General features: G+C 32.3%; 3 protein-coding genes across 3 annotated transcripts; 1 reads left to right on the forward strand and 2 right to left on the reverse strand.

Annotated features, from left to right (window-relative positions):
- Positions 1-5,565: 5,565 nt before the first annotated feature.
- Positions 5,566-6,659, reverse strand: LOC130646300 (uncharacterized). Its single transcript, XM_057452474.1, has 2 exons — positions 6,526-6,659; positions 5,566-6,326 (listed from the first exon to the last, which is right to left on the reverse strand). Exon 2 carries the CDS (start codon positions 6,306-6,308, stop codon positions 5,844-5,846), a length of 465 nt encoding a protein of 154 aa, XP_057308457.1. The 5' UTR covers positions 6,309-6,326; positions 6,526-6,659; the 3' UTR covers positions 5,566-5,843.
- A 9,697-nt stretch (positions 6,660-16,356) lies between these two features.
- On the forward strand, positions 16,357-17,813 carry LOC130646301 (uncharacterized). The gene is made up of 2 exons (XM_057452475.1): positions 16,357-16,613; positions 16,742-17,813. The coding sequence occupies exons 1-2, from the start codon at positions 16,611-16,613 to the stop codon at positions 17,078-17,080; spliced, it is 342 nt and encodes a 113-aa protein (XP_057308458.1). The 5' UTR covers positions 16,357-16,610; the 3' UTR covers positions 17,081-17,813.
- Positions 17,814-18,496: 683 nt separating this feature from the next.
- Positions 18,497-26,814, reverse strand: LOC130646069 (C-type lectin domain family 4 member F-like). The gene is made up of 22 exons (XM_057452205.1): positions 26,771-26,814; positions 26,625-26,642; positions 26,407-26,545; positions 25,813-25,836; positions 25,339-25,584; positions 24,923-24,985; positions 24,589-24,651; positions 23,769-23,831; positions 23,289-23,351; positions 23,130-23,192; positions 22,563-22,622; positions 21,660-21,722; positions 21,511-21,564; positions 21,142-21,204; positions 20,821-20,883; positions 20,680-20,725; positions 20,481-20,578; positions 20,358-20,420; positions 20,222-20,275; positions 19,853-19,892; positions 19,519-19,690; positions 18,497-18,677 (listed from the first exon to the last, which is right to left on the reverse strand). The coding sequence occupies exons 1-22, from the start codon at positions 26,812-26,814 to the stop codon at positions 18,497-18,499; spliced, it is 1,743 nt and encodes a 580-aa protein (XP_057308188.1).
- Positions 26,815-72,089: the final 45,275 nt, after the last annotated feature.

The following is a 72,089-nucleotide window of genomic DNA, read 5'->3' on the forward strand; positions in this document are numbered from 1 at the left end:
TCCTATCACAGATGTACTACTAATCAGTATGGAGTTTGAGTATGCTAACAAAATAAATAACGGGGTATGATTATCAAACTTTGCGATCTTATTACCAACTTCACAAGTACATTTTAATTGTTGATTTCTGGCAACATTACCTTAATTATGCACAAAACTAATACAGTTTTTAATAACACAAAATAAGTATTGTCTTAAATGTCGAGATCATTCGTGATTGGGATTGAATTCTGATTACGTCGATTTTGGAAGCAAGAGTTGTGTGGGGGCGGGATTGGTAAGATTATATTTAGGACAAAAACGATTTCTGAGAATGACATTACCCATATTTTCAGCAAGGTTTACTAAAACATCCGAAATTATTATATCAAGTTTGACCACAATATTTGACCACACGCAGCAGAGTCAAATTTCAACAAATCGCGACTCTAGTGTACTATTTAACCGCACCGAATAGGTCTTTTATGATACATCTCCAACATTGTTAGGTCAAATTATGTTCTTAAAACAATTTTATTGTTCTTTTGTAACTTCTTTAATGAATGTTTATTTCTACAACAAATTTCGTATTTGAATTATACGCATCGGCAATGTAGACGATGTATCTAGAGACTATTTCTACCTCTAATCGTCCTAGATTTAGTTCGCACAGTTTAACAGACTGGGTTTGTGTAATTATAACTTTAAGATAATGCACTGCAGTGTTAACTTAGCATTTTATAAAGCATTAATGCAGATTTCAGCATCAATGTATTTACAAACCCCTACTTATTTTTTTGTGTTTTTAATTTTGCTCTAGAATTCAAAGTACAATAAGAATGGCCTTTGTTTTACAGCTGAATTTCAATTCTGGGAATATTCTGGCAAAAAGTATTAATTTTATCATGTCTGATAAATTCTTTTAACTTTATTTTCCTATTTGTGCCGTTTTAGACACATTACAAGTAAACATGATGACACCTCAATATTGATGGTATCGTCATGGATACTCAATAAAGATTCTTTTGTTTGCACATTAGACAAATTTCGTTGTTTATACGTGCTACGTCATTGATGATGATTTCCTTGTATGTGTTAACCTGTTGATGCAACACTTCTTTCTTGACTTTCTGTTATTATAGCTGTACACCCTATGGTATTTTAACACATCCTTGCGTTTTTGCATTCTTTTATTTAGCAACATAAACTTTCGCAGGCAGAATTTTTTGCGATTTTTTGATATTTTCGAAAAGGGAAATGATTTCAGAAGTTCTGACGGTTTCGGTCAGCCTTCGTGAAAGTTGGGGTATTGTACAGTGTGTTAGCACTATTTATTACAGAGTGGTGGGTGGAACCATAAATGAGGCTATAAAGTGAGATCTCAAAAGTATAATCTCAAAATAACATAACGGCCCTATTGCTGTGTGCATAGACGTAGAAAGAATCATTTTAACGAAATATTTTTATTTTTTGTTATTATTTGCTCCAATTTTATATTGTATATATTTTCGTATATATTTGCATTTTGCTTAACCTACCAGACCGGCATAAAGACATATAACAGGTGTCAAGTTACCTTTTCTCTTTGCGTACACTATTGCAATGCGATCTTGACAAAATAAGCTTAAGAAAGCGCAATTATGAATAAATGGCTATTACGGTTGGAGAAATTGTATTTTTCTCGATCTTTTATGTGTCCATTGTTTAGAGAAGACATTTAAATTCATAAAGCATGAAATGAAATGTAATATAACTTTTTAATAACTCCGCTATATGACATTTCGCCCGTCTTCATAACTTTTGACAGGCTTGTCCAAATAGAATAAAACTTGGCACACTTATAGAATATTATGAAGAAAACAGAATGGTGGCGATACATGCTTGCTTATGTCAGCACTTTTTCTGTGTCTAATTTACCACCATCTGCTTAAAATTTAATTGCTTCACGTTCTATAGAATAAAAGTTGTTTAACACATTTTCCAGTTTTTACATAGTTGGCATGAATAAGGGCCAAACATTTCCCAAAAATCTCTTTTTCCTGATTTTCGGGTGAAATCCGAAAAACTCGGGATTAACCGCGAGATTAAAATTCCCCAAAAGATTCTCCCCGAAGAAAAAAGTTATCTTGTAAGTTTCAAGTCTTAGGACAATCCTAATGATAGTATACAGGCATACAGGTGGCTAAATAGATTATTATGAAAACTCAGTAAGCATCAAAACCATGCAGCAAAGCAAAAGAGATTTATTAAAAAAATCCAGGTAAGTGGGTCATGCGTCTGCAAAAGCAGCGGTATAGTGGCCTCTCAGTCGTTAAATATTAGACAATTAATGTTGTGAATAACTGAAAAATAACCCAAGAACGGCTATTAGAGGATTGCCAGAATTATCGTTCACTTTTTGTGAAAGCCGCTCAGTATTTTTATAAGCATACGCACGGGTCTAGGAGCCCTGGTAAAAAATAAAAATAACTTCTTGAATAATAACTAGCAAGGATGATATTTTGCATGTCTGCAGAAGTGCGCTAGTGATTATGTTTCCTTTTCCATTCTGTTGTTTACAAACACTTCTGTTCCACAATGGTTTTGAAAAATAAAAACAAATATGAAGCTGTTATGCACGAGTTTTATGTCCATGCAAAATTCAAAACCGATGTGATAAAATTTATTTTTTTGTCTAGAATTTAAATAAAAATCTGTCAACACACGTGCCCAAGACAATACACGATTCGTTTATTGTCTCATTACCACAATGATGTCAACCAAATCGATATCACAAGTCTACGTTTGTTTCGTTATTAAAATAATGTCCTACCGTACATGTTACGTAGAGTACAATTTTCACGCATATTTGTTTGTGGAAAAATTCACGGGTACCCGTTCTTTTTATATTTGCATGCGTCTAACTACTTGCGGTACCGTTTTGTGTGACAGACAGACGATGCGGTTATTATAATATACATGAAGGCGAAAATTTAACTAACCCAATATTTCTGTTAGATATGCTAATCTTTGATTGTCTGAAGAAACACACATAACTTTAAATCAAAGACTTACCCACTTGTCGGTGCACTTTTAATGTGTCAAGCATATCTTTTTTTGCGTTTAACAGGACTTTCCTGACCTTAACCCTATTCGGTCCAGGGTTTTTCGAACATACTATGACAGGGGGGGGGAGGCGGATTCCGCCCCCCCTCCTCAATAACTTTTCATAGGATTGTTCAAATTGAATCTAACTTGACACACTTATAGTACGTCATAAAAAGAACAAAATGGCGGCAATAAATTTTTGCTTGCGTCAGCACAATTTCTGTGACGTCATCAGAAGCTTGAAAATTGTTAAAAATGCCACTATCTTCTTAAATTATAATTACTTTTGTTCTAGAGCGAATTTTCACATTCTGTTCAAAGTTTCTGAAAGCTAAGTAAAAGTTATTTAACATATCTTCCGGTTTTTACATGGATCGGATAAAAAATTGCCAAAAATTGCCCGAAAATCCGTTTTTTTTTTGATTTTCGGGTAAAATCCGACAAAATCGGGAAATCGGATTAGTTTCGTGTCCAAATTATTCAAAATGATTCTTCTTGATGAAACAAAGTTGTGTTGCAAGTTTCAAGTTCTAAGGATAATCTTAACAGGAGTTATTATATTTTCCCCATTATAAGGATTTCATAGAGATTTTTAGGGGTAGTTTCGAGTAATGGGCAATATCAAAGCCTCTGAAAGGTATGGGACCTAAAAATTTAGCATGCAGGTGTCTAATAGATAAATGATGAAACTCAGTAAGCATCATAGCCATATAACAAAGCAATCAGGAGTTATTAAAAAAAAACCGTCAGGGGGGGCGGAATCCGCCCCCCCCCCCACCCGGACCGAATAGGGTTAAGGTCAAGCACTTATTCAGAAGACAGTAAATAGTTATATCGAAATTTGTAGCCTTAAGCCAAAATACCTTTACTGACTTCTAAATACGTCGAATTTCATTAGGGCAATGAAACGAATTCATTATCGTTGGGTTTAACAAGTTATGTCAGACAACTCGACATCCCTTCGTCTTAACGGTTGAATTTTCTTCAACTAGTAAGTAACATTTGTATGTGACCACACAATACCCATATTGAATCTATTGAAGGGGAGTCTGATTTGGGAAGCTGGTAGGCCAATAAGATGTAAGATTTATCACAACTCTTCATCCTATCATACTCAATTATAAAGCTGGTTCACCTGATTGGAACACTATCATGACCGGTGAGGCTAACCTGTATATGTAATGAAATCAAAATTGAAACATTGCTACTTGTCAAATCCAGCCTAAGAATATGATTTCGCTTTTTCAGGAATTTTTATCTGTCTTGGTTTTTGCAGGAGGTAAGGTTATGTTGCCTGAAAGTCAATAGAATTCCATTTGCAGTCGATATCTAATAATTTTGCCGACGTGATAAGCTTATCGATACCCCAATTTAATTTTAAAGTATTAGTATTTATAAATATTTCTGATTCTATCTACGCAACATATTATGCATTATTGAAAATTGAATAGCTATAAAATAAAATAACCTCTGTAAAATAACCTCAGTTCTCAGAGATAGCGAGAAAAAGAAAAAATTGTAACCCATGTATCCATTTTGCTTCGTGTTTTACATTCACTTAGACGCCAATTTAATCGCAAACAATACCTACTATCGCTGTGCAAAGGTTTACTGATAATCCGACGGGGTCAATCTAACAAAACGATAATAGCTTTATAAAAATATTTTCCGTGTATTATATCGACGCGTTAATCTTCTTAATCTGTCCCATCACAACACTGTGCTTTTGTTGAATGTTGTATACCGATCAAGAGAGTCTTCTTATAATACGTTGCGTCTGTAGGAATCGGGCTAAAGTCGGGTACAATGAAAGATATTTATGTGAGAACGTTCACTTTAATGGCTTACGAGAAACTTTTGTAAATTCTCTTTAAGTTTCCGTTATTAACAAAATTGAAGACAGGGCAAGTGCAGGCAAGGCTAATTATTTGTGATTGTAAACATCCGTTGTGGTTTGAAAATAAATCTTTAAATTGTTTTCGAAAATAATAAATATGTCATATAAAAGTTGCCTCTTTGGTTACAACATTTAATATTACAACTATCTTTCGGAATGCATTGAGAGTTTACTATAAAAACACCTTTCCCTAGACCATGAGTCATACTTTTTTTAAACTCGTAAAGTATGAGTACCATATTTGAATTCAGCATAGGTTGTTTAATTTATGTGTAAAAGTTTAACTTGATACGCCAACAGAAAGTGCTATTTTGAGGAGATATATATCACAGTTAAAATCTTCTTAATGCTTAAGTTACCATGTCCCGCCTCGTTTTCAAAAAGAGGTTGGATATGCCACAAATCTTTAAATTAGAATAACAGGTTGTTTACTTGCTGCATTGTTTCGAAATTTTCTTTGTTTATGACATTATTGATAAGGAATTCAAATCGGTTGTCCGTTTTTCATAAAACTCAACAGAAAAAGTTGCGGCACATCATAAGAATAAGTCTCGGGAAAGGTGTATTCCATTGAAAAAATAATAGTGACGAAAACTCATTGATCCGCATGTTCTTCGCTATACGTTTATATCTTTCATTTGTTATATACATACTATATCTTTTTAGATAAGTAAAAGCGTAAATACTGCAAAACATCTTTCTTGAAATTCCCAAACCAGATATAAATACTTAAAATTTCGCAACCAGCACGAAAGTATATATAAGTTACATTCACACCACATGGTTTCCAATTCCAAACCGTAAAATAAATTAATTAATTAATTAAACTGGTATCGATCGCATTTTTGTGTTCTAGGTTTTTGACGTTAACTTCTATCATCTAATTGCAAGCTTTTCCAACACATCTCAACTCGCAACCAGTATGAACGATTAACCTTTTCAACCCAAACCGTTTTACTCCGTTTTCTCTTTTCTTCAAAAATGGAACAAGTTTTCTCCCAGTGAGCTGGACACATTGAAAACCACGTGGTACATTTTCGTTCGCTTTATTTATACTTTCGTCGCATGTATATTCAACAAAATCAGTTGGTCCATTTATTGCGTAGATTTTTTTACATTTACATGGTGCTTGTGGATCGTTGCAGTACGCATCACCAGTCTTGTTATTTGATTTAGTTGATTCAGGAGTATACTCAAAAACAACTTTTTCTTTTTTGTTCATTGTTTTCTTTATTTTCACGGATAACGCCTGACGCAACAGCAAAGCGTGATCAACTTTCACTGGATGTGATTTTCTTGTTGGTTTGCATATAACCACGTGCGTCATAAGAAGAACAGCGAACATGAACAAGATGAAATTATTCTGAAACAAAAGTTTATTATTAAATTATCATTTTAGACAATATAAATATGTTAACGAGAAACTTAACAATTTGACAATAATCTCACCCTATCCATACTACACTTGACATAAGAGATAAAATTTCATTTGTTTTATTATGTGCGAGACAAGAGACTGCATATAACCTGAGGTGGCTAATTCGATAAGTGTATAGTCTTACCAGTATTTAGTTAATCCAAGTTTCATTCAAGAAGGCACAAAAATAAAATGGCGGCTCAAGCCGTTAAAAAAGCCGTTTTATTGACCAAGCACTTTTCTTACAAATTTTACTAGCCGTATTATGTTATATGAGCAATTTCTTGAAGACATTCTTATTTGTTTTATGTCATTCAATTATTTTATTGACATGTAAAATTAAGTTCATTGATGTGTCCGAATAAAAGTTTGACAAAATAAGACATAAGAAAAACATACAGTATTTATTAGTTTTGTTGAAATTTGATCTTAAATTGTTTTACACACGTGCGATAACGGTTTTATGAATTTCTTATTTCTAAAGTTTTTCAAATGATAATTAGTTTGAATCAATATGCGTAAGACTTGTATATTAGTGTATAATCTAGGGTAGTGCCAAGCAACATCTTAACTGGTAAACTTCAGAAAGACAGTCCTTTTTTTCTTCTGAAATTATATTTTCAAGTAGCAAAACCATCAAGACCCTTCTGATGCTGATTCATATTCAAACTCAATTGGTTTAAACAAGGCATATAACCTGCGATGGAACTTACCTGTTTGCTACTTAAAGTGACATGCAACTTATAAAATTTTAAAAAACCTTTCTGATGGTGACCCAACCACAATTACCATCCCCTCCACCAACGCATCTCTTCTAAGTAACGTATCGTTAGAGTTAAAAATAAATTTACTCTCAACAAAACACTATACTCTACATTATCCTATCAAATTTTCCGTGATCCATTGGGTTTTACTAGAAATATTTTCCATCTCCTGAGTTTTGGCAACTGGCAATTGAAAATATGTTAACTCTATATGCTATGTTCAATATCTTTATTTAATAACCATTGTAATATATAACTAAAAAAAATACGTTTCTGTTTCGCCCTGTTTGTTTTCTTCTGGTTAATACCCACAATAAGTGAATCTTGAATAGTAATTAAAAAATATGGTTTTAAGTTCAACGTGTAACGCTGACTGTAATATTGGTGAGATTTTACATCGAACCTCTCGAGTTATCATCCATTACAATATCAATATCGTAAACTTTGACACCTCTTCAATATCAATAAAAGTAAGTTTCCGTCCACCGCAATTTTCCCTGTGAACTATGATATTGGAAACCTTGTACTTGGCAATGAAAATGAAAGCAGCCACACTTTTTCAGTACTTTTAAATTTGACAGTCTTTCGAACAATAATAATTCTTATGTATACCACAACTTTCAAGTAATAACCAGGAGTTGATATAACAGTCCATCTCTCTTGAGTAACAACTTACTACAAAAAACATTAATTTAACCTGTGTACAGATTGTCTTATTAAGTCATTGAGTAAAATAGAAAAATCCCAGTTCTAAAATGATGCTACGATGGCCTAAAATAGGCAAAAACAAATTCAGGTGACACTTCCGCGAAAGGACACACGAGTGTCACCTGAATTTCTTACCTTGGTCAATAATGTTCTCACGTAAATATCTATAAAGGATTCCCGAGAAAAAAAATACGAATCACAAGTACTAAGTCAGTTTTTGAAAAACTCCAACCATAAAATAATTTTTTCGATTACGTTCCGTGGTTTGCTCTGCGTTTCTTGCTTGTAAATTTCTACTTGTACTCATTTTTTACGAATATACAACGAAGTTATTTACTCACCATTTTTATAGCTGGTTCAAATTCCTTTCAGCATTGAACTCTGCAAGTTATTGTGTTAAGCTGGTAAATGATGATTTTCGTGAAGTAAATGGACAAATAATGCACCTTGCATCGAGGTTTTTCCATTGTTTTATCCATCCAATCAGAACAAATAGTGATATGTCACATCTCAATAAAAAGGTTTGTTTCTTCAATTGTACAAAACCGTTACTAAAACAAATCAGATCATGAGGACACAGGGAGAAAAATTGTTTGCTTGTTTGTTTGTGTTTATGTTTATAAAAACCATCTGATTTGGTGATGAAAGCAAGTTTTCAAAAATTCTAAGAAATGACGTAGTGGCTAAGTGAAGAATATTGCATTAAGCTCATTCATTGCACCCTTTTTATATTGTTACTCCAATTTCCGGTCTTCTAAATAGGACAATAACAGTCTTTCGCAATTTATGTATTTTTTTCACAAGAGAAAGATTTCTGGAATGTAGAAAATTTGCTGATACAGCGTCCAATTTTCACTTACTCTGCCGAGAATGCGTTGTTTAGTATGTCATAGCAGAAAGGATCTATCAGTTCTTAAACTATTGCTGAGGCGTCATGCAAGGTCTTTGTTTTATTTTACCTTTGTGCAGGTTTCATTTTATCTTCATTATGAATTATCATAACAGAAGCCTTCTAACAAACCAAATGTCTTTTTACTACTTCTACATGCTTTTTTATCAATCAACGATAAAAGTTAGAGTATGCTCTTGAAGAATTTCTTGCAGAAAAATGCTTTTTAAGTAATAAATTATTGTGTCTCTTTGAAATCGTCAATTTAAATTTTTAAATACGCTGGCAGATATTGTCCCAGGATGCTGAAATAACTTGCACCGCGTAAAGCCAATATTGATAAAGGCGAAGAGGGAACAGTCCAGCATGAGCAATTCTGACACAGTATCAGTATCATTCATGGTGTTTCAATGCAATTGTCATTGGTTGTAGTTGATTATTGCACATGCACAAAATACAGCTATAAAGATAACACCCTAAATATTATTACCTAGTATTTGACACGTGCAAAAACGTGGAATATTCTTTCTAAGCATAAACATTTCCATGTTTTATAAAAAAGCTAAGCATAGCAAAAAAGAAAAAACAAACAAAATAGCCACAAAACAAAAGCAAAGCAAAGTGTACACGAATTGATTTTGTTAACTTACACGTAACTAGACCATGTGTTTTAGTATATACTCAGTAGGCATGCCAAGCAAGTCTATGTAATCTGTTGCAATATCGGTGAAGTTGTTTCGCAATCACGCAGTTTGAGTTCTTTGTAGATATGTTTTTTGTTAGTGTTGTCTTAATTAATGAATGATGGTTGTTAGTGACGACAGGTCAATTGTTAAAGTGAAACCGCTCTGAAATGAAATTTACAGGGCACGTATTTTATCACCTTTAGGTATGTTTGATCTATATTATAATACCCGTATACGTCTGTCTGTCACCCAATAATAGTAAATTTAGTAGCGAGACACACGAAATACGGTAAAAAAAGGGCGGGAGAACGCATGGATTTATCCACGGACCACCGAATAGTTTAAAAGTTTCCGAATTTAACTTTATTAAGACCAGGCTTTTTAGGCGCTCCTGAAAATCTGGGGAGGGGAGGGGTGCGAGGCTAAAAAAGTGCCGAAGACATCAAATTGCGATAGAAAATGGCACAAATATTCGTACAATGGAGGGCAAATGACTTAGAGGAATTTTCAGTCCAAGTTGACGTTATACTGAAGTGACTTCGTCAGGGTTTACTTGTGTAGATGATCTACAAATGTCAAATTGATGGCACCGGACTCGTTCAATTGCGCGTAACAATTTATTCAATTTAAAGAGGAATTTTTAAAAAATTTATTTGCGTTTATCTCAGGATTGTATTTGTACTCGCCTGGCCATAATAACTCGAAGATTTCACTTCTTTTCGGTATGAAGTTTTCTATTCCGCGGTGCTTTCCAGTTAGAAAATATGTAAAGTTAAAGTCTGCTATACTCAAAATTATTTCTGACGGAAGTATACAATTCTGGATTGTTCTTGTTTGTCATATCACAGAAACACATACCACTCTCCATTTTTGAAAATTTCAAGTTCTAACTCTCAGCAAACTTTCAGAATTTATGGTCACCGCAGGATAATTGTTCAGGGCTTTCTAAAACTTGCATGTTAGGCAACATACATGCTCCAATATAGGTATTTTTGAAGGCGCATATTATAAAACTTTTAACTGCTATAATTTGCTTTTATTTGTTTCGAATATTGTATAAAGAAATTTCTGAGAAGGTTTTCACTTTCAATGGGAATGGTATCCAGTTTTGCCCTATCCCTCAGGGTTCTGGGAAGTATGGGACCTTAACCCTATTCGGTCCGGGGTTTTTCAAACATATTATGACAGGGAGGGACGGATACGGCCCCCCATAACGTTTTATAGGCTTGTTCATATTTAATTAAATTTGGCACACTTATACTACGTCACAAAATGAACAAAATGACATCAATACATTTTTGCTTGCGTCAGCACATTTTATGTGACATCATCAAAAGCTTGATATTTGTTCAAATGACCTTCATTTGCTTAAAATTCAATTACTTTAGTTCTAGGGAAAATTTTTACATTCTGTTTAAAGTTTCTGAAAGCTACATAAATTTATTTAAAATATTTTTCGGTTTTTACATAGATTGCATGATAAGTTTCCAAAAATTGCTCGAAAATCCGGTTTTTTCTGATTTTGGGGTAAAATACAAAAAATTGGGAAATCGGATTAATTACTTGTCCAAAACATAGAGAATGATTCTTTTTGATGAAACAAGGTGGTGTTGCATGTTCAAGTTCTAAGGATAATCCTAAGAAGAGTTATTATATTTTCCCCATTAAAAGGGTTTCATAGAGATTTTTAGGTGTAGTTTCGAGAAATAGCCAATATCAAAGCCTCTGAAAGATATGGGACCTAAAAATTTGGCATGTCTAATAGATAAATACTGAAAATCAGTAAGTATCATAGCCATGCAGCTTATCGTTAAGTAGTTATTAAAAAAAACGTCAGCGGGGTCAGGGGGAATCCCCCGGGACCAAATAGGGTTAAAATTTGGCAGGCTAGTGTCTAATAGATACATTTAAAAGTAAGAATGATAACTATACAACTTAGCAAAAAAATTCTGACATGGAGAGTCGCCAAATATGACCAACGAACCGTGAGAACAGAATATGCGCTACTATTTACTGTTCAGTCATACTGCAAAGCAATGTATGAATGTTTAGGCACCAATATGTAAAAATGCAAGGTAGATTTTGATTAAAGTAGGTGTGACAACAAATACGCAGATAATCAAGGCGCAAGTATAAAAACTGGCAGCGTGACCACGATAGACGAAACAAAGCATTGTTTGTGTCGTATCAGCTTAGAAATTTTTCATCTTACATCTCTTTGTGGTAGTTTCTATCGTAGCTTCAGTCTATCCTAGTTTTAGTCATGTTTTTTTGTCTTTTTCTACTTTTAATCCTTCTATCTATCAATGTTTTAAAGTCTCTTTTCTTCTTAAACAACATTTTTTTAATTTTTGACAATTTTTTTTTCACTGGACCCATATTGACAACAGAATTGTACATGTATATACTTGTATTTAATCTAAATTGGCAATCCCGTATAAATATTTGATAAATAAATAAATAAATAAATAAATAAATAAATAAATAAATAAATAAATAAATAAATAAATAAATAAATAAATAAATAAATAAATAAATAAATAAATAAATAAATAAATAAATAAATAAATAAATAAATAAATAAATAAATAAATAAATAAATAAATAAATAAATAAATAAATAAATAAATAAATAAATAAATAAATAAATAAATAAATAAATAAATAAATAAATAAATAAATAAATAAATAAATAAATAAATAAATAAATAAATAAATAAATAAATAAATAAATAAATAAATAAATAAATAAATAAATAAATAAATAAATAAATAAATAAATAAATAAATAAATAAATAAATAAATAAATAAATAAATAAATAAATAAATAAATAAATAAATAAAGCCCTTTACAATGCTCTTCAGCTTAAGTTATAAAATTTAGTCGTAGTTTCTTTACAGAAAAAAAAAAAGAAATTTATATAATAGTCAACGATCTAGCCAGAGTTCAGAATTTCAAAGATGTTTATGTTATGAATATGCAGAAAATTATTCAAAATATTTTTCCTGTGATTAGTTTTGACACATTGACTTGTCTACAAAATATCTATTCGTCGTTTTCTTTTGAAAGATATTTCGTTTGTTAAGAGCACAAAAAATGGCAAATTATATAACGTTATCTAAAAGTCGTAGCTACGCTGGGCAACTTTTCATTTTTGACTTACCACGCCTCACACGCAGAGGCGTTAAAGTGACCTATGTTCTAGAAACAGTATGACTGTTAAAGCTTCTAACCATTGTGGTTCTATTTACTTGCAACTAACTGGAGAATAAGTGAAATTCCTGGAACTGCGTCATATAACAGGCTCTTTCAAAATTTTCAATGTTTGTCATAATGTCACAAAAACTTATTTTTGTGCTAATTCATTTAGTAAATACTACTACCCATGAGGAAATAGTCAGTAGGCATTTGCCAGCTACTTACCTGGGATTGACAAAGTATAGTATGTCTGCAGTAAATGTAGCAAAATACATTTGATGATAACCTCATATTTCTAACCCTAATATATCCTTAACTTGGCATTTCAGTCTCGTCACTAAATTGTATGGAATCTTTGTGTTCTTACAGAAATATGTTTGGTTTATAAAATAATACTTTTTCTACCTTCTTCATAAGGGTTTAGAAATTAAGAATTTGTCAATTCAAGGTGTAAAATTTTTTTTTGGCCTGCCACGCGGTCACATCGGTCAGTCTTCTGGTCGTGCCCAAATATTTAAATTATCTGACTTTCCGTAATTCGATATTTTTTGTTTCAAATAAATCTTACATGATTATATACTTTATAAAAATCACATTTAGCAGTAAATAAGGTTACTAATAAGTTATTATAGTATTCCTATTGATGATGACATGTATTCTAATATGAACATTTAGAACGACATTTTTATATTTCTTGGTACAAAGTTTCATATAAGTAAAAAAGATGGCACTGAAAAGATTCTTCTATTTTGATATGTAAAATGTAATAATCTCTATACCCAGTTTATGCACCTTGGGACAAAATTTATCTTGCTTATTATGATATCATTTAAGAAAATTTCTCATAAAAATGTAAAATCTTGAAAAAAAAATTTTTAAAAAAAAATTCAAAATTTCTCTAATCTGTGAGGTCCTCCTCACTAACACAAAATTGATTTTTCAACATTAGTGGTTGAGAATCAAGACTAATAATTTATAATCTAACAAAAGGAAAAACATTGCATACAATGTTTTACCTGTTGATTTTCGCTCTTTATTATATTTCTGTCCATTTCACCCAAAAAGACCGAAAACGCGCTTTGTACCCCTGTGTGTGACCGCCCAAAAAGTTTTTTTTTTACAAAATATATTTTATAGTGGTACATTAATGTTAAAATGTTATCCAGTCAAAATTTCAGAGCCGTAGGACTAAATGAACAATTTTAAAGGACCATGTGCCCTATGTGCACACCGCCGGTTTTAAGCGGCTCCAAAATGGCCGGTATGAATAGGGTTAAATTGACTTGAACTTACAAGTTGGTAAACTGGCGTTTCCTAAGACCATTTTCTTTATCTCATTTGTCAACAGTCACATTCGGTTTTTTGTGAAGACGTTGCATTGACCCTTTAGGTTTTGAGGCCTAAAAGCATGGAAACTGGTGGAAATAACTGACATTAATCTCTGCCATAAGAACGATGGACAATTCGAATTTAAAATTAGGCAATGTATCCTATTTAAAATCTGTGAGTTAACGAACCAAGTAAGAAGTTTCAATACTTCAGTTTCTCAATAACCTTTTCTTCAAAACACATGAGCTATACATTTTATTGCAGAGAGTGAACCGGATGATGACATCACTAATAATATATACGTAACATATCGTCGAAGGTACGTGTGTCATAAATTATTTCGATCACCCTTTATGCTTTTTATAACGAAAGAAACAACTTAGGTAATCTTAGGTAATGTTCAAAATTGAGTTAACATAAGACACAGAGGATTCAGTTTATCGACATCTCATTTAGCTAGCATTCACACAATAATTTTTAAATAATTTTTTTAAAAGCATCTTAGAATTTTGATCACATTTCAAGTTGCCTGTTTTACGGCTAAAATCTACATCAAAAGTTCCTAATGGTTGCCTAATTTTCTTCGATTAAATTTTCAATATTTCCGTAAGTAAAGGGTAAATAAAGAAGTCACAAAATGTTTCTATCTTCACCCTCTTTGTTTCTATCTGCATCTCTATCTTTCTTTAATCTATCCGTCTGCCTCGTGTGATGTGGGTAAAACATCAACCGGGTCACCTCGATCCTAAGTTTTAGTTATTTCTTGTAGGTATTTTAATTTTTTTAATATAAAGAGTTGCTCGTGATAAAAGTTGCAATGAATAGTTTATTTCAACATAGAAATATTAATACAAATATAAAGTATTTAGAAGTGGACATGTAGCAGATAGCACTTCAAACCTCAATACCAACAATTCCAATCCGAAACGGCCTTTAAACCTCCATACCAACAATTTTAATCCAATGTAAGGCACTAAAATTGAAAACCAACAGCTGTTTTGTAGCCCCTTTAATTATTTTGTATGTTTCTTTCTACAGACTGTATTAATCATGACCATGACCGCAATAATGAGAAATATATCCCATTGTTTAATAACTTTAGTCACCCTTTTGGCAAATGTGTAAAAATTATAAATGATTTAGCACTCAAAAAGATGTCAACAAAACTGGTATTTATAAAAGACTGTTTTATATTTTGGGTCAAGTGTGTTGTCATTGTCATCTGCAAAGTTTTAGGTGAAAATCTATCGTTTTATATGTTAAAAAGATTAATTTATATATATAAGTACGAATATTTTCAGTATTAAAATATTAGTCATTGTTTGACTTTTTTTTGCCGCGACAGCTGGAATATTTTCATACAGCAGACCAACACTAGAATCAACACTATTATCATGAACTCTATTCAGCAGCCGTGCTGCAGCGCAGTTCACCTCTCCTTTAACAATACTCCGCCCGTGTGAATCAACATTCTTCGCTCTAATATAAATAACTATTTCTTATAACTATGAGTCAAAACGTGTTCGAAGTTAGATTTATCAAATGACGCAATGAAATTGTAACCACGTGAGGATGATAGTATATTGAAACATGATACAATTCTTAACATATTTGTTCTGAATTTGATAATGTTTTGATTAAATTTTAAACGTTAGATAAACAAACACGTGAGAAAATTAATTTACATGGAGCACGAAAAAATTATTTTGCTGTTCAAACTAACAACTCATTGGCATGACGAACAACATTAAAACTTTTTTTAATCCCAGTATCAGTTTTTATGAAACAGTATAAGGAAGTATTTATTAACTGACACTGCTCATTAAAACCTGATAAAATCAACGAAAGTAAAACAATCTCTGCGATTGAGTGCTACATCGATCTTATTAGCGCTTGATTGGCGGGAAAAAAATTGCGGGAAAATTGTAGTCAGTTGTTCAACCTTCATTCTTGTGTGTTTGTAGCTAATAAAATTATGTGCTAACAGGAAGACATTGTTTACATAGCGCATTCCATTGGTATGTGGTCATTATTTTTAATAGCTGCAAAATATTTTAAGTTAGAAATATCATATTTCAGAACTGTTATATGGATTTCAAGAATATGCAGTTTCGAAAACATGACAAATTTCTGTTGCTTATGAAAGTAAAAACAATGAATAAAAAAATCCCCTTCCATTACCTTACAATCTTGAGATCGTTTTTGAGGATATCTAAAAAAAAATCGAAGTGAAAAAATTACGCTGCAGTGAAAAAATTGTTGCTGTAACAAAAGGGAATTCTAATCATGTAAAATAATCTTGCATGTAGGACATGGTTTTTCAAAAAAAGTCACTTCACAACCTCCTACTCGCGATTTCATATGTTAAACAAATACAACGCCCTATTTATAAATAAACGTTTCCATTTTTGCAAGTATGGAAACTAGACATCATGTAGATGCTCTGATACAGTGCTACAACTAAAATGACATAATGAATTTTGATTGGTCGTTTGATATTGATAATGAATTTTGATTGGTTGTCTAAGGGAGCAGGGAAAATACAAGTAAGGTGTAAAAGTAATATAAAGGCTGCCCTGTTGGGAGTCTTTACTATCAATCAATTATATACCATAAAAAAAGATAAAAAAGGAAAAAAATTATAAAATATAAGTATGGTAAGTGCATTAATTATTTCAAACATTTCAATTAAAATAACTCTGATTTTTCTTAATATGGATGATAATGTTTTTTGTATTATAATATAATTATTATAGTTTACTTTATACTTATCTGCACTTTTCAGGAACAAATCATTTTAATCGTGATGTCTATGTCTTTGGTTTTCATTGTGGCAAATGGTAAACCTCTTCCTATCGAAAATATACAATGTTTTGATCCCCAAGCTCCCTGCAAGTGCAACAAAATATTAACAGAAGGTTCTAATAGTTATGTTCAATTTACATGCGACAAAAAGGCGAATGATCAGAGTGGCTATATTCCCGCTGGATTTCAGTGCAGCCAGTTAACTAGGGAAGAATATCTAAACGATTTAAAACAAACAAAGATTTCTATAAACATTGGTTGTGAACTCAGATGCACCGGTAAATCTTGTAAGGAAACTGATTTCTTAGTAAGGCAATAAAATTCTTGGTGCGACTTGTTGCACATCTGCATTTCCATTAAAAGAATCATGTCTTCGATTGAATTGTTGAAAGCAGATAAGAGAATCCTTTTAACATCTGGTAAAACTAGTGTACATTTTTATATATATCTTTATATATATTTGAAATTATTTATATATTTGCAAAAATAGATTTAAGATACCTCAAATGTAGAAGTTAATATGTAAATAGTTATATTTATTATTATTTAAATTTTTATTTTTAAAATTTTACCTAAACGTGTATAAAGTTTATTAATTATTTTATAATATAGTTATTCTTGAATCTGTAGTTGCGTATAGCATGATATCTGTACAATCATTTCCCGACTGATGCAATAACCGTTTGCTACGTCTTGCGGCTTATTTAATACAATACAATGCAAACAAATAAAAATAAAAGATAGTAGGGGTGGGTTTAGAGGTGGTGCAGTGATGCATTTGCACCAGTTAAACTTTTACCAAAGAATTAGGGTGTATCTCCACGACCGTTTACTTAAAATATAAAAAGTGTATTTTATCATATATCCACGAAAATAAAGCGCGTGGCGTGTTCTTACTCCTTTCTCTGGATCAACCTCCGGCAGTAACACGCAACATTCACAGCGATTGCGCGAGCGTCTTGGTCTTTATTTTGACCCGCCAGAAGTAATATATAACATCGATATTAGCTTTACCTTTTACACTACTTAAACTGCTTCAAATCGCACAGGACTGAAAAAGAATTTTTAAAGGAAAACTGATGATTACTAAAGATAAAGTTATTAGTTTTAGTGTAACCACAAGCTGTGTCATTTTTGTAAGCTTTGTGACAATTCTTTTTTCGAATAGCACTGTAATGGGTAGCATGTTATTTAGTGTAACCAAAATAATTTAAAGGGTGTTTACTTGCCCTATGTATCAATAAAATTGAAATTTCCTGAGCTATAGTATAATTGTTTCCAGAAGTAGTAACAAAACGTAACAGAATTGTGGATAACGTAAACGCAGTAACCATTGACCACTCTTAAGAAACGCAAGAACTTATATTCAAAAATAATACATGGAAAGGTAGGATTTATGAGAAAGGCTGAGCGAGACAAAAAGTTTAATAATTCTTTGTAGGAAATGTATTATTAAGCGTCATACTTTCTATACATTTTATCATAAAGTATTTGTTGTCAAACGTTACTCTATATCTCAGTCAGGCTCTGTGATTGCCTAGAACAGTATACTAAAAAAGATAATTATTACTCTCATGGCTGTTGAAAAAAAATTGATGTTAAAATTCATGGAAGTTGATATAAAACTTTTAAAGTCTGCGTAATTCAAGGAAACGAAGAATATACACAACTTCTAATTGTTCCAGATATTTCTGCTAGGCCTATATATTCGTTTCTTAACATTTCCGGGATATTCTTAGGAGGACATCTTGCAAACAAAATATTCCTCTTTGCTTGAACAAAACAGATCATTCCAAAGGCCAGATTTGAGCATTGATGCACAGTCTTCATTACGTAAGTTGTTAGGTTCACCAGCGTCCCAATTTTTGTAAGTAACAGAAGAACCATCACTCCATTTAAATTCACTCTCATCACGTCTGTCGTGGAAACCAATAAAAATTGACTTAAATCCTCTAAATGATAAATAAAAATCTATTATTTATTTTAAACGTGATAAATGATGTTTTTTGACTATACTGCATCCCTGAACCACAGCTAACCATTTCAGAAGTTTTGGATTCCCTGTATTGACACTTGGACCTGTCTAATACCCCAAACTTTTTAAATTTTTTGTAAGTAAATGTTTTTAAACCTTTATGTTAATATGTTTTGCATCTGCCCTTAGTAAAAAGTCAATGATTTGAATGCTAAATGCTATTAACTACAAAATGAACTTTCAATACATTTACTTTTATGCCTTGACTCGTAATCACCTCTTTAAAATGATTCCCCCCTCCAACTATTAAACATTTGATCAGCCTATACATAAGCACGACGTAATTTTAAAAAGCATTCCTTCAAAACATGAATTCTGCTTGCGAGATTAAAAACTAACCAGTTGTACATACGACAATATCATTTTTAATGCTCCAGGAGACCAGTGTTAAAGAATAAGTCCGAAAAATCTGCTACACAAAAATGGTTTGTGATAATATTGTGTTAAAACAATTAAAGTATGAAACTCGAAACTTAAAATTGCTAAAATGCTCGTTCTGTACAATTCAATACAATTATATATTGTGAAAGTGATAAGTTACTTTTAAAATATGCACACTAAACAATCTGAGTTCATTGCTATCATATTGCCGTACGTGGTGTACTGGGTACTATTTTTTAGGACCGCAGATCGAATCCCGCTCCTTTCCAGGCAGTATCTTAGTGATACGCAAAGTAGTTTTTCTTCTATATGACAAAACTTGATCTTGGTATCAAACCTACCTATTATTCATTTGAGTTTTAAGAAATGCATTTTCGTCAGCGGATAGAATGCTTGCCAAGTGTCCATTAACGCTGATACAATACCTCTCCGCGTCCAGCCATGTTTTCTTGGTCCTCGAGAAAACATACATTGAATCATTGTACCTTGTGTATGATAGTTTTGCCACTAGGTCTATGTGTAAATATAAATAATAAAAATTTATTGTGATTTCGAATATCTTTAGGAAAATGTAACTAATATTTTTGTTTTCGTGTAACATGACCCAAAACCTAACTTCCTTAAGCGTTATTCATTTAGTAGCTTCTATGCCAAACAAAAGCATGGTATACGTACCAAAGTTGTAGTCTTTAACTTTAGTTTTTAGACCATTGATCTAAAAACGAAACTTGCTGCATCAAAATGTATTCACGATCTCTGTATGGGACAAAGCGAAATGTAAATGCTTAGTCGCGCATTAGTCAAGTTAAAAATTGCGAGGTGCAATAAATTATGTGTATATCTAGTAGATAATTGAGCGGGACCATATGGGGTAAATGGCTATTATTAAAACTTCTACAGATTTTCGCTACAAATAAATCAATACGACTGTGCATTTGTCTTAGTGCTCCATAGTTAGTTAGAATTAAACGTTAAAGTTCAATAAACAAACAACAATTCAAGATATAGTTTGGTACAGCATTTTGTTATTAACAAAAAAGGTACCTCAGTTCTAAATCCAGCTGATGTATTTACTTGTTGAAATTCCAAAACTTTAATCTAATAGAAAGATCATTCGAAAAACATTAAAAGAACATTTTCATTGGTCGTGTATTATAGTATATCTTTGCGAACATCATACCGAATTTTGCAATGTTTTGGTTGTGTTGACACTTTCATTCATCTGCTTTTTTAATTCTATGATCTAATGAAAAAAGTTGAAGCGTTTCTAAAAATACAATCGTCTCATCAGTGGGATTATTACTAAGTTGTAAAAACTGTCTATATGTCTATTTTGAACAGTTGCAAAATATTTCAATCTCACCATAGTGTTTTGCTTGTCCAATGTTGCGTCATATGCTCCTAAAATAAAAAATGACGTTATATGCAATACACAGTCCATCGAAATACCAATTTCATCAACAAATGTATCTTTTCTTGTGTCATATATAAAACTAGCTTACTTGTTTCATTTACATTTTGCTGAAGCGCAAATATTGTTTCGTTCACCTGTAACGTTCAAATTAAAAAGTAAAAACATGAAGGACGTAAAATTAAATGCGTCTAAGATTTTCCATTAATGCGATCCTAAAAAATTACCTTACCTTTTTTTCTGCTTCGAGAAGTTTATTATTTTGCTTCTTATCCTCTCCTTGTAAAACAGTAACCTAAAATTAACAAGGATGCTTTTTGGTAGAGCTATCGGCGCGCCGATCATGTAATCACATTACAAAATAATATTAAGTATAATGAATTTTAACAGCCAATTTTAACGTTGGTGACCACAATTGGTTACCTGTGCTATATCTTTATTGGAGTTGCGAATAGATGTTGTCAGTGTTTAAATCACGCCGGACTTAAGACTTCGTCATATCCTACTTATTTGGTTAAATCCACACGTTTGAAACTTTTTAAATGTTGCTGACGCCAGCACAACCCTGCTGTGCAGAAGTGCTAGAGCAGAGTATTGACCATTTGAAGCTCTTGATCTTATTTAAAAAAAGATGTAAACAATGACAAGAAAATGTAATTTTCTCTACAATTGTAGATATTCCGTTAATCCCTTTAATGTGCTTAACCCATAAGTTAATTTTAAGGAGAATGAAAGTCTAAAGACTCTTTAACTCACCCCGCATTTAATTGCGCTGGATTTTAACTCGAAAATAATAAAGATATATCTAGCTACAGCATCAGAGCATCTACATGTTGACATTCTTGCCACATACATGCGAGAAGTCCATGACAAACTAATGTTTATTTTCCATTTTTTTAGATGAATAAATAGAGGCTCTTACCGTGTTGTTAGAGTGACTTATAAAATTTGCAATATTGCGATTAATATCTTGATTCTGTGAGTGGAAAGAAAGACAATGTGTTAGTAGAAATAAGTAAGCAGATATAAAAAACAAAGGGTTCTTTTTTTAAACTATTCCATTATTATTACCTCCTGTTTTAAGAAGAACGTTGCATTTACAAGGATAAGTACTTTTTCCGTGATTTGTGCTACCTAAAACGAAATGTCGTTGCGTTTTAAGGGCATGTTGATTTTGGGAGAATGTTAAGAATTGAATGAACCAATTGTCGTTATCGTAACTAATCATCAGGGAGTCACCCCCTTCATAATAGCTATAAAACAGGTTAATGTAACGCCAAAGTGGAGCGCAGCCACACTTTATGTTGGTTACTTTAACCGTACTACAAATCTCAAATAGCCGCGCTCGTATTGTGATTGCTAGTGCTCTAATTTCTTTCTTTTGCAGCAGGTTTATGATTTTGTTGTAAACGTTTGTAAGAAGCACACATTTTGCCTGCGCAAACTTCTTATTTTAAGTTAGCAGTCATACATTTTTAAAATGTTGCAGTAGATCAAATTAATTTGATTTCTGCGACACTTTTTTTGAACGCTACAGGCACTATGCATTATAAAATTCAAAATACTGCACTATGGCACATTGGTTTTCTGTCTGCATTTAATGCAACACTCAAAAAATTCAAGCAGGTTATGAAAAGTAATAACAGACATAGACGATATTGATAGAGATAGATGGTTTTTATTATCTTGAAATTGTATTTGAAATGTTTCGTTACGTAACCTGAAGTACTCCCACTGTTTAAAACTGCCCACTTTTTTGTGAATGTATACATGAGTAAATTGCCAATTTTTAAAAAAATCAAAAAACATAAAGGTAATCAAAGACAATGTGCGATAATATAAAACACAATGAAGCATGTTGAATTCAGCAACTGAATCACTCAAAAAAAACATTGCTTTTAGTCACGTGTTTTAGTAGCGAAAATGGCGAAAAGTAAAAATTTAAAAAGAAATGGCGGCATAATTAACACAAACAACGGGATGCAACGCGTTATCAATGTAGAATAATTTTTCATATGAAATATAGTTAACGAACTAAAATAAATAAACTTAAAATATTTTGTTAGGTAGCGACGTAGCAATATACACACGCTTGCACATTTTAAACTAAGTTAAAAGTTGCTAAGTTATGCTACATAAATATAATTCACTGTGTATGTTTGAATAAGTTTGCTTTTATTTTGCTTATAAACAAAGCCAACCTGTCGCGTAGTAACCCATCTGTGTCTTATTTTTTCTTTTTTGCAAAGGGGATTCCCAGGAAATTGGCATGTGGGTTTTATGTTGTGTTAACACGCATTATCTTGAATTTTTGTGAAGAATCCCCGGAAGAAAACAGCTGAGTCATTCTTTGCTAAGTCATATATAATTGCATACTACCTTTAATGCATTAAACAGAAACTATAAAACTACAGCATATCTTGACTTGATGTTAGCTGGCTATGGGTAGATAAGATTGTTCCAGATCAACATATAGTAATGACAAAGTCGGAAGTTTTTGTATCGATCAGATAGTATATGTTGTCAGCAATTCTACCTTACCTTTATAGTTAAGTTGTAGATATCCATGTTTTGTTTTTTCTCTATGGTTTTCAAACTTTCTACCTGTAAAAAGAGAAAATGCAATGATTTTAGCGAAATGATTTTTCTTAATAATTACTGCGCAGCAGTTAATTTCCTGTTTGTCCGAGCGTTTTATACCTGTTTGTTTAAGTTTTCCATGGAGTTGTTTTGAATATTAACTTTCTGCATAATGCCGGCCTTCTAGAAAAATAATAATACCATTTAAAGGAAATGTGAACAATAAACTAAGGGTTAAATATATCATTGCTTTTGGTTTCAACTTTTCATTCATGGTTTTAATCTTTAAAATCGTTTTCCTAATGAAAAAAGGCAGCATGAAGATTTAGCATAACTGTTACATTTTATAGCTTCATTTGACTCCAGAAAGTAATTCAGGAACTCCTTTCCATACACTCTTGGCATATCTAAATTATCTTTAAATTATGTATAATTTGTTCTCTTTCCCTACCTTATTGTACAAATTCTGGTTGCATGTAATGAGTAATCAAATATTTACGCATGTGTATTTGAGTATGTCTAGAAAAATGATGTAATTTCCCTTTGCTTTTCCTCATTTATAAATACGTTGTGAAACGTGTACACATAACAGTAACTTACTGTCATATTTAGCGTTTTTATTTCTTCATTCAGGTGAATTAACATATCACCAATTGGAGATATCTAAATATGGACATATAAATAAAGAACAATAATTTGACATTATCCATAGCCTACAATCAGTAACAAAAAAAACAGTAGTTTTTTGGGCAGGTTTCAAAGTAGGCAAAAAATCAAAGTGCAATTTCTGTTATGCAAATGCATGCTAAACAATGTTAAGAATTCGCTAATGGCATTTTGTAATATGACATAGTTACAGAGTAATCCATGTAAGATACCATGAAGGGTAACGCTGATGTCAGCAGCAATTAGCACAACTTAAGAGTTTTAATTTAAAAAAATAATCTAAGATCCAATTTACTAAGTCCGCCCTGAGCGTTCATAAGTGAACTTTGACCAGTTCAAGTGTAAATCTAATATAGAAAGAGCCGAGATTACTACTTAAGCGACTTCATAATTGGCGGGGTTTTTTACTGGATTTTAATTGGAGAAGGAAGATCTGTGGGAACATGCAACGAACGTGGTAAAAATCCCTGTTTTGTCGTGCATGGTACTAAATTATAAATGGATTCCATATTTAAAACCAAGTGGAAATAATCCAAACTGATTTGTAAGATATTAAAGCCACAACATAGGAATTACCATCTTAGAAATGACCACCATAATATGCAAACCAAGAATAGTATCCGGGATACGGCGGTTTTCTTTACGACTTTAAATACGTAGAAAATAATCATAAAATTGTTTCCTTTCCCAACAACTAAAGCTTCATTCGCTTCTTTCAAATTAACAGCGTCATTAGAATTAAAAAATGGTATACCTTTTGTTGCATGTTAGAAAGTTGATTTTCCAATCTCGATATTTTGCGAGATTTCTTGTCAATCTAAATTGTTAGAAAATATATACCTATCCCATTGTTTAAACTGACATGATGCCATATGTGATTCCGTTTTTTTTAAGAGAGGTTGTATATACCGTTACCGCACGTTCAGTATCTTAGTACATTTGACCACGCATACGTAAACTCATTCCGTTGAACATTGGTGTGTTTTCCATCGTTGATCTATACGTGGTGTTAGAAATGGGATATGACGTTGTCGAGGGGTTTTAAGCTCTGATAGAGTAATATAATTAAAGTGTATACTAATTCTGACCTGATGTTGAAGAATGGAAATAGATTGTTCCTGTTTGTCAATCCTCTTTGCCATATCATGAATCTAGAAATAAAACTAACTTGGAAGTGGTAGCTAATTTTATTTATTTGTTTTTTTACTCCCGTTATTCAAAAGTAAGGAATTTGTCACGTTTTTTCTTGGACTTTCCATAGCTTTTTTTAATTTTTCCATCTGGAAATAAATAAATCCTTGTCGATTTTCGATATTTTATATATTTTCCGCGCGTTTGTAACATTTTCATTGACTTAGTATAATAACTTAGGAGTAACATTATTATTTCATAAAAAATTTGGCATTGGTCCATCACCATAGCCTCTATATTACTTTGGTAACAATATTTCCATTTTTTTATAATGCATTGGTTTTGCAGATTCGATCTTGTCTTATCTACTCACCAGAAAAGCTTCATCTTGCATCTTTGCCTTTAATGATTGTGTCTCATTGGGAACGATTACACCAACTTTCAACAGGCTAATTAATATAAGTGCAATGATAATCAAAACAAAAGCGAAAATCGTTAATGCAGCAAGTAGATAAAAGTAGTTGTGAGATTGTTGGCTTTGGTTTTTTCTCTTCGGTTTTTTTAATTTTCCATAATTGAACGAGGTGTCTCCTTCATCTTCAATTACATTCATTTCCATCTGAAATGAAATACACAGAATCAAGAAATGTATAAAATTGAAGAACTACAGCAAGAAAGAGAAGAAAAAAGGATAGGACTCTTTCAAAAGATTTGTTAAACTTGATAAGTAGTGAAGTACTACATGTAGACAAACATTGTGGATAAAAAAGATAGTATTTAAACCAGTTAGGAAAACGGCTTTTGTACATGTGTTTTTTATGTTTATTTTTTTTATTTTATTTCTAACTTTAACAATATTAAATAAATAACTCTAAAAATTAGTATAAGATTATGAGGAAAGTAATAATTTTTAAAAACTATATAAACTGTATGAATAAATTCTTACCTTAATTGCAAATTCGCAACAATCTTCTTCTTGTCACAGTTTTCTTTGAATTGTCGACATTTATTAATTGCCACTTATATAGTCAATTTTGCATTCGTTAAAATGTAATTTTCGAAATTAATTACCAATTAACGTGAAAAGATTCTAACATGAAAATCACGTTTTTTTTTATGCATCATGGGAAATTGTTTCCGTCTTGACTGTTGTTTCTGTATTATTGTTTTTATTTCATAGCTGATTTTAACATTTAAATCTTTTCTTCAATCATTTTTATTACCTTGGCAGCTATAGTGGTGTGAAATAAACAACATTTTATTTCTTGCTTTAGTTTTGTTACTATTTCGATACAGAAACCACTAATTGAAATTTTAAGGAGAGGGAACATTTAAATAGGATTCTTTAACTCAATTTTCACTGTACTATAGTCTGCGACTTTTCTGCGACAATATTACAAGAAGTCAGAGGAAATACAAAACGAAAAAATAAGTTATATACTTTTTGCATGTTTTGCCTATGTTCGTTATATTTTTCTTCCACATTATTAATTCTGGAATGATTACTAACGGCTTTGACGACAGAACCTTGTTTTTCAGAAAGTTTGATCGGCTGGTTTTTACTACCCTTCTGCTTTGTCCTAAAAAATAGCAGCAAATTACGAACTGTTAGTGACACAATACAAGCTCGGTTGTAGTTTTGACTTTAATAACTTTTACCAGTTCGTCTTTACTCGCCTAGATGTTAACCAGCATAACATAACATGGTTGGTTTAATTTAATAAATGGATAGCTAGCCGTACTAGCTTAGAAGCTGATAAAAAATTTTCTGCAGCAAGTACATGCTTTACTCGATTAAGATTTACTGGGTCCAATGTACTAATTGAAGGTAGAATGATATAAATGTCATTTATCAGCTATCTGAGCAAGATGAACATTATGGTTGTTTAAACTTATTTTTAGTGTGAAAGGTGGAAACAAGATGAAAAGCGTCACAATTGTCAAGAAGCGGAACGGGACAAAAAGCCCTGGGGACAATTTTTAAGAGATAGACCGAAGGAAGTCCAACTGCAGCTAAGCCAATTGGTGATGGCACCCAATATAACAAATATGGCAACTTCAAAATTTTAAGTGCAATAAAAAGCCACAGTTGTATAAAGAGCATTACAGTATGTCTAATGGTCAACTAAAGCATATCTGGGAATAACGTCTTGGAAAGCTTTTGGAAACTTATTTTGTAGAAAAAAACATGACACATCAATAGGCACTACGCTATTTACTTGTTCTTCTAAGCGTGACTTATGCACTGCAACAGGATCTTCTGAAAAGTTTTGCTAGAAACATGTGATAGTTTTATTTAGTTGATGTATCGAATTTGAGCTTTACATAACTTTACATTCTGAATTTTCAAATAACCATCTAAAGACACAAATCATTAAATATTATGAAAAAATACAGCAGAATCGAAAAAGAAAGTATTTATACTTCAAAATAACCTAGCTAGCTCTATAAATAAATATTTATGTTTAATATATATCTATATAATATATTATACAATTTTAACTGGTTCTTGCAAAAAACGTACGTTTACTTCTATCACCTATGGATAGCTAGCCATAGTAGCTTAGAAGATAATAAAATTTTTCTGCATCATTTACTTACAAGTGCATGCTTTAGTCGATTAAGATTTACTGGGTCCAATGTACTAATTGAAGGTAGAATGATATAAATGTCGTGCTAATAGGTTATGTACCAGCTATTTTCTTGAGTAAGGTGAACATAAACTTACTTTTAGTGTGGATATTTCACAGACCAAATAACGTATTACATTTGCAGAACAAGGTGAAAAGCGTCAGAATTGTCAAAAAGCGCAACGCCGTTGCGGGACAAAAAGCCCTGGGGACAAGGTTTAGAGAACATACTAGCTTTGACAAATATCGCACACTTTATAAAAAACGTGACTTGATTGGCCCAAATTTTAAACAATAAAAAAATTTAGAGGTGTATGTGATTAGGACTGGACAATATAAAAAACTATATTAACTACAAAACAGTTTTTTGGCGATCAATTATGGTTGAACAACACTTAGGCATATATCATATAAATTAAAACTGAAATAATTGCCAAAAAGGGAAGTTATTTTGAAAATCATAGTGTGTTTAGTCTTTTTCATACAAAACCAGTCTGAAGCGACCTTAGAATCAGCATGGCTAAATTTAAGGAAACTTAAGCAGGCTTAAAAAGTCCCCAACAATAAAATTTTTTAATAAACAGCAGAATAAAAATGGTTCCTGATATAATTAAGATTCATATCAATATCAATTTGTTTTTTTTATTTTAAACGCTTAACAAACATGCACAGTCTTATAAAATTTTACTCATATAGCTATCACAAAACCATCTAAACCTCAAAAAATTCTTGAAAATCCAACATCCAACAAAAAAATTTCAAAGCCAAAAAAAATATTTCGGGTTCAATTAAAAGCTTAGGTTTCTTATAGGAAAAAAAACAGAAAATATGTAATGTGATAAAACAGTCCAGGATGGAAATTATTTATTCTAGCTTGTGGTCGTTTGTTTTCTCACCTACATAAACTGGAAAATAATATTCATATTGACTTCACTGTTAATAAATACGAAAATAATAAAGTCATCTGAAGTTGCATTCTTGTTATTCAGAAGAAAATAATCAGGCTGAGAAAGGCTAAAAAATAAGAACAGCCAGTCTCAGGTCAGGTTTTACTGCTTTTTTAAAAATGTATAGCATAAATAAAAATTATTATATTAGCTAAATTCCCTAATAGTAGAGTTGTTAAGGCGTCGAATTGTTCATTTTGCGAATAAAGTTTCACACTTTGCACGAACCATCCTTGATGTCATGAGAGTCAATTTAGAAGTGGTTCCCAAAATTAAATTTTACGATGACGTCATAGTGACGTCGTTTGATTCCAAAATGACCCTGTTTTTTAAAGAACTTCAAAGCATGGTAATTTTGGTATCGTTTCAAAGAAAAAAAAAATTTAAGCAAATTTTTTGAGTTACAAACAAAAATGTTATAGAAATTTTTGAAATATTTTGAAATGCAGTTTAATCGTTCAAGCAAAGACCTACTTTAAAATTTATTTCATACTCAAGTTCATATAACGTTGATAACACGATTCATCTCTTTTTTCCACGTTTTCTGTCTAGCGTTTGGTTACAACTAAAATATAGGATCATATATTAATAATTTAAAATATTGCTGGAATTTTAACTTTTTTTCTTTAGTGCGTTAATGCAAGCACTTGAAAGAGGGAAACAGAAATGAGGATATGACATTTAAAGTGAAAGTGCAAATAAGTATTTTCTTGAACGAATGCAAAAATCTCGCGACACACCCATACAAAAGCTTGAGAATTTAAAATTAGGCTGTTATTAAAGAGAACATTGGTACTTTTAGTACGTGCATGTATTAACAAGTCAGACTGAGACAGTGGATATTTCATTATTGTTAGTCTATCCATGTAATAATTGATTAGTAATTGTTATAACTCATTTCACTGTTACCTCCAACACTTTGTCTTAACAACCGTGCATTAAGTCATTTTGTAGATATGGGAGTTTTTAGTTGCATAGAAACTTTTTTTGTAAAGGATAATGTCAAAAATATCCTGGGAAAATTTTTATTTGTACACAAATTTTTTTCCCTTTATAACTAAGAAATGTCTAAAAGGATATTTGATTTCTTTTTGCTTACCATAAATAAAAAGAAACTGAATCCTCGATGATTAATTTCTTGTGGATGTCTCATGTCTCACAAGGATTTGTTTCAAAACTACTTTTTTTGAATAGTTTTCTTTAGATTTTTTTAAGATCTCTTATGCTTAATGAAACTTCATGTTTGACTGTAAATAACGTGTACGGAATCATCTTAGCAGTTAAGTTTGTTTTGAATCATAAGAAAAGCAAAAAAACCCACTCTCTTTCAATTCACAATAAAAGTGTGCTTTGCCCACATAACAAATATGTTCGCTTTGAGCACGCTATCAAATCTTGTAGAAGTATGTTAGACCCATTTTATCGTGAAGAGAGAGAAAAAAGCATTCACCCTATTCATTTTCGTGAATTTTTAAAGAATTATTATTGGCTATTGCAATTTTTAAAATCTATAATATTTTTAACTTTTATAATACTGTATCGTAAAATAAAATTTCTACGCGAAAATTAATAATAAAGACACGCGGACTAGATTCTAAGCTTTAATTTTGATTGACATTTGACTGTCCTTTAACACGTATATCTCCAAGTTGAGCCAACATATTTTTAGGTGTGGTCGATGAAATATAATCTTTTTTGGATATACTAAACTTTAAAATGTAAAGCCTAAGGAGACATGGACAGCGCTCTATAAAAGAAAAAAGTGCCACCTTTGCTAGTGGTTGTTATTCTTTGGCTTATCTTTCGTTTGATGTGACCAACTTTAACAAAAAATGTTTGTTTCAACAAAGAGAAAGCTTGCCAATTATGCGTTGTTATCGAAACTAAAAGTTTCAAACTTTCATCAAACTATTAAAATTCTTTAACTTTCGTTAAATAAATTTTTCAATATTTGTAAGCCGGCACGTGCCAGAGTAAATGCTGTCAGCCGGGTCGAATTTATCTTCTATTCACAATAACCCCTTTTGGCACGAACATTTTTACTTGATTGAAAAGATGACACGCATAGGAATGTAAACACAAAAATTCCTGCAGTGAAGTATTTCGCAAACTTTAAAAACTTCAAATTCTCCAGAGTTACTCTAAATAAAATTCCGTAAACTGAAATTATATGTATCAGATGCTAGTAACATTGTGACTCCACTTCATCACATGGACTTTCCCAATTTTGTATTATTTATGAAAAGAAAAAAGAAGTCACTAGCGAAGGAGATTCAACTTTGCAGTATTACGTAATGTCAGATTTTAGAATTGAACAAGTGGGGAAATTTTAAATACAAATTGTTGATGCTGCCAAAGATTTGTCATTGGTTGATGCAGGGCGTACAAGAAATATAAAGAGACTGCTCAATCTCCTAAATGAAGGTATCCAAGGTAAACAGGAAAGGAAGGATATCTTTTGAAGCATTTGGACAACCTATACTTTTGGTAAGATATTGTATTGCTAAAATATACCTTACTGTTTACAAATTCTTACAACCTCAAATACTAGTTTAAAAAAAATTGATTCATTAAATTTTCTGACAAAAGCCTTTTTTCCCTAGCTCTACAAAGGATAAAACAACATACATGTTGATGATTTCGTTTCTCCTGATTGTCACAAGTATGGGAAAACCGTTGTTAACAGAACGTCGAAAATCGTTTGATCAACTTAGACAATCAACTATCAGTGCTCAATTCAAGGAAATATTATGCCCTTCTTCAGTTTGGCATTTTACGCAAGAAAATGGTACTTATGAATTATATTTTAACGATTCGAATCCTTCGCAGATAGTTGGATATATACCTGCCACTAATATTCGAATAGAAAAGTGTCTTTATAAAAATTCGAAACATTGTGAAACCAAAACGGCAAAAAAACAATTTGGGAAGCTTCAATTTCAAAATGGTGTACCAAGGCTACATGATGCTGTTGTCACAAAAGAGCTAGACCTTTATTGTAAATGTATTTGAAATAAAGTATTTAAAATACTATTTCTATTTGTGTATATTTAGCTACTGAGATTATACTTAAAAAAATTCTGGCACTTAAAAAGTACTTGTATGTATAATTTGTGTATACTAATAAGCCCTGAATATAAAGCCCTAGGCTATATATATCTGGTCAAAAATAAAGGATTATGGGAAAATAGGCCTTTCAATGATCTTATTTTTTGCCTTAGAATAATAAATGGATGTTTGTGCATTGTCTTTTTCTTAATACTTGCTAACTTTTTTATAAAAAAAGAATAATGCTTTTTTTGTTTCTGTAGTGCTGTTGCAACAATAATTATCTTGTCGTGATTTTTACATTCTTAAACGCCAGTTTTGAACAAATCGTTATTCTTCGTAGCATCTTTTGGTTTAATTTAGAATGATATATTTGGTGATATGAGAAATCAAGTAAATAAAGGAGCCTCCATTTCTGTGTTAAATGGTGTTTGAAAGGAAGAATATGAAGTTAATAAACCACAATAGAACTATTCTCAATTTTTGAAGACGACAGCTGGAAAAAAAACACAAAAAACCTGACAATATATTTTCTCTGACAGTTGTCAGATACATCAGCATTTTTTTTTTTATTTTTCAAAATTTTTCTTGCCTTACCGTCGCAAGCTTTATAAAACTTTACCCCGCAATTTATCGCGCTAAAGCAAATCGACGTCATTATCGTTAAGCTTTGTAAGCAAATCGAAGTGGGTTTCTTGAATGCTGAATGATGGCCTAGTGGTAGAGCGTTCGCTTTTAGTGCAGGAGGTCTTGGGTTCAATCCCCGGTAAAATCATGTCAGAGATTTTAAAAGTGTAAACCTATCCTTTTTGGTTAGCGTTCAGCATGAGAATGCTGAACGCTAAGCAAAAAAATCTCAGGATTCCGTCTAGTTGAGCGATGGTTACGTTCCCACAACCTTTGGTAGCTCCAATGGGAGCTTAAAATGCACTAGGACCCCCTTCACAGGACCCTCGTTGACAGCGGTACGACTAGGAGCTGAAGAAGGTATCCTGGGTAAATAATTTCAATAATAATAGGTCCACTTCTGTACAGGGGACTCCGTAAACAGTCTTAAACTAACAGAACTAACTAAGAAGTGACAGAATAGTCATAAAAAAGCTGTTTTTAGTGAAGTATGGTCCAGCTATTTCTACAGCAACTATACCACTGCATTGCATCGAATTCATACTTCCACACTTAGCATTTGACGACGATACAACACGTGATAAAAGATGACCGGCGGATCGATTCGCTGCGATTCGTGACCCTTTTAAAAACTTCGATAATAAATGTATCAGTTGTTTGGCAGCAAGTTATTACTTTCCATTAGACGCATCTTTATACCCGATGCGAAATCAAATCGGCTTCAAACAATATAACTCTAATAAGCCATTGAAGTAAGAGTTGTTGTTCAAGCCAATCAACGCCTTAAACGTTCATACGTTAATATGTTCTCTGTCCCCTATACTGGTAAACCCGTTGGCGGTGATAGACCATATTATGTAAGTATTTGATTAAGCGTTGGAGCAATGTTGCCTGGCTGCACGGCAGAAATATTTCTTTGAGTTATTGCTATACGATTTGATGCTATGATATAAGAGACATGTGTTTTAGGATCAGACACATACAAAAGATAAAGTGGAGCTTATCATTGGCAAAGTAGTTATTCCCGAACAACGACGTGAACCCGGTCTTGCGATTCTTGAGGAGCTCGTTGTCACATTTGCATATTGCAACTGGTGAAAGTCACAGCAAGAAAAATATAACAGCCAAAAATCTTCATCCCAATCATGTGAAAAAAATGCATACCACATTGCACTTGTTACAAGAATGTCGTGAATGTTTAAAATAAAAATTAAAAACGACTACCGCCTGTTTGATGAAAAAATTTGTAGTAAATATACCGAAAAAACATACTTTTCTGTCTACTTAATTACTATGATGGTTGATTTTAGTAGTTTAAAAAATAATGTTTATTGGTAGTGTAATTTTTGTGTAAATATGTGAAAACCAAATTTGATTTTCGACATGCCACCAAGACTAAAATAGTTCAACCGACTGAAAAAATTCTTGATGGATACTGGATAAGATCGAATTTATCTAATGGACGCCCTTTCAGTGCAAACATGTGTTTTTTGCGCCTCAGTTTACATGTGATGAATAGGGTTAAAATTTTGAAAATCAATGGAAACATTTCAATAGAAATTGACAAAGACAAAGTTAAGACACTTACTAACTGGCATTGATGTCTTCGTTTTATAGGTTCCTCAGATGGGAAACATCCAGTCCACATACAGGCTGGGCAAGAATATTTCAACCACTTGTTAAGTGTTGACAGAAAATTAACTTAATTCATTTATTGTAGTACTGCACGATAATGAACAATTGGAAACCTATTGAAACAAGAATAAGCGAGCGCTTTTTAAGGTAACAACTTATTCAGGGAATTGATCGCGAAATCCAAATTTCACAATTGGGTCATTTTGCGCATGCGTCAAATCGAGCACATTAATATGAATTGTAACAATTTTTTTTCTTAAATTGAGTCGTGTGAATTGTTCCTTCTCTTAAAACAACTGAACCGCATTGTGTATTTACTTTTTTGGGGAATAATTAAACAAAAACGCCGTTAAAATTTGCTCCCGAAATTCAATTCAAATTTTCTGAAGGCAAAAACTTGAGAAAATGCTTATTATTTTTTTTCAAAAAATATTTATTTTTCCATTTCAGGCTTAAAACATACCCCAGATCCACCTTGTAAAGAAACAAAAAGATTTAAACTGATTTTGCAGTGTTCAAAAAATGATATGGCAGTTATACTGAAAAAAAGGCTATCGAAGTCGCTTTTTTCAAAGTTTTTGTATTTTTCCTAGATAGATATGATAAAATGAAGGTGGAATGGAGTGGGATTCTGGCATTTAGGGAATAAAGCAAGCTATTATGGGACCAAAGGACAATTTATGGGGGTCAATGTAGCCCGAGAAAACATGCGTGCTCCCGAATTTTAAACGCTTTGCGCTCCCTCTGCTGCAATTTTTTTGTAAACGTAAAGTATAGAATATTTTTATTTAAGTTCCATAAAAAATGCAAGAGTCTTTCTTTATGGCACTTAACAGCTAGCTAGCTATCGAGCTAGTTAGCTAGCTAGCTACATAAATAAGTGCTTTGATTAGAGTGCCTTTTTTTCTTAATGCGTCAGCAACAAAATGTCCTGCTTTGCGTAATATTTCCATGGCTGGATACCAAACTTCTATTCTTATGCGGAAAAGGGGTTACTTCTATCAGATAAAAAGATATATCTTCGCACAGGATTTTTCTTTATATATTTTGCACAAAAGTTGTCGGAACGTGAGAACAATTTTTTGTTGCTTGCACCGAACAGTCATGGTGAGTTGATGATTAGCCTGTAACAGAATATATAGTTGGCCGATGCGAAAAAATTAGATGCTAGGCATAGTATAATTAGCCGTTAAAAGCTTTGTGTTCTTTACAGCTAACTGGATCTTTTCCATGTTTTCCTTGAAATCAGAATAGTGTTGTTGTTTAAGAATTTGACATACTGCTGGCCAGATAAAATTAATAACTTTTTTGCACAATCGTTTCTTGCTTCTTTTTTCGTTTTAATTGAAGCACAACTTTATGTGGATTTATATAAATATAGATGGTTATGGGAAGATCGATAACGAAGAAAAGTGTGGAAATTTAAGTATAAAAAGTATCTCTCGTATAAGTAGTTGTATGAGTGGCTAATTATATTGTACGCACTGTGTATAGAATTATTCTGCACATCTATCAAGGGATATACCCTGTCTATTATTTCCAAAAGGGCTCATGGCTTAGAGGGGGGTCCTAGAGTATTTAACGTTTATTTGGACATACGCAGACCCAATTAGGGTCCGCGCTCTACCAGTCAACTCTCTGCAACATCCAACAGCCAACGCAGTGTGCCTTCTCCCCAATTTCCCTCACATGTCTTGGGTTCATCCAAGCCATGTGAGAGATATTGTGCCAAGGGGAATCGAATACCGTTCTCGCGCACAAAAGCTACCGTGCCATTGAAAACAGCTAACTATTTTTCTAAGATTTCTTAAAAAAAGAGAATTCATTTTTAAAAATCTCACGAAAAGGACCATCGATTTATCAAATCCACAAATTTTTTAAGTGTGTGTTTACCCTTTTTTGTTTTAACTTGTTGAATTTAATATTAATTTGAAATTTCAGAAGTTAGATATGTTTAACTTTTCGGACTTGTCAAACAAAGCAATGACCAATCAGTTTCCTCACAATAAAAAATTGCAACTAATCCGACTTTGAGAATTCAAATCAAAAAAAGGATAATAAACAATCAATTTTGTTGAATTCAATAATCGATTTCAACAAAATATTTACTGCATTGTCAACAGGTTTCAAAATCATGTATTGCCTGCTTAATGTGTTACTTGTTTAACAAAGCTATCAAAAGTCGTGTATCACATGGCATTGATTTGTATCTTTTTTAATAAACTCCCTTTCCAAATCAAAGAGGCAAAGAGAGATTAAAAAGATAATAATTAAACAACCTGATTATAATGCAGTTTATGGTAGCACCATCAGCATTATCAAAAAACGTTCAACAATAGAGTAAATTTTAAAGGCCTAAATACAGAAAAATTCAAATGATGATATGTATTTATTGCTGAATTATTCAAATTGAGCTCGTTCAGAAGTTATTATATTCGAATCGTCAATTTTATACATAACAAGATTTGTATTCTGGAATTTCCAGAATTTTCCCCATCAGTTTTAAAATATCCAGTTAAAGTTTTAACTGTTATTGTACAATACTTCATACAGCTATGTAAAATTTTTATTTTTTAATTATTGAGTTGTATTTTAACATTGCAGGTTAGTTACAATAATAAATGATATTAGTCAATGATTTTCCTCAAGCCATAAGGTCTACTTCAAATTTTAAAATCTTTCAGGCTAATGGCGGAAATTTTCAAGCCCCTGGGCTTCTTGTTTGTTCTTGTCATCCCATTAGATAACTGTTAACGAAGGTATTACACGTTTTTTTTAGAAAAAGCCACAAACTGACTAGTCGCCATCACATATGCTTCCCAGTATAGCAAGAAATTGGTCGAAATGGAGTTCAGACAAATCGGAAGACTAATTAAAAAATTAACGATTAAAACGGAACAGACATCATTTTAGATAAATAGGAAAAAGTCATTTTTCATCTTTTCTGGTATACATGTTGATGAAAGTCTCTTTATTGCGTCAAAATTATGTTCTTGACCATTTGAAAATTAAGAATTGAACTTTGATTGATTTTAAAATTTTTTCAACAATTATATTTATGACTCGCTTTAAGAATTATTGAAGGCAAAAAATGTGGATTTTTTTAAAATTACGAGATTCAAGCCAAAAAGATGTTTCTTATCTGTGTAACAAAGCTGTCTTCCCTCACTAATTTGTTACTATAGGGTGTATAGGGGGATAGAAATGTAAAAAAAACAAAAAAAAAAACAGAACTACGGATTTATTAAAAAAACAATAAAAAAATTACAAGAAATAACAAAATAAATAGAAAAAATATTAAAATAAGGAAATATTATAGCTACATGGAAGTTTAACTACACTATAATTTTACTTTAGAGTTAAAGAACCTGGACATAATAAATAGAAAATGTAAGAACTCTCTCATCCTAATCAGAGTGGTGGATGCGGTCGACATCTAAACAAATATAAAAATTAAACAAAGTATTATGCTTAAAATATTCCAAACCAAGCATATAAACATAACTCTCACTCTTTTTCATTGAATAGTGATTCACTTATAAGTTGTTTATTTAGATAGAGGTACACAAACAAAAATTAGGCGAAACTTAATTATAAAAAAAATCAGGCAAACTGAATTTGGTCTGATGGTTTGAGTTCAAAGATATTGTGTTGCGAAATTCATTTACCACAGTGTTTTTTAACGAAATAAACCCCATCACTCGGTACATTGGTAATACGGCTTCCTCATAGAGTTATTTTAATAACACCAGTTTTCATCGTTTGCAGAAATATCTTTTTTATTCACAACAACACCACTTGACTTAATTCGAGTGCGGATAACGAGTATAATCGATAAATACGCATGGACAGATACTATATCTTTATCTTTTTTGTTTTCTACAATTTATTTAATGGTAACAATTTCACTTTCATAGTTGTTGTACTGAAAAGGCATCTCTTCTGTTATATTAACCACTTATTTGAAGTGATTTATTTCAATGCCTTCTTTTGAATTATCAAATGAATTAATTTTTCTTTTTAATTGGTCCTTTAAAAAGTCCTTTAATTTTAGTCAAAATTAAAGGACTTTTTGTTTTTGCAGCAGCCAATATTTTTTTATGTTAATCTTCACGATACGAAACACTGCGAAAATCTTTTGTTGGAGTACTGCAGCATTATATTAAAGTATTTGATTGTTGGGTCTTTTACTTTTACCTCAGTTACCTCATGCACATTATCTATTGAAGAGAGAAGTGCGTACATAATACAATATCATTCCTAGTATTACCATTATTAATGTTGTAAATCGACATAAGGGTTTTAGGAATATTGTCAATATTAATTGATAGTTATACCTAGAGGTGGTATTGAATTGTAGCATATTGCGGCATATCAAATTGAGGCCATACGGATTCAATAAGGATATGTTCCCATACCCTATTTTGCGTTTCAATTTCACAATAACATTACCATTGGCTACATGTGGCCTGCTAATACATTAGCAGTAGTAATTGGAACATTGCAAATTGTTCCAGTCATTTTTGAAGCTTGGCATTTTGACATAATTGCAATTTTCTTAAACACGATTCTTTTAGCAATAAGAATTTTTTCTAGTCGACGAATATTTCTAAGCCAACCACTGTTTAACTTTGATAATTCATCACCCTTATCTAAAATATAATCCAGGTCTTGTTGCCTCCAAATGGATACTTTTTTTAATCTTTGATCAAATTATTGAAATCACAGAATTGCAAGCACGGCCTGCAGTTTCACCATACTTTGGGTAACCTTGATTAAAACTATCTTGAACTTACTTCAAAATATTGTAGGGATTCATGACTAGAAATTGGTTACTGTAACAAAAAGGTTTCAAATTATTCATGCTTGTTGTTTTTTTTTAAGTGGAAGTTCATTTATTTGCAAAAATTTTTTGGCTAGCTAGCAAAGCTACTTCCCATGGAATGAAAGTTTTTTATATCGTACTTTGGAATGTTTATTTTATTTGGAAGCTCATTATTTAAAAGTTAATTCTTTGTAAGCTCATCAGTTTGAATTATTTAAATTTTAGTTTTTGCCTCTCTTTTTGCTGTCTTTGCTGTTTTCTTCTTTCAGTTTTAACTTGACGGCGTGCACCTATTTCTGATGTTAACCTCTGCAACGCTTAATGGATTGATAACTACGCTCAGGAGCGGATGAAGAACCTTCCAGCCATGTTTGAACTAAGGCTTGCGCTTGACAGCTAGGGGTATTTCGCTATTTTGAGCTTTCCGAGCACAAATATCGCTGGAAATTGTCTTCTAATTCACTTAATTATCATAAAAACTGACGAAAAAATAAACCGTTTAGATTTAAGAAAATTTCCCAAGAATATAACTCTTCCACAATAACAAAAAATCAGTTCAACGAGCTCGTATTACAAAAATAGCTAATTAAATATTTTTGTATTTATTTTTAATAGCCTGTTGTGAAAAAGCTCTCCCTCAACTAGCTTTTCGTAGCTAATATACTAAAAACTTTTAACAAAATTTAAGGTGTGTTGGAGAGTAAAAAACAAGCTTCTCACCTTAAAGCAAAAATCATTTCTTCTTTCACACGAATAGTCCAGTTAACCGGGCTGGCTCGGTTAGGCGGGCTGGTATTTTGTTACGTTTATATGAGGCGTGCTGAAAATAGTCACGAAAGTTTTTTTATAAATTTTATATTGCGTTCTAAAGGAAATTTATATTACAGGGGTTCTTAAAAAATGTAATCCATGAAAAGCTACAAATAATGCTTTATTTGTCAAAACAACGATAAATACACAACAATAAACTTTGATGATAATATTATTCTACTGGAGCGTTTTTATATATTTATTGTTCCCATGCATATAATATAAATATTATTTTCACAAATAGTTAACAAAATAGGTAACCTTTTTGGTATTTCTGTATAGAAAAAATGCTTTCTATAAATAAAGTAATTTTGATCTTGCTCAAGAATAAAGTGAATCCGCTCGGTTGACCGGGCTGGTGTGTTCATATGGAAAAATTTCATCCCGCCTTGCTGAGATCTCAATAGTAACAACCAAGAACTTGGCAAGGCAGGCTGGCTTGCTTCTCATATGAATACATGCATTATTTATAAAGTTTTCTAAAACATGGCGAGATCTCGCTTAAGTGAGGCAGCCGGTCACCCGGGCCAGCTCGCCTTCATATGAACAGCCCCTGAGAAAACTTTATTCAGATTTTCCCTGTCCCATATTGTTTGTGACATAACTCTTACTCCTGAGCAGGCAGTTAAAGTAGAGCAATCAACAACTGTACCCCTAAGACATGATCTTGTAGGATGGGAGTTAAAACTATAGCCTAACAGGTTATGAGTAGCCAGGCATGGAACCTTAACCTCCAACGCCGACCACAGGCCACATCGTATTAGACTACGCATATTTATTTCATATGTTATTTTACTTAATGCTTTTTCCTTGTTGCACTTGTTCCTTATATTAGCGTTTTTCTGCTTTTTAAAAAATTATTGATTTTTTTAGCTTTGTGGTTCTAATAACTGAAAATAGATTTTGTTAACACACTTACTATACGAGTTAAGTTTAGGTGTAGTTCTAAATATTTTTTTTCTTATTATAATATTATTTCCTAAAAAATGATTAAAAGAGATCGAGAATTCTTAATTGTTTATGCCTTGTTTGTACATGGCGTTAAGCATAAGAAAGGTAGTATAACACACGACTGCTTGGTTCTGTGACGATACAGCCCAGTTTATACGTTTTCTTGCTTCAATGTGCATATGTTGCACGTCCTTTTCTTATCCCCATACTCCTTTCTAGCCTGTGGCAGGTAGAGGTAAAGACCATCGCCTGGTAAAGTCTTTTCTTCAAGATGATCTTCACGTTTGGCAAGCGGCACTTCCTCCGGTTTGATGGTTCTATATCACAGTCTTAGTGTTGTTCATGCTCATCACCCATGTGCTAATAGTCTCCTCAGTGACTATCCCCTACGCATCGTGTGGCTTAAAGAGCCCAAAAAATTCGGGTAACCGTGGTGAAGATAATGGCAAAGTTCTTCGGCAGCGGGTTTCAAACTGTATTTTTATTTCAGTTAAATGTGCCGAAACACTATTATTTTGTGTGCGTTTCACTCGATTTATGACATACAGCATGCCTGTACTAGAACACTTCACCTGAATGTAGGCACAATTTACTGTTCTGATAAATTGGGCGTTCAATGCCGTGCAACACAGTTATTTAACCCGGTGTTTCGACGTCCGGGCCCCCGGCTAGAATGTATAACAGCATAAATAGGAACTGGTAATAAGGACATCTAAAGAAAAAAAATGTTCTCCTTTTTTTCCTGGTTTTTTTTTTTAACCGTGAGGCCATACCAAATATGTTTCGACTGTTCTGAAAAGCTAAAAAGTATAATAAAAGTCACTAAAACTTAACCCCTACAATTTTATGTTGCAGAAGCTATTAAAAAAGGGAAGGATCCTTTCTTGGCCTTCCACGGTCAGAATCCCTTTTAACCCTGATATATCCTTAACTGTTTAACTAAACCACACAATCCTATAGATTATTTTGATCAGAATTTTAAACTGTACTTCATAATGGCAATGCCTTCTCGATCCCAGAGCTTTTTGGTACTTATTACTGAAATACCACTGGATTTGTTTAGAAAAATGAATAGCCTTGACGTTGTTTGATGTTGTTCTTACAGGTAGCTTAGCTACCCTATAGATAGATTTAGGTTTAAACTAGGATTCATTACTTAATACTCAGTAAAATAGGTCAAGTTTGAATGTTAAACTTTTTAGCTATAGCTAGCTAGACTTAGTATGAAAGGACAAAGCTGGATCAAAAGTCAAAGTTTAAGAGGAAAATTACATCACAATTTTTAAAAATATATTACACATATTTGAGAACACCTGGGGGGGATTCATTGTTCATCGAGTCACCCAATATGGCAAATATGGAAGATTTCTTCATAAAAAAACATCAGAAACTTTTTCATGTGCATTATTAACAAAAATTAAAAATTTGAAGATAAAATTTTGCGATTTTGTGATTTATTAAAACCCATGTTCCACAAAATGTGTAACTTTTTCGTCCTTATCCTAATGTCATATAAGCCATGCAACAACTTTTTCAGGAAAATAAAAACAAAAAAAGAGTGAAAGTTTTTTATTAAAATATTATAAATTAATGTCAAACCGATTAGTTTCTGCATTCATTTTGGTGTCAGCTGTATGAAAAACTATGCTTTTTGTACTTTTAGTTTCAGAGTTCCTGTATTTAGCCATTTTCGGAGACGCCGATAAACTGTTTCTGACAGCATAACAATTTTGACAAGCCGCGTGTACAGAAAACATTCGATGTGTTCTCAGGATTCAATATAATTCAAATTATGCAACATGAAAAATGCTAAACAACTGTATTTGTTTAGCAGAGGTAACAATAGGTTTCATCATAAGTCTGTGAATGTGAATACTAAAGTCTTGACTGTTCACTGTTATTGGAGGTCAAAATAGCCAGCTAGCTGTCTTTATTTGAAATGACAGAATACCTTTAAAAATCCTTTATGTAGCTAGCTACATAAAGATAATATACATAGCACTTGTAGTTTATCACTGAATTATTTAATAACAAATATGCCCATAGATTCCTGGCATGGGACTAAGGTACCTTAAAATCACAAAATAAATATTATCTAGATGTGACCATCCCTCATCATCAGACATCAGAAAGGCTTTTCTGTTCTGTACTTCCATTGCTAGTTACCTCAATTCTTGTTAATCCAATGAAAAAAAATTATTCAAAACTTCCTCTTTTTTACCTTGCACTACTCATAGCATTTCTTTGAATTATCTTCAGTTCTAAGCCATGATTTTTTTAGCTTCCAACCGCGAAGTTCAGTTGTGTCTCGTTTCAGCGCTAGCCAATATGATTGAAAACGTCGAGGAACCCTGGGTAATTTTGAAAAAATGTGGTTCTGCCGTATGATTTTCAGATTTTTGCTTCGTTTATTCTTTGCTTTGTTTCGTTTATATAGGAAATAATTATCTTTAAGTAAACGGTAAATTTTTTGTCTTCCCTATAAAACCTAAATCTTCAATCAATTCTTTAGTTATAAGTTGTACACAAGAAAATTTTTTCCAAGATTTTGTTTTCATTGTAGTACTTTCACATGTTAAAAATTATACATGTGCTAGATTAAAGTTGATTAGTTTGTTTTTGAAAAAAATACGTAATTTTCTCTGGCATTAATTTATTAGGAGATTATTGAATTAAAAAATCGAAATTGAAATGTCCTATATAATCTCATAATGAAAGTTCATACAATATTTCTATTTTTAAATCTTTTTAACTAAGTAAATTAAAAATAATTTGCTAAAAAAGTTTACAACCTGCAGCGTTTCCTTATTTTTCATGTAGTTCTTGTTTTACACCTCAATGAGTCGCTGCATGTTGATTACTTTGCTGTTCGTTAGACAGTACTGTGGTTTTTTCTTTCGTTTTTTTTCTAATTTTTTTTCTCTTTTCTCTTTTTCTTCTCTTTTCTCTTTTTCTTCTTTTTCGATTTCTTTTTTGCCTGCGCTCTCGCTTTCACAGACGCTTGCTTTTTGTGATTGGGAGGGGGATCATCTGAATTTGTATCGCCGCCGTTGCTTCCTTCTTCCTCTAGCTCTTCATCTGGAAGTGAACATTGGTAGTTTACGCGTTCTGGTCCGGATGTTACGAAACTTCCTGAAAACTTAAGCTCAATTTCTTCCAGTCCGGATAAATCAAGGCCAGGATTTTCAACTTCAGAAACATTGAATGTAAAGATTGTGAAAACAGTTGGATTTTGATAGATGCCAGCAAAACTTTCGTGTACTTTTGTAGAATCAATGAATTCTATTTGCTCTCCTTCGATTAACTCCTTCAATTCATTTTGTTTGCGAAGCACTGTGTTCAATGTAGCTTCCACGCGAGTTAACTCGGATCTTTTTGAAACAATCGCATTTTTGGAGAAATAGGAAAACTTTCTGATGAGTTTTTCACCAATAAATCTGAAGCATTTACCATGGTAACGGTCTTCTGAGGTTCCTGTCGATTCAACAAATGATTTAACAACACCGTTGTTGGTTTTTATGCCTTTAAATATTGCTTTAATATTATCAACGCGCACACGCTCGTCACGAGAGAAGACACTATAATCTATTGAAACATTATAGGAAAATATTCCCGTGCTTTTAAACGCTTCCGTTTCATCTTCAGTGCATTTTTTGATTATTTTCCTCATTCCACTTTTAAATGTCGAATGATCTGTCCTGTCAATTTCAACTCCATGAGTTCTAAGACATCTGTCTGAAATGTGGTACGCGTCAAAAATAGCATTGCTTCGTTGCTGGCCCTGGAGACGTAAGCTAAATGTACGTAGATTATTTAGACAACTACAATATCTCAGTGCTTTGATAGTGATGGTACGGTCAGTAAATGTCTGCGGTGGTGGATTTATGTCTGCTAACTTCTGTTTTGATTGGTAGATCAACATGTTTTGGATTTTAATCACTTTATGTAAATCATCAGACGGATACAGTTTCAGATTTTCAGGACACTTTTCCAAATGAAAATAAAAGTAGGCATTGCAGAATTCTTCATTTAGTCGCACTAATTCCATTTTTATTGCGAACGCTTCGAGTTGAAATTCCAGCTCAGTTTTTTCTTTCTCCTTACGAATGCTACTACGCAACACGCTAGCAGTTGCGCTTCCACTCTCGCGTTTCTTCATTTCTTCTTCAATTTCAAAAATTTTAACTCCAGTACCAGTTGCTTCGGCAATGTATAATTCCCAAATATCTTTTGATGCAGCAAACATTCCTTGTTTACTGGCTCTGTCAACTTCGGCTTGGGTTCTTGTGTGACCTGTTCTGATCAGTTTTAGCAATGCAGCTCGATAGTTAGTTGCTTCAGGAACATCATCAGATAGTGTTGTATCAACTGCACCAACAACATGTTCTCTAGCTATATCCCATTTGTAAACATCAATAGGATTCATAGAGTTACCTTCACTGACCATATCCTTCGCATGACGTGATTTAAATTGATTTATAGCTTCTTCCTCCGATGCCACATCTTGCGGGCTGTCTGATAGAGAAGCCAGTGGATTACCAGGATCAAAACCGGCTGTCACCGTTCTTCTAGCCTTTATGAAGTTTACAGAGGTGTCAACAATATCTTTTGCTTCGCTTAAACTTTCCAATCCTTCTCCAATTTTATCTGTGTACTCTTTCGCTCTTTTGACTAAAGCTGGATCATTGAGCTCTGTATCCATAAATCTTATTAGCGACTCTTTTTGCCTTCTGAAGAAATCTGGTATCCTTGTCTTCATCGTTTTCCAGCCTAGTTTTACTTTCTCAAACATGCTCTTCATTAGCTTGCCCTGACTTATTAATTTTCCAATAGATTTCATGATTTTCACAAGTTTTCTAAGCACATTTTCTAATCTCATTAATGTCTCACCTGTTTCACGTGCTGCTCTTAACATGTCTGCAGGATTAAAGCCTCCAGAAAATATGGACATTATAGCTCCTACAGCTTCTGCAGCTGCCTCTGCAATAGCCAATGACATTGCAAGTTGTGCACCTCTTTTAAAGTTGGCTGTTTCTTTTTTCACCAGATCAGTATACTTATTAAACTCCACAGTTAATTCGTTGATAAATGCATCACTTTCATTGATAGCTTTTTCCATGTCGTCTTGTTTCCTTTTTTCAATGTTTGCAAGCGTTTGTGACTTCGCTTTTGATGTCTTTAATAAAGTAATTTTTGCATTATCTATAGCTGTCAAAACGGTTTTTAACTGTTCCTGTCCCATTTCTCGAATTTCCTGTACATTAGCCAACGTTTCTGCGTGCCTCTGCTTGTCTTGTAAATCCCTCCCAGCTTGTGTCAATATATACGCATTCTCAGTTATGGTTTCCAGTGTTAACAATGGCACTTTAGCAACTTCTCTGTTTTGATTTTCCAGTAGCGTGACGTAATCTTGCAAATACTTGAATGATAAGTGAGCACGTGCCTTTTCTCCATTACTATAATTATCAGAATACTTATGCTTTGATACAACAAATTCATACCATCTTTTTCAGACTCTATCTTTTGTTGCAAGCTTTCCTGGAAAATCCTTTTGATAATCAGCAATATTTGATATTACACAAGTTGTAATGGCTGCCATAAATATAGAATCAGCATATGAAGTCTGGGTCATGTTAATGAATTGATAAGGAAAATTGATATACTTTATCTCATCACCTCGCAAGGCTAAAATTCTTCCAGAAGCAACCTCATTAAGCTTCAGAAATCGTGGTGTTTGAGATCCAGAGTCAATAGGTACTCTTGCATCAATTGCATACAATCTCACTTTATTTGCTATAGCAGTTATATCAGAATCAAAGTCCATGTAATAAGCGTGTGCTTCAACTTCTCGCAATGAGCGATGCTTGTCAGCCATTGTTTTGATTTCAGATAACTTTAAGTGAAAACCTCGAACTACTAGCACAGTGTCATCCTTTTCCAATACTTCCCCATAAACGTTAAATATTTTATTTGCCAAAGGACAATGCTTAAACGCTGACGTGTCAAACTCCTTGTCCTGAAGGTATGCATATGGGAATCGGTAGCTAGATGGTAACCTAGGAAATTCCAACTTCATACTTGATTGCACACCATGTTTGTAACATACTTTGAGCTTGCTTTCTAAAGCTTGTGAATCACTTCCACTTACTTTCAGCAAACCAACAAGGGGCCATGTTATGTGATCAAAGAGTTGTTCAACCTCAATTGATAATGTTAAAATGTCAATTTTAACATCTTGAAATAAGGGTTCTATGTTTCTACTGTTACCTTCACTTGTTGTAATTGTTTCCCGCTTGTCCTGGCTTCTTTTTAATTCTAACGTTTCAATATGACGAGGCATAATAAACGATCCATGAAGCCATACGCTGTTTAGTAACTGACCTGCAAATATTATTCGTAAATCTTTCATTCCGTTTGGGTTCGTCAAACAGGTGCCATCTTTAGTCATGCAATATAGACTTGTTTCTCTCGAAGTAATCAAAGCTAAGTCCAATATTTCAAGAGTGGGAATCTCAGACGCGTAAATCTTCAGACGATCTGTGCCAGGCGTAACCATGAGTTCTTTAATATTTTTAAAAATACTCAAAAATGAATTGTTGTATTTACCAAATTCCTTTAGGTCTCTACAGCAGCTATAAAAGAGCTGGAACTTTGTGGCATGAGCAAGTAAAGGATGACTCCCCTTTTTAAAACATACTTCTGTGTCATCTGTTTCAGGACATTCTTCAGCTGCGAAAACTGTTGCGACATTAGGGTCACTTCCAGCAATCACTATATTTGTTTTATCAAAGTACGGCGTTGGTTCCACATTTTCACTAGATCCAGATGATGTTGTACCAATTAAATCCGTTTCTTGAATTCTTAAAGAAAGTTGTTTTAAGTCTTTGAACCCAGCACAACGAACAGATAATCCATCTGTGAAAAAGCACTCACAGATATTATTGCAGTGGTTTTCTATAACTTTCTGCTGTTGAGAGGTTGCAGTGCATTGAATACTTTCTAGCAGAGACAATAATAGCAATAAACATAAAATTGCCATAACAGCAATTTCTAGACAGTCGATATCTAGACAAAACTGAAATGTGATACTGGTGTTTCTTTAAATCTAATTCTTGTGAGAACCCCTTGGACTTAGTCCATTTAAAACTCAGAAGATTTAAAGCAACTTATTCGACTGGAGTCGAATGTGTTGTCTAAATACAATAATGCGTAATGCTTCACAGCTGCTTGCATAGTCATTGGAGCGTTTACTCTTTGAATCATACGGAATAAATATAATTGCTGTGATATTGAGTAAAAATGAAATTAGACATAGAAATCGAAAAAAATGAAATAAAAATATAAATAAGAATAAAATCTTGACCTAAATTAAACTAATCTATTATCGATGTTTACCTCTGTAACCACTCACTAGACTAATAGCCAAAATGAGATTCTCTTATTATCGACATGCATTCTCTTATTATCGAGATTTTTTTCAGCAACAAAATCGCACCAAAACTTTATGGTTTTTGCATTGAAATTTATATATATCTAGATAGATATATTTCGCCGTTATATAAATGTTACAGCTTGTGATTTCTTTAAATATATACAAAAATGACTGGAGCAAAAAGAAGACACTCGTTGCCTTATCACCAAGCCCCGTTTTTAAGCAAAAAGAAAGAGAGTTATAATAATATTAAATATAAATAACAAATATAGTAAAAAAATGACCTGTATAATCTACAAAGGGGTATGTACGAGTGTGTGTCTAAAAATATTTATAAAAGTTCCGTCATTAATAATTTATTTTTTCATTTTTCTTATGCATTTTAATACTTTAGTTTACTGTAATTGCATCAGATAAAAAAGCATACCAAAGGTCTGGTCCCCTATGTCTAACTGAAATGTGCAAGATTTTAATAAATTTTTTTATTAAAATCTAACACAAATGATTTATTTAAGGTTACGTTAAGGAATTTTATTGTTTCTTCTTTCTTTATGCTTGCATTTTTTAATTTAAGCAGAGATAGTTTGAGTGGAATATCATCAGTCTTGTAGAGGTAAGGGTATGTAGGTCAAAAAACAAGAAGACCAAAAAAAATTATGGTGCTAGCTTATCTTAGGATCCTAGCGTTGCTTTTAGGGGAAAAGTAAATTTCGAAGGGAATAATTTTTGCGAATTTAGCAAGTTTTTACCAATTTAGCAAAAGTTATGTAGCCGTTACATAGAGCTGACATTAGGGATAGAGGATGAAATAGTAAACTTCCCTTGTCTTTTGCCTGAAAGTAGTAAAATTTGGTACAAAAAGGAAAAGTTCATAGAAGCTCTGATCATACCCATTTCCATGTGAAATACTTAAAGTTCTGTTTTAGAAATTTTTAGTTCGTTGTTGTACATTTTCATAAGAAAGTTATGCAGCAAAATGAATGTTTTATTTTTTCTGTTTCAGATGTATTGTGCCGAACTAATTGGTTATGTCTAGCCACTTCATGCGTTGAAATATTCTGTGTTAAGAAACAATTTCTAGAACTTAGCTAGCCAACAAGAAGTTTATAAACCGCTGTTTTTTTTACGAATAAGAAGGAATCATAAAAACCATTCATAAAAAACTAAAAATTATTATTAGTAAATAAAAATTAGCGAAAATTTTTTTCCTGTATGAGACATATTGTGCCGAAAGTATTTCTTATGTCTAGACACTTTATGGTTTGAAATATTCTTGTATAAGAACAACGTCTACTTATAAATCTTACACCTTGGCTAGCCAACAAGAAAGTTTATAAAACAATAAATCACTTGATTAAAGCTAAGAGCTCAGTATATAAGTATTTCTCATTTTTTTAAGAATAAACGCTGAACATTGCGTTCTGGTTTACAGAGTAGAAACCGTTTCTACTTCACGGCAAATCAAATGTTTTGAAGCTTTTGCAAATAAAACTGCGCATGGTTAGGTACATTTTGCCATTTTCATTTTCATTTTCTTGTTATTTTATATTTTCCCTATTTTCGTCCTTTCCCTGTAGTAAAACTATATTTTTTATTTAAAATATGAGTTTTAAGTTTTCCAGTAAAATCTATATTTTCACAAAAATAACGATTTTAAAATCGAGCAATATCTAAGTGATTATAGATCGTCTCCGTTACAAAACATTTAAATCAGGTCGATGAAAAACGTTGTAAAACAAATAAAAATTTTGGAGTCAGATGATTGAGCCTCGACAACCTTTTTCTTGAAACATTCCCAGAATATCGAAAATTCAATTTATTTGATTTTCACAAACGAAGACCTTGAACTTTACTGGAATCAATCAGGCGAAAAATAAACAAAATTTACAATATACAATATATTTACAATATAAGGTCCCGTATATAAGACAGTGTAAACACCAACACTACGCCTCAGCCTAATTATGATAGTAAGCACAACCTCGTTCTCAGAACTTATTGGCTTTCCTTCCATGAGAAACTATTTATACCCACCCTCATCCCCAGGGTTTTTTGCCTTTTTGATATAAGGGTCGAGGATGTATTTATGCCTATCGTATTAAATATTTATAGTTTCAAAAATTTGAAGTTAAAATGCAAACACTAACCGAATAAGGAAAGGGTATTGACAATATCTTACGCTAAAAAGAAGGCATGCTTACACATTTTAACAAAAATTTCTTTGTTTTGATGCAAAGAAAATTGGAAAAGTTTTCCTGCATAATGTCTTGCCATTTTGACTAGCTATAAGGAACAAACATAAATAAAAGTAACCGTAGTATAATAAAAACTCAGCTAAAAGCTCAAACTTTTTCCTCGCACTCACATTAAAAACTTTCTCAACGCCACGTTCTCTTCCGGCTCCACGGATAAGCTAATTGTATTGTCCTAATTAACAAGTATTTCACTAATAAAACGATATTTCTATGAGAGAAAACCAACATCAGCTTTCTGTTTACGCTAAATCAGTGGTAAAAAATTATAAGGAATTTTGAATCCAGTAATAACGGCTCAAGGGCCACAAGACCCTTGGGACGACGTTAAAAATATGTTATTATAACCAAAAGTAAATACACGCAGACAAGACCCAAAACATCTAATAAACAAAACCACCATAAAAATTTAACCACGTTTAAAATACAAAATCATGCAATCTCTTTATAGAACTTGGATGTGTCGATACTTTCTTCCAACCTATGTTAATTCCTTATACTCGCAAAAGATTTAACTGTTATATCTCCCATGGTACAGTTTCTTATTAACCCTATTCCATGCGGAATTTTTTTCGAAATAATTATGACAGGGGGAACCCCCCTCCGTCCTATAACTTTCGATAGACAAGACCCAAAACTGGATTTCTAAGCTGTTTACGTACTGATGATTGCTAACCATTTCCGAAACCATCTGATTATTGTTTTCATACTCTGCTCTGTTCCAAGTACTCTGTTGTTGTCGTACCTTAAAATTAGTAGCCATGCACTTTGGAAATAAAAACATGAATAGATCTCCTGCTGCAGAGATCATTATCAATCACCATGCACACATTAAAGACAGACCCTTCACACCACAGTTATTTTGTTATGCTGATTCTTAATGCTGCCAGCTCCTTCTTCGATTGACCAATATTAAGTTTCTCGACACTGGTGTTGTTTGCAGGATCAGAAGAAGAAAACAAAATGTGACGTTTGACAGACAATAAGTTTACTAGTACCATAAATTTTATTACCAAGACACTTAAAAAATTTGTTGGCAGTAGGTCATTCACCAATATTATTAATTTCAACAACAGAAACAACAACACATTTTATTTTATCATGACACTCACCGAAAAGGAAATTCATCACAAAAAGCGTCAGATTGTTTATTAAAAAATAAAAAGAACCATGAATATCAGCACCAAAGTCTTTAAAACGTTTGATTTCACCTGGACACTGGCCTTATCACACGTAAATCACTGACTAATTACCTAAAAAATCAAAGGGCCAAAGATGAAGCTCAAGATAATAGGATAATGGTTGCCACGAGAAAGTCAGCATTGCCCATTATACATCTAAGATTTACGTATCAAAGTTAAATCCGAGTCTAGAAGCGTTTCTTTTTTCAAAGACCATAAATAGACGCTCCTGCTGCAGGACCTTGGTTTGATTCACAAGTTCCTGGTGTAAAAAGTATCAGCAACAAAAAAGAAACTAAAAAATGAACAAACTTAGTAGTAAAACAATCATTATATAAGAGGAACATCTATTTTGATGCTTGATAATACTGGGATGGAATCACAACACATAATAACTGCCAGTGGATAGTCTGCACACCAAAGGGAAAATGTCGAATATTCTTTCATTATGCCCTTTGTCATTGTTGTTCCTGCCAAAAGAATATTTTAATCAGAGTTGACTTGGATGAAGCGCCCCTGAACACAGCCTCCGTTTCATGTCAAAGTACCAGCGCCAATTGTTTTGGGTGTGAAAGAAGTATCTTATTCACAAACTGTTCTATTAAAATTAGAACAGTTTGTGAATGAATTTTCAACATTAAAAACCACGTTTTTAATGTTGAAAATGTATTGTTATGGTAAAGCCTCATTGTTAAATTTGGTGTTAATTATGAAAGACTTGTTTCACAGCCAGTATTTTTTTTGTTTTTTTTGTTTTTGGGGCATCATAAAACATATATTGAATTCGGTAAAATCGGATTATTTAGCCTCGTTTAGACGATTATCACAAGCTCGACTAATTTTCAATATTCCTTTCCGGCTCTCTAACACCTGCTTAGTATTATACCTGCTTATAGAAAAGGAAAAAAATGTTTTTGGGCTTTTTCTTGAGTTTTAAAAATAATAAAGTAACGGATTGTTGCAGATGAGTTTTGTGGGTGTAAAAATCATAAATTGATTCGACGTCTAAAAGTACAGTTGCACTCACCACAGTCAAAATAAAATAAGTAATTTACTGCATAATTGTGTTATTATAAGCATTTGTCAGAATTTATTTGAGGATTTTAACTGTGTTATGTACGTTGAAAAAAATGAAAGAGAAAACCTGCACAATATCAAAGAAATCGGACACGAAAGTAGTCTATTGCGTCTAAGTATCACCGACTATTTGTAACATTTTAAAAAATGCCCTTTCCTCTTATTGAGATCAAATTTTCAATTTTCAAGCCACCGTGCTTAAAAATACAATGATATTTTAAGACGATAATTTGTAAGTCTGACTCTTCCCTAATCATCTGTTTATCGACAAGTCATATAGATTATGTCCACTTAGCTAATCAACAGTTTTAATGCACAATAATAATAGTTTGTTGCTGATTCCAGAAAAGTGCGAAAACGTAAAAATTAATTATATTTCAAAACAAGATTGACGATATCCTGGAATCTTGTGCGGAACAATATTAAAAGAGCAAATTAACTTAGATCAATGTGACACCGGAAGCCCGTAGCGGGTTTACAAAATTAAAATTAAGAAGGAATCTGCAAAATTTTGAAGGAGTAAGTCTCGATAAAAAAGCTATTTGTGCCATTATTTAAACACAGGATTCTACAAATTAATTACTGACTTTCATAGAGCGCAGTCTTGGCACGAGTAAAGTGCTTGTAGGGACAAATTTTTCATAATGGTAGCGCAGCAAGAAAAAAACAACAACAACAACATTAACAGAAAATTTAACTTGTGGCTTATCCATGGAGGTATAAAAGAACTTATACCTCCCTGCTTTACTATTATAACACTAAAATTAAAGAAGGGTATTCTTTAATGGTTTATGGTCTGTGTTCTATCCAAAAGACACAAAATTCAAGGTTATTAATGACTAAAGACTGTTGATTTCGTCCTAAGGTTAGCCTAGCTAAAAGTCAAGTGTCCAACGTGTTAAGCCAGAAAGAAATATTACTGTTGGCACCACATTGCTAATTTTTATTGTTACCTTTAAAAATTATTGTCCCCTAAAGTTACTACCACTACATTTCAAAACAAAGCAAGTATATTTAGCTAACTAGCTAGGTAAATAGCTGACGAAAGGTGTGGTGAAAGGTGTAGTTTAAGCCAGTTAGCTTTATTAAGCCTGGCTAGTGCGCAGGGCCGAGGAAAACATTAATGTAAATACTTTTCTTATATTATGATTATGTTAGCTGTTACTTACATCTATGTAACCCTAAATTTCCAAAAAAAAAAAATCCAATATCCACAAACTTCTACCACAAAGTTTTTCATTTTTTATCCACAATAAAGTTTTCGCTTTTTAACAATACTTTCACTAAAATCTTCAGCATCAGCAAAACTGTTTTTGCAAAAATCTTCATCAGTTAATAATAAATACTTGATATAAAAAAAAATTAATTCACACAAAAAACTCCAAAATTGCCAGATTATCCAAAATTTAATATTGTATATATATAATTGCTTAGGAATCTAGTATTGAAAGGGGAATAGTGGGTCAAATCCTTCTGACAAGAATAGGAAAGGGTTGGAATGATATCATAGCAAAATTACATAAAAGTAAGAGAATGTTCTCTTTATACTTATTGACAAGGATTTATTTCAGCAAATAAGTTGTAAACACATGCAAACACATGACTGACTCTTAAAATTTGTTGTGAACTTGTAAACTAAAGAAAAAAAACCTAAAAAACTCATGAAAACTTCTTTCTGTAAAAATCCATCTTTTAAAGATTACCTTCATCCTCAAAATCTTTTCCTTAAAAAAAAGTTAGCCAGAAAAAGTTGAATTAAAAAATAAAAAAACTTTTAAAATTCATTTTTAAACCCAACGGGATTAACAATGAATCTGTTAGCAAAATTGGCATTAGCATTTATCAATATATCTATATTGCAATATGTATATCAGTTTCTTATACATTGTCTGAAAATATGTCCTTTGCAACTTTGTTTAATAACCGTACGTCCAAATTTAAAAATATTCTTTGATAATTATTCTTATCTTGATTCTTTTAGCTTGATATTTGATTATCCATTTCTTTTACTTTTGCAATAAATAACTCTAATTCTTAAATAGCTCTAATTCTTTTTTGTTGTCCATGTTGTAGCCATAGCCAAACATACATTACATTGTACATATGGTGGATTTCGGCCATCTAGCTATATTTAATTCATACCATGAAGGTTGATTACAAGGAAAAGATGTGGAAAATCTAGCAGTGCGTCATGTATTTTCTTATAGATACTTCAGTCCATGCTCATAGCCTCTTCAGGCGCAGAGCTAAAATATACCCTTTTACCATCATCCAACTTTGAACTTTGTAAAAGTTAATAACTGCCAGTTGTTCTTGTTTTATTAAATTTAATATATCACAGAAAAGACAAGCAGCACTATTTCAACACGTTATTTAAAAGAACGTTAGTATAAAAAGCTAAGAATTAGGAAAGAAACAACAAAAGGTTACATATTTCACGGCCTTTCTTCGTACGTCATAAATAATTCTTTGTGAGAAAGTGACCAAGACATTTGACTGGGCTATCAAGTCGAACAAAAGCAAGCTAAAAATTTGTCCCTAAAAGCGCTTTATTCGTGCCCAGACTGCGCTGTATGAAATTCGGTAATTAGATGACATGCAAAATTACCTAATATGCAGTAAATTCCCCTTTTCCCTCATTTTAATGTTGATTAAGTGTTTTAACGTTAAAAACTTGTAAAATTATGAAAAATTAAAGCCGTCCCATAACATTACGTTCCTGATTGTAGGTATCCTTGTTTTTCTACCCCTGTTTTTTCGTATCCCTCATTTTCATAACAAAAACTTGTATGGGTCAACATAGTCTGGTTTGCTACGAAAAATGTATATCCGTAGGTGAATCCTTACAACAATATGTGATTAGTGTCTATGAAATCTTTTTATTATTTTAAATGGATAGAATGCTTTTTTTAGATAGACTAAAAGTGGACTTTTTCTTTTCTCTTTTCGTTTAACTAATACAATTAAAGGAGAGGCGAACAAAAAATTATGAATTTCTAAATCCTCAAATATACTGTATCTTAATATAAGTATCTTAATATCTTTCTATAAACATTATACAGAATATTTACGGCTGTGTGGGGTAAAAATATGTAGGTTTTGGATGTACTTGCCAGTACACATCAAATATATGATTTTTGGCTCAAGATAACCAAAAATATTTTACGTACTATAGTAGTAACAGCATTTTATAACCTTTGTTTAAAATTCTTGGAAGTGGAAATAAATATTTGTCATTATCAACAACAATATTTTTTTATGTTTTAAGTTCCTTTTTTAAAACAAACTACCAGCTTCGAACGATAAAATTTGATGCGATAAATGGCGCCAAATATAATAAATATACGGAACAGACACATTTGACAATGAATCGAACGCGCAATATGGTGGCATCTTCTTCAATTACAAATCTTTACTTTATTATCTTTACTCATAAATTTGTTACGGTGGTATAAATTAATAAAAGCATGTTCGTTACATGTTCTTCACCATTTCTGCTATTTTAATCTTTAACTTTTTCTTGTTTATTTGAACTGTGGATATCACAATAAAGAGGAAGATATCGCATTGGTTAGGCAAACGTGTAAATACAGTTGATTCTCCCTAATTCGAATTCCCACAGGGAAAATTTTTTGTTCGAATTATAAAGAGATTCGAATTATAGAAAGTCTTCGTATGTCGAGCTTTCAGCTTCAGAGAGTGAAAAGTCGATTGCAGTGAAAAATTGGGTTAATTTCAAAATCAAGAAAACATAATTTAAGTTTTATTAAATCTTCATTTTCATTGTTTAATCAAAAAAGAAACTCTATTTGAAAAACTGTAAAATATGTGATTGCTTTACATTGGAGAGGCGATCTCTTTTGACAATACGAGTTGCATCACTAAGTGCTTTTCTCAGGTCGACACCAAACGATAAAAAATGCTGTAATCTTCCATGATTGAAAGTCCAACGTTTTGAAAAATAAAGTTCGAAAGATAATTTTAGAATTTTAGAAAAACATTCGAATTTGTCAAGGCCCTGTTTACACTCTAAAATTCTAATTAGGGAGAGAATAGTGCTGAAGGGACTGAAAAACTGTTCGAATTATAGAAAGTTTCGAATTAGAAAAATTCGAATTGTAGAAAGTTATTTATAAGAGTTTATTAGGGAAAATTGACGGTGACTGAGCACTCGTTTGAATTATAGAAAGGTTCGAATTATAGAGATTCGAATTAGAGGGAGTTAACTGTGCACTTAATCTCTTTAAGAAAAGTTTGTAAAGCCCAAAGTGGATAGAATTTTCCTAAAAGGTTTCTGTAAAACATCAGCTATAAAACTGTTCTGTCATTTACAAAACTTTACCCTAAGTACATTAGATTGATGTCGATACTAGTCATATTAGTGAAGCCGTTGTATTGCACCTTTTAAGTTTAAGGCCAAATAAATAACTTGGAAACAGGTAAAAATAACTGAATTTATTTCCCACATGGTTAACTAGGGATCACCTGAAACCAAAATTAGGTCAATTTCCTGAAGTTGGCTCGCACCGTAATGACGTATTTATTCAAGAGTACATGTTTTGATACATTTTCTTGATCAGTATTCCATCCTTTACGCAATAAATGCGATAGATAAACAAATTTTCTAGGAATTGTTTTTTTCTGTTTGTTGACATGTGTTTGCTGACGTCTGGCTAAAACCAACAGTGATATTATGATATTTTTTTCGGCAGGCGTGTTGCAGCTTCTACTTTATTCCTTGGCTATAACAGGGCTCTGTAACGACGCCCTATCCCTTTCCAGTAGCAGGTAATTGCACTTAGACTTAGGCAGTATTTTGCAGTATAGCCTGGGGAAATTAGTTATTATTGTATTAATTTCGACTTTTCTAATTTTTACTTTTAGTATGAGCAATTTTATTTTAATTTCTTTTTCAAGCAGCAGTTTGTAAACACTAGATAAAAGATGATTTATTTGTTGTTTTGAAGTAGTGTATTCATTACAAACTGCAACTGATAGCAGACATAATAGACATAGAACAAATAAAATAAAAAAGAAAAACAAAGAAACAAAAACAAACAATCAAATCGCTTTAAAATGTTTTTCAAACTAAAGTCCGGAAAAAGACATTAAGCAATGTTTACTTTGTTTGTATGAGCTCTTTCGTTCTTTTTTTCTGACATACTAAAGGCACCTTGCCAAGAAGTGTAAAGTTACACTTCTTAAATTTTTTTTATTGTCATAAAACAATGTAGCTTACATATTTAACGCTCGTATTTCATTTTCTTTTTCTTTTTAGTTTCGATCGTAAAAAAACCAATGCGTTCTATGTAACGTCAGCAAAATTAAAGTTTACTAACAAAATACATCTAAAATCGGTAAGAGAAAATGTGAGCTAAGAATCCCAAATTCACTTGTCAATGGTACAGCAGTGTTAAATTAAATTCGAGCTCTTAAGCTGTGCTAATTGTTAGAATAGCACTAAGACTTTTTGCCTGATATATCAGTAATTCGTGGGACCTGACGTCAACTATTCTAACTTTTGACATCCGACTAGCGCATTCTAAACGTTGTTCACTGCACCTGCATATATAACGACGTCGCATTTTTACAGTTTTTTGGCAGCTGAATATTCGCGAGTTGATAGTCCTTGGCAACTTCAAAAAATGAACAAATAACTGCCGTTGCGCCGGTGTTCTTGTCAACAATTGTAAACTGCCATTTATATTATGTCCTATTTTTGCTGTATAAAACATTCGGAAAAAGCATATCAACCATTAAACGTTCAATGGACATTGGAAACACAATTTCTAGAATGTTGTTGTTTAAACATAGCGATTTCTATGGAATGTTAGCACAACAGAATTTTTTACATAACTGCAACTTATACAGTAACTAAAATACTGTGAACAGAAAGTAATTAAAGACAATTCTTTCGTTCACAATCCTAAAATGTTTGACACATGCAATTTGTCTGTGTTCAGCATTAAAACAGTGAATTCTAATATAAAAGTGACCATTAATTATGTAAAAACTAGTTTTTTGTTTATGCAAAAATGTATTTCAAATAAACAGATAACAAGTAATGTTCTTCTCTTTTCCTTTGATAAATTATTTTAATGTTGATTCTGTTTGGATTAAACGCTACCTAACTTAAATATCCGTCTAGCATGTATCCATTCTTTTCTGATCTTTATTTTTTCTGTTACAAAAGATGGAAATAATATTCTATCAATGATTATGGTAATCCTTTCCAGCTGGCAAATGAATTCACTGCATAAGCGCTGTATTTGAGCAACAGTGTATGGTCATGGTATTAGGGATTGTAATAATTTCTTGAAAGACCTTAACACGTAACAATCAACATTCTTCAGTCACAATAAAATAGAAAAAAAATATCCATTCTTAAACAAAAGAATTCATCTATCACTTCTATGCGTATTTAAAAACCTTTGAGGTTATATTTGATTTTATCCATTTATCGAGACAATTCCAGCAAACGTGTAACGAATTGTGAAATGTGAGAAAGGATTTAAAAATACCTCATGTTGCAATTAAAGTGCAAGAAGATGTATAACACACAAAGAGGGAAACGATTTTTTGCAAATTTGAGTTTCATAAACGTGTAGTTTCATTATTTGGAAAACTATCTGCTACAGTCTTTGGAATCTATTGTAAATGTATGAAATTATTCTTTGTTGTAAGTAGAGAATTATAACGCTTTATTGCAAGAGGTTCTGAACAATAATAATGTCAACATCATTGTTTTTTTTTCATTAAAAATCATTAGAAGCTGATCTTGTGAGCTCTATTTCAGTTATAACTTGAAAATGAATTAAATTTTATATAAGCTGAATATAAGTTGAATTAAAAAGGCATATTAAATAAATTGATTTTAGGAACAAAGGCAACTTTTTATAAATATTTTTAATGCCACAAGAAATATTGAATCGTTTATTATATGAAAAATATACCTAAAAACAAGATTATGCTAACGTTCATATGGAAGAAAAAACTGTTCGCAGTCAGTAACTAAGGCAGTTCCCAAACAAAAAAGATATCTCAGCGTCATTAAAGTCCGTTTAATTTTTAAAGCAAACACTGTAATCAGCATACGTAAAAACCCGTTGAAGCTTATCCGATGGCGAAGATTATCTGACAAAAATTATTTCCAAGGTGGAGAATTAACTGCAAAAATAATTGTATCTATTAGCAAAGGTCTCCTCAATACAGAGAATTGCATATTCAATAGAACTTGTTGCTACCTAGCGTATTTCCAATGCGTTGAAATTTCGAGGATTTTCAAAAACTTTGACGAAGCAATTCTGCTTCTTACTTTGGCTTTCTGTATATCTCGAAAAGTATGTCTTTTCAAGAAAGAGACAATATGGACTTTTTGCAGCGTGTGCGAGTAAAATTACTTAAATTGAGTTTGACGTTGCGAATGATAAATATTTAGAAATTTCTGTTGTTATAATTTATTAAGAAAGTAATGACAATTACGAGTCTTTTCTATCATGCCACTAAGAGCAAGTAACCAACTTTTAGGCTACAGTTTGTTGGGAAACAACTAATTATAAAATCATTACAGGTGTATTAAGTGCACATCATTACGACCTGATAATGTGCACTTAACACATCAAGCTTTGTTAAATTGAAATTGATAAATATCTGGTTTTGTTCTTTTAATTTGTTTCTTCTGAAATTTAGTTAATCAATGGATGCTAATTACATATACATACCTCTCTTAAATTATCTAAAATGCGCTATAATATTAAAGAATCGCATGTATCGTTTATTCAAATTTGAAAATTTATTGATGCTTTGGATAAACTATAAACATAACGGAATTTTTCACTTTGGATTGTCAAAGCATTATGAACGTGACACAAACTGTAAAGTTTGCGTCAAATATGAAACCAAATCTAGTTAGTGTTTTTATAGAGTTGGTGGATTTTCGTTTAAAGTAGATACACAACGGATACAGGGGAAGAAGCAGTCAATTGTTTATTCTTTAAAAACAGAAATCAACTTTCCTTTTCAGCTGGTGTTATGTGCTAACATGATATCAAATCAATATCAGAAGTCTGCTTAGGTCGGCATTAGCACCTTACGGAAGTGCTGTAACAGTTGTATACGACAAACAAACTAATCCAAATATATTCTGTTTAATGCTATGTACTGTGTACACCAACTGGGAAATTCGATCGTTTCATCACGAAAGCACTACACAAATAAAAATGTATCATACCGTAAATACTCGATTAAGCGCCGTGACGCATAATCAAAACTCGACTTTTTTGGTGCAGCGCTATACCAAGGGCGGCGCTTATTCAAAAACTAAAGATTTCAGACAGATTCATCTCCTCTCTTTTATTAAAGAAATAGGTTGACGATCAATGAAACTAGCAATGGTCTACATTGTTTTCTTCTTCCCCTTCCTTGTCAGGATCAATGAACTAGATTGGCTCATATGCATCTTCAACATCAGATGCACTGGTATGAAAGTGATTACTTTACCCTCTTTGAGAATCGAGAGTTCTGTTCGCAAAACTTCTCGGCCTTGGGCGTATGGCTGTTGATCGTTGAAACAATGGATGCATTCGTCTGTTGGTAGATTAAGGCCACAATATAAGAAGGAATCCTTAATTAGACTCGAGGGAAGAGCTGCCCAAGCATCAAGAATCCACTTTATGATCGTTTTTCGGGGTGGTGATTTCAAATTGCCTCCCTCTGTCTCAGTATATTCCTTCTACTGCCAACCAGTCATCGTAACGCTCTCTTTGAAGGTATTGTTCCAAGACACATCAGGTGCTCGTATGTATTTACTACATCCACCTGGCATAAAATCAACATCAATTTCTCAGCGTTTAATGACTTTTTTACTGTGTCTTCAATGTAGCATTGGTATGAATCTCGTGTTAAAAATCTGCGTTGAAAGAAACCCGGACATGGGTTAACTCAGTGTTTATCCAACCATTGGGTGAACCTGCAACAATAATTTGACTTTAGAATTCTTGAGAGAGGACTTTAGTTTCTCTAACAGCCCCATTAAAAAAAACAATCATTGATTTAACTTTTGTCCAATATGCCTTTGCTGCCAAACAAACAGACACGCGTGATTTTTCGTGTCTTGTACTTTTCATTGTGATTATTTTTTTAGCCATACGTATCAACGGTTTTTTGTGAATGAATAAATTGTGGATACAAAATGCACGTAGGAAACGTTTTGTATTTTTCAGTTATGTTGGTCCACAATGATAAGAATTACTAAGAATTACAATTTTAAAAACAATGAAGACGAAAATACATGAAAAATCTTTCAGAAAAAAAGGTTTGAGAAAGAGGGAGAATAACTCTCCAAAAACAGGGTCAACTAAAAAATATTTCCAAGAAAATATTAAATGAAAAGTAATTACTTTAACGCTTTACGCAAGCGTTCATGGTGTAAGCGTAAAAACTACAATGTAACTCTACGTAAATGGTTGCTTGAGAAAACACGGAAGTATCCATTACAAACGCTACGTTAAGGCTAATAAGCATTTAAAATGTACATTTCCATACCACTATGTTGACGCAATAACGTTAAGACGGAAGTAGGTTTTACGTTTCAACTACTGAAGGGTTTACTAATTAGAAAAGTTTTCCCCTGCTTTCAACATCCTCCTCCTACATTTCTCAGAACAATCACTCAAAAAACTATATAAATAAATCCAAGCCAAAGATTTAATACATATTCTGAAATCGAAAACATAAGTACAAAAACATTAACCGCAAGTGTAGAAGAGGTTGAAAGTATTTAATTTAATTTTTTTGTAAAAACTTTCTAATAAATCTTTTTAGATTAGCTAACTATATTGAAACTCGATTACTTTGGAGATAAAATGGTTCAAATAAAGCTGGCAATTCTCGCATTTGTTTGTGTTTCTGCACATTTTTTATTTGCTGCTCCTGTCAACAACACATCATCTCCAATTTTGAAGATAAATGGAAGTACGAATAATTCCAGCAGCATTCGTTTGAGTTCTGAAACTTCTTTTCACACGACCTTTCTTTACAATGAAAATACAGGTCCATGCCCTTCTGTAGCTAGAATTATACAACAACCAAATGACACATATGAAATTGTATTCGATCAAAATGACGCTTCAAAAATTATTGGTTACCTACCTGCGTCTAATGTTCGAATTGAAGAATGCAAAAGAGAGATTGAAGACACGTCATGCTGTAATAGTACTGAAACACATTGTGAAACAGGATTTGTCACGAAGAAGTTTGCAGTGATGAGATTTCAAAACGGCGTTCCGCAGATAAACGGAACGATTAACAATTATGACGTTCCAATATATTGTAAATGTCGTTAAAAGAGCACAGGCTAAATAGTAGTCTATGGTCATTTTTTTTTGGTTTTAAAAGAAAAAAAAAAAATTTTTATTTATGTGGTAAATAAAGCAAGATGATAGTGAGTGAGGAGAACTTCGATCACGTGATAATCACATACCTTTGACGCTTCTATTTTTAAAAATTTTAAAAATTAGATATCTGTGTGATGTGAGGAAGGGAAAAATATACGAAAAAAGATATAATACGGATGTTTCGTATATTCTACGGATTTTTTCCTTTATTGTACTTTCCATGAGTTTTCTAAGGATTATTATTATTTGACTATCTTATCATGTTCTTGAGTCAATACGCCTACAGCATGTAAGTTTTCAACGTAAAAATTAAGAAACATATTCTTATAATATATATATATATATATATATATATATATATATATATATATATATATATATATATATATATATATATATATATATATATATATATATATATATATATATATATATATATATATATATATATATATATATATATATATATATATATATATATATATATATATATATATATATATATATATATATATATATATATATATATATATATATATATATATATATATATATATATATATATATATATATATATATATATATATATATATATATATATATATATATATATATATATATATATATATTATAAGAACAAAGACCACTTTTTATAAATATTTGAACTTTCACAAAAAATATTTAATCGTTTATCATATAAGAAATATAATTACAAGAAGATTATGCCAACATTTGTATAAAAGAAAAAGATTTTTGTCGGTTAGTAGCTAGGGCAGTTACCAAAAGAATATGTAAACGTCATCAATTTTTTTTTATTTTTTAAATGCAAACACTGTAGTAAACATAAGTAAACTCTTGTTAAAGCATATCCGATGGCGATGATTGTCTGACAAAAATTATTTTCAGGATGAAGGGTTATTCGACGGGAATTCTAATTAGAAGAAGATAGTGAATTCGAATATAACCGTATTAGGTTTCTTTTTTTCACACATCATGTGCCATATTTCCAGATATATATAAAAGGAAAACATAACATATAAGCATCATATTTCTTTACTTTCTGTTGTCAATTTTGACGTGTATTAGTTTTTCTGCATCGGACTTGATGTTGAATATTTACTAAACATCTATGAGCAGGTAAAAGGGAGTTCCCTATGATTATATTAAAAGTATCTAATAACAAGTATTTTCTCGACACAGAGAATTGCATTTTTAATAGAACCTATTGCTACCTAGCGCATTTCCAACGTGTCTTAACAATGTGCACTTAATACAAAAAAGCTTCTTCAAAATTTATTTTCAATTTATAAATATATGGCTCTGCTCTTTTATTTGGTTTCTTTTGGACTTAAGTTGATGAATGGATGGTTAGTTAAATACATATCCGTCTTAAATTATCTGCGATAAAGTCAAAGAAGCACTGATTGTGGAAATTGGAGTTCTATTTTAACATACAGGCAAATTTTTTACCCTATTCGTTAGAAATCATTGCCAAAATATTTTACCCGACAATGAACACGCATTTCTCACCGTCAAATTTTCTTGAGCCAAAAGACGAGAAGGATATTAGAAACTTACCAATCGCAAATAATATTTTGATAGCCAAACAATGAGCTAAGTCAAAACCAAATCGTTTGCACAAATGACCTGGTACAACTTAAAAAAGCCTTTAAACTTAAAATTAAATACACCACGTTACGAAAGCAAGAAAAAAATGTATATTACATATTGAATGAATTGATCATTCAAGTTTAAAATTTCATTAATTCCATTGAAGCCTAGACGACTTTTAACACGACTTTTAACACTGCCTATGTATAGACTATTACATAACAGCATTTTTTAGTTTCCATTGTCAATTCAATACAGATTTGATAATTAAGAAGCGCGCAGGCAAATCTTCGAATGCAATATTGTGTAAATAGTCTATTGATACAGTGTTGCAGAATTTTTGCTTAAAGTAGATAAGTAAGGGATACAAGGGAAGAAGCAGTCTATTTTTTATTCTTCAAAAACTGAAATCAACGTTTCTTCTCTGCTGGTGATATGTGACAATATGATGTCAAATCAATTTCAACATTCTGCTTAGATCGTCATTATGACTTTACGGAAGTGCTGTAACAGTTGTAAAAGACAAACAAACTAATCCAAATATATTATGTTTAATGCTATATACTATGTATAGCAACTGGGGAATTTTAATCGTCAGAAAACTAAACAAATAAATAATAAACAATTAATAATGTATCATACTTAAATTCAACGTAGATGAATTTTAAGTTATGTTATTTTAAAACCTTCTCTGCCTTGCATTATATTTTGTAGAACCTTGTTGCTATAAAAAGTTCCAGATAATTTAAGTTCTTTTGTTGCACATAAATTTTGTTGGTTCCAATAACGTGAAAATAAAAAGTCTTGTAAAATTTAGCATATGACTTTATATTATTAAAAGATGAGAAAAATTCGGGGAAGAAAAAGATGCGAAAACAAACGTTACGTTAAAGCGAATAAACGTTTAAAACGTACCTTTTCATACCACTATGTTGACGCAATAACGTTAAGACGGAAGTAGGCTTTACGTTGCGACTACTGAAGGGTTTACTAATTAGAAAAGTTTTCCCCTGATTTCAACATCTGACTCCTGAATTTCTTAGAACCATCGCTTAAAAAACTATATAAATGAATCCGAGCCGCAGATTCATTGCATATTCTAAAATCAAGAACATAACTACAACAACATGAACTGCAAATCTTAGAAGAGGTGAATAATATTTAGTTTAATATTTTGTAAAAGTATTTAAATGCATCTTTCTAGATTCATTAAGTACACTGATAAATTTAGAAGAGTCAAATAAAACCTTAAATGCAATCATTAGGGAGTTAAATTGAGACGCAAGAAGGAGTCAACCCGCAATGACTCCATTTCGAAGTGCTCATTTGACTCCTTTAGGGTTTCATTCTTTGCTTGACTCCTTGAAAGGAGTCATTATTGCGTTCATTGTTTGTTGTGCGTTCAATGATTGTTGTCCGTTCAATGATTGTTGTGCGTTCAATGATTGTTATGTAGTGTGCTCACGTGATTCCTCAAAATGTTTCATCGGGAATATCGCATTGGAAATTATAAGAATGCGCCTTTTAATACTTGGGAAACTGGTTTACACGAGATGTCTGCAATTCCTTCTCGAGTCTGATATGAAAAAAAGTATACATGCCAGGGTCAAATAAAGGAAAATTTAAGAAACATTTTGTTATATTATGTTTTTTATTGAGATAAACTAGCTATCTATAAGCCCTGCCTACAGCTGCTAAGCTAGGATTGTTTATCCACCTGTACATAGCTTTATAACCCTATATAGCGATTAGACCTGTACATAGTTTTTACTCGTGTTATTGTTATCAAAGATGGCTGACTCAACCTGAAAAGCTCTACTTGTTCACTCTCTTTACATCCACTCATATCTGCATATAACATGGTGTCAGAATATTGAGTTTGTTACACAAGAACCTTAACTCGCAATATTTCACAATACTCACATTAATTTAATGATAATGGATTGTCTCAAGGCTCCAAAGGCACTAAACGTGGACATTCAAAAAACCTTGACAAACTCTGGAAATCATGGAAACAGGCATTTCAAATCTTCCTCCAAGCCACCGGATCTGTTGATAAGCCAGATATTGTCAAATGATCAATCCTTCTTCACTGCATAGGTAAGCAATGCAAAGAAATTTACGATATCTTTGAATTCCATGAAGGAGATAAAATGAAATTGAACATTATTCTCCAGAAATTTGATGATCACTTTAAACCGAGAAAAAAATTGACTTTTATGAGATTTACATTCTTCACTGTTCGTCAGGAAGACTGATACTACACTAGATTATGTAAATTGAGCGAAGACTGTGTGAACTCAATCAACTCCGGGATTCTCTTATCAAAACATGATCATTATCGGTTTAACAGGCAAAGATTTAAAAAACGCCTACTCTGAGAAAACGACATCACATTCGAAAAAGTACTATCCAACTGCAGAGTTAGTGAGGTCTCAAAGTTGCAAACTAAGTCTATTCTCACAAAAAACCTGACTCAACTCCATCGTCATCAACTGCTAATTCTGATATCAAGCAGATGATCCATCATCAAAGAAGCAAAGAAATGATGAAATGCAAATTCTGTGCTGGAAGTCATCCTTGTAGTTATGCCCAGCATACGGCAAAATATGCAATACCTGTGAAAGTAAAGGACACTTTTCTAAATAATGTCGAAAATCTAATCAAAACTTATCTCCACGTAATAATAAACCAAAGAGATACTCACAACGTCCTTCAAAACCAGTTGGCTCAGTTGAACAAGAACATCAATCTAATTCACACTCAGACAATTCAGCCAATGAATTCTTTCTGAGATCAATCGAACTTGAACCAACCTCCGAAAGCGAACGACATCAACGAAATATCCGATCCAACTGCATCAGACCATCCAGACTGGCTAATCGATCTCTCAACCAATGATATAATGGTTACGTATAAAATAGACACTGGTGCTCGTGTAAACGTTCTATCGATCTCTGTCTTTCAACGTCTCAGCAAAAAAGCAATGAGTATGACATCCTACTTCGGGGGTAAAAAAGAACAAAACTTTGAAATTTCAGTTTGCATATATTCTGACTTTTTTTGTTGCCAAAAGTAAGAATAAGGATAGGGGAACAATACCAAAAAAGGTTGATCAAATTACTTTTAGAAAAGCATAAAATGTTTTGAAAATTGTGATGTTTTTTTTTAAACCAAGAATGGGGTAAAAAAGAATAATTAAAAGTTAAAAAAAATACATTTTTTTTTACCCCCAACTGTATATTTTTTTTTACCCCAATGTACATAAAGTACATTTTCCAGAAGTTAACACACAACATAAAGTTAGAACAAAAGATTAGATATATATATGTATGAAGATAGTTGTTGAAAATGCGAAATGCACATAAGAAATGATACTAAAATGTAGCTCAGTAATATATCCAAGTAGAAAAATGCATGCATATTTGAATTAAGTTTGAAGAATGTTCAGGTTCGATTCCTGTATCAAGCAATATTCACAATATATATAGTTTAGTAAATGTAAATGGCACCCATAGCTTGATAGCCAGCAAGTCGTCATCTCAGGTAATGCACAAATCAGACGTTAATTCAAATTAATCATATATTACTGAAGTTTTGACTTTGATACCATTTCTGCAACAAATACAAACTTATCTTAACAAAAGAACTAATAATATCAAGAGTGTATATATACTGTTAACTTCATCACTTCCTTCTCAATTTCAAAGGTCATGTGCGCCTTTTTACGACTCGCATCTGTAAGATTTAGGATACAAGAACCAGCAAAACAAAGTTTTGCATCAACTATTCCTATGTCTTCTTTCGTCGGCCAATCCTATTTTAAGTTAGAAGGGTCACTTGAATTTTCTACTTTCTTGAGAAACTGCATTTCCACCTGATCAGCACTTGCCCCAGTAATAGGTTCTAGGCTTTGTCCAGAATACAGCGAAGAATTTCCCAATGTTGTGATCATCTAAATGATCAAGGGTAGAGGTAGTGTTTTCTTGGCCTTGGTGATCGGTGTTTTCTTGGCCTTGGTGATCAGCGGTTTCTTTTTTATCATTGGCTTCATTAATAACTCCTTGGTTTTCATTGTCTGACTCTCCTGGGATATCTACATCTTCACCACTTCCTCCTTCTTCTGATTCAGTGTCATCACGTACCATTCCCTTAAGCATTTTTCGGAAATCATGGCCACTGTTTTTATATTGTTTATTTTTCTTGGCTCGGCTCTTAGCCTTCTTTGCCTTTGCTTTTTGTTGTTTTGTTTTTTCTTTCAATCTCTTCTTTTCTTTTTTTGCATTTTCCTCGTCTTCTTTTGCTTTCTTTTTGGCTGCAATTTTTGCTCGATACTCAGGACTTGTCAATACTGCTCCATTCATTGAATTTTTTTGTCTCTTTGAGGCATCTTTTCCACTTGACGTCGGTGTTGTTATTGATGACATTCTTATTTTATAAACCTTTCAAGACTGTTCGTCTCTTATGGGCCAAGTGTAATTGCATACATATAACCTGGAGGTGCATTACGCTCTAATAGCTTCAAGATCTCCTCTGGTTTCATTAATTGGTTGGATTGTGGTGTACTGCAGGAAGCCATCTGATCATCAAAACTTGAATTGACACTTTCCTCATCAATGGAATCTTGAAATGAACGCACAGAGAAGGGTAACTTCTTTGGTGACTTATTGCGTTTTGATTTGCAATTTGACACGGACACCTGTACTGATTCGTTAAAAGAGCTATCTGCTTGTGAACTGTTTAGGTTGAATGTTATGTTTGATTCTTTGGCTTAATTGATTAAGATGGGAGATCCATCCTCGTCAACCGGTGATCCTTCTTCTCTCCAATTCATGTAAGAGTTTAGTTTCACTTTGTCTAGGCGAGAAACCCTGTACTTTGTTTCATCTACTGGAAAAATTCCAGTGGTGTTGAAAGCAGAAATGATATTTTCTTTTGTCAAGCCTTTTTTCCAAATGCTTCCAATTAGATTACAAAAGACAGGTTTTTGAAGCTTTTGGCGTCCACCAGTTCTATGCACAAACTCTGTAAGGAACTGCTCATAGTGAACCTTTAAGGGATTGAAACAGCCAACATCTAGTGGCTGCAACACATCTGTACAATGTGCTGGCAACTTTATTAAGGATATGTTTTGCTCTATTGCAAAATCAGTTGTGGCAGTTGACAAATGAGTAATATGACCATCAAGTGTCACCAATAGTGGTCTTGCTACTACTGACTCAGGAAATTTTCTGAACCAATGATCAAATATCTTTGTGGTCATCCAACCACAGTCACTTACACTAAAGTAAGTGTTTTCTAGGGCATCTGCTCCTATGTATACCATGTCGATTGAAGATTCTTTCCCCTAAAAATAATGAGGGGGTCCAGTGAAGTACCCTCAGCACAGCACACAACCAAGACTGTTGTATTTTCCCTGTTTGAGCCATTTGTAACTTGAATACATTTCTTGCCAATCTCACCCACATATTTACATTTTGAGGTGTCTGTTGGAAACCCTGATTCGTCACAGTTGTAAACACACTTGGGTTTATCCTTTATTCCAAGACGCTCAACTTCATTGTTCAGTGTTTCAAAAAATCGGTATATGACAAAAGGATCAGAGGCTACATTCTTCCGGGCTAATTGTATCTGCCCTCCCTTCTTAAGGCTCAACTTATGGCGCTTCAAAAATGACCTTGTCTAGTCATGACCTGGCATATTATCCTTAAAACGTGTCTTTAAGTTTTTCATAACAACAAAGTCTTGGATTATTTGTCTGATCTCTATGAGTGTTGGACAGAAATAATACAATAATAGTATTCATTTGTAGATTGTATGACACTCTCATAAAAGCACAGAAATTAACTGAAAGAAAACTGATGTATATACCTAATTCTGACATCTTTTTGATGCATTCAGCTAGATGGTTTTCATCCTCTGCAGAAAGGTCATTCTTGCGACCTTGTTTCTTTCTATTGAAATGACCTTTTGCTTCCAAAACTCTTTTTCTTAACATCGAAATTGAAATGTGATACTTCTTAGCCGTTTTATACACCGTCGCCCCGTTCTTAACTTCATCTACAGCAGTGTTAATATGATACTTTTATTATGACAGCATTAACAAAACTTTAACCCAAGTCTACCAAAAAATTGAAATAAAAAGTTAATGCATGTGGTTTGAAAGTTGTTTGTCATAATTTTTCAAACATCCAAAGTTAAATAATCATAAATTAAAAACTATTAACCTTGAAAACTTAATACTTGGCCAAAATATGCTTCAGATATTCCTATAAATGAAAAATCAGCCAAAACTAAAAATTCACCATTATTCCCTAGGTAGCAGCCATTCTTTTTTTTTTACCCTGATTTTGTTGATGTTTTTTTTACCCCCACTGACTATACCACACAAAAACCTGCTTGAAAAGTTTCACTCTGAAATTATTCTTAAATTAATGTATACAAAAACGTTGCATAGTCCTATTTTTATCTTTAATATATTATAAAAAAATATTTACACCTGTGAAGAACATATCAATTTTCTATGTGCTCATGCAAGTTTTTGATATCTTAAGAACTGCTCTAGATTTTTAATAGTGGGGAGATTCCTCTATATGCTACTTTTCAAAAAATTCACAGGAAAGAAGAAAAAATTATTTATGTAGCATATTTTTAAGATTGTAGTAACTGTTTTACTTATGTGTTTAGTATTTTTATTTGTATATGTATATTATAAATTCCCGAAAAACATTTCTAAAAATTGTCACCCAAAGACGTCCTTCCTCAAATCTTCAGAGTGTTGGCTTTGTAATTGAAATTTGCTTGTGCAAATTTAGGTTTTCTGAGTTAGTGTTATTATTTTTTGTTCCCAATATTTTTAGCCTGAATTAACAAGGCAATAAAAACTCCAATGATATATCTGATGTTTTTTTCTGCGCAATGAACGCCTAACGGGAACTATTATTACTCATTGAAACCCTTTACGGACTCATTGACGGGGTGTCTGTGGGGAGCACATAAAAAGAGTCATAGAAAAATTAACTCCTGTAAAGGAATCATTTTGAATATGTCGAAATGAGTAACAAGAAGGAGTCATTAATCATGACGACTTAAAAGGAGTCATTTGAGCACTTATTTTGACTCACTTAATGTTCTCTTAATGACTCCCTAAAGGAGGTCCCCACAGGCACCGTAAAAAGAAACAGTTATTAAGTTTGATTTGACTCTTCTAAATTTATCAGTGTATATTGAAACTCAATTACTTTGTAGATAAAATGGTGCAAAGAAAGATAGTAATTCTCGCATTAGTTTGCGTTTGTACACATACGTTATTTTCTGCTCCTGTCAACAACGCATCATCTCCAATTCTGAAGTTAATGGAAAGATGAATAATTCCAGCAGCATTCGCTTGAGTTCTGAACCTTCTTTTCACAAGACCTTTCTTTACAGTGAAAATACAGGTCCATGCCCATCTGTAGCTAATATTATCAAATTATTATTATATATTATCAAAATTGTATTCGATCAAAATGACGCTTCAAAAATTATTGGTTACCTACCTGCGTCTAATGTTCGAATTGAAGAATGCAAAGGAGAGATTGAAGGCACGTCATGCCGTAATAGTACTGCAACACAGTGCGAAACAGGATTTGTCACGAAAAAGTTTGCAATGATGAGATTTCGAAATGGTGTTTCGCAGACAAACGAAACGATTAACAATTATGA

This window comes from Hydractinia symbiolongicarpus, chromosome 5, assembly GCF_029227915.1.
Source record: "Hydractinia symbiolongicarpus strain clone_291-10 chromosome 5, HSymV2.1, whole genome shotgun sequence".
NCBI lineage: Eukaryota > Metazoa > Cnidaria > Hydrozoa > Anthoathecata > Hydractiniidae > Hydractinia > Hydractinia symbiolongicarpus.

Coding starts and splice junctions, on each gene's coding strand:
- LOC130646300 (XM_057452474.1), bottom strand. CDS start 6,308: ATGTTCGCTGTTCTTCTTATGACGCACGTGGTTATATGCAAACCAACA.
- LOC130646069 (XM_057452205.1), bottom strand. CDS start 26,814: ATGACATTTATATCATTCTACCTTCAATTAGTACATTGGACCCA. Junction 25,585..25,812: donor ATTTATTTAATATTGTTAAA/GTTAGAAATAAA, acceptor ATTTCATTTCAG/ATGGAAATGAATGTAATTGA. Junction 23,352..23,768: donor TAAAAACGCTAAATATGACA/GTAAGTTACTGT, acceptor TTATTTTTCTAG/AAGGCCGGCATTATGCAGAA.